The sequence below is a fragment of the Haemaphysalis longicornis genome, unplaced genomic scaffold (assembly GCF_048455015.1).
Source record: "Haemaphysalis longicornis isolate Haplotype H1 unplaced genomic scaffold, Haemaphysalis longicornis Haplotype H1 scaffold_8, whole genome shotgun sequence".
Classification (NCBI taxonomy): Eukaryota; Metazoa; Arthropoda; class Arachnida; order Ixodida; family Ixodidae; genus Haemaphysalis; species Haemaphysalis longicornis.
In genome coordinates, this window is record NW_027526445.1 from 147,843,524 (window position 1) to 147,915,612 (window position 72,089).

Consider the following 72,089-nt stretch of genomic DNA (forward strand, 5'->3'; position numbering starts at 1 on the left):
CCGCACCGCCACCGCCATTGCCCGCCGTTGTCGCTTGAGCTGTGTTTCACGAAGTCGCTCGCTGCACTTGCCCTCAGCCGTAAAAGATGCTCTTTTAAAGACGATAGTTTTTCTTGGGCTACTTAAACCCAGAAATTTTGGTCTGTCTGTATGTCTGTATGTCTGTCCGTCTGTCTGTCTGTGACTCGATTCAGCCACTCGGCCAAAGCAAAACAATGCCTGCGCAATAGTCTTATATAGTCACAGCTAAATCTACCCGTCTATGTCCGGTGTAATGTTCATACTTGTCAACATTGTTGAAGAAGAACAAGACATTGCGCAAATATGAGAAACCAAACCAATGCAGAAGTGATATTTGCAGTGTTGCTTTATAAAAAATCAAAGATTCTTGACTTTTGCGGAATTAAATACTTCATCAACTGCAGAAAAAGAATTCACTCCGCCATCGCCTGCTGTCGCCCGCGCCACTATAGCTTCTGGCGCCATTTTAAGAAATCAACCGGCAACAGTTACGCAAGGTTCCACTAGATAGGTTCCACGTTCTGCTTGCAACGCACGTGGAGTAGGGAAACGCGGTTCTATAAACGTTGAAGTAGGGCGCCTCGATTAACGCGCGTCTTCGCCGTACGGCAGCGTTCGCATCGAGACACCCGGTTTGGAGCAGAGGAACGCGGGAAGTTTAAATGATTTAAGCGAACCTTTGGCGTCTTTACCTTGGGAGGAGCCCGACGCAAGTGGAACAACATGAGAGGTGAGCGGGAAAGCGAAGGGAGGCATTTCCTTCGCAAAAGCCGATGAAGACTGTCGCCTTTTGACGGAATTTTCAGCGAAAGGAGCAGATGCGCGGCCAATTTTTTTTGCTCGATCCAGTGCGCCACTGTCACTTACTCGTGTCGGTAATGCAAAAAATGTGGTTGATCTCTCTTTCATAGTAATCGATACAACACGAAAGTGAAATGTGCCTTCGCAGGAGCAGTTGAATGTTTATTGTGCATCGATGCGAACTTGCACATTGCTATTTATATTTTATCGTATGGCACCGTCAGACGCATCAGCATTAGACACTGGATTACACGCGCCGGAGCATTGCGTAAATGTGACTGAAACCACAAGTGCTCGCAAAACGTGAGAACGAATCCGAATTGGATGCCAGGGAATCGCTTGGCGAAGTCACGGTCCGCTGCAGCGAAAAAAGCATGATTTACAGTCGGCAGCTGTCTTGCGGATGTACTTGGAGACCGAAGTCCTGCTGGCGGGTCGCTCCGGCAAAGGTGCGGGCGCTGCAGTCGTGCTCCGTGGTGTGTGCGGCAGACGGTTGAGTTGCGAAGAGCTCAGCTTGTGGAACGCGAGAGGCAGAGTTCGCGGCCCGCAGCAGTAGCGCCAACTATCGGCGCTCATCGAGCAGATTTAAGGGAAATCCTCAAGTTGGAGTAAATCCAGGACCAGGACGATTTTTTCTTCAACTGCGAAGTTTCTGAGGAAGCTGTATAGCTTCCCTTTGTAGCCGTATGGCTGCATGCAGGTGGATGTGAAACTTTCCTTCGCACATCAGCGCTCATTAGCGTCACAGCGCACTACTTCGCTTCACCTCTCCTAGACGGCAGCACCACCTGAATCGATGTTTTATAGGGTAGGATATGAGGCGCATTCGTAGAGCTAAACAGGCGTGAGTCATAGTCCGTTGGCCGAGCGTCTCCCATCTCCCGTTGCGGCAAGAGTGATCGTGGGCTCGAAACGTAGCGCCGCCACGTCAGTGGGAATTTTTTCTGGCGATGTCGTTTCCGTGACGGATATGACGTCGGTGAGGTCGTGTTGTACGCCGGAATGAAACACTTTCATGTTAAAATAGAGCTACGTCACCTACAGAGCCCGCCAACTACTCTGCCCTTAGTTGTAACTCCTCTCCAACCTTAATTTTTTTGCGTATTCTCATGGGGTTGCAGCAAGGGATTTTTTTACGTAGACGGGACCACCGGTTCTTCTCTTCACCTAGCCTTATAAAGTTTCCCTTTAAAGCAAAATCGACGTTAATTCAAGTGGCAATCCGGGCTTTGTTCAGGAAGATGTGGAGCAAGGCAATGCCAACAGCTGTGCAGACTGGTAGGTGTGGTGCCGAGCAGGGCTAAATCTCAAAACTGAAAAAAAGGAAAAACAATTCAAAAACAAAAAATCTGAACTCGCAGTTATTAGGAATACGGCGAAGGAACTAAGAATGCCACCTAAGAACAAATTAAGGTTTTTCAAGGGAACAAAATCAAGATATATTGGACATACTCATCAACCGAGGGTCCCAGTGTATCATAAACTATGGGACTCTCGTATGGATGCATCTGCTCTATTAACCATGCTCTTTTATAAGAGTCAGTGAACTTTCTTTATTGTTTTTTTCTTCTTCAAACGTTACAACGGCAGTAACAGCCAGGAGTGGCTGGCGGAGTAGGAGAGTCTAAATAAAACTGAGAAACCATCTCCGAAATGAAGGAAAGTATTTCAGAACGCAGGAACTGGAAATTGCTAATAATGGTGGATCAAACGGAATTGGCGGAGATATCGAAATTAATTATCGGGAGCATGCATATTGACTCAATCAACACAACAAAACATCGGAATTTATTTAAAGAAAAGCACTAGCGAACTCTACTGAGTGAAATCTTTAATGTTTTGAAAAGCATCTCACACAACCCGTGGTACCCTGAAGAAGCTTACACACTATTGTGCCCGAGCGCCCAGCACAAATTCGTTTCACGGGGCGACGCGCCGACGCGCCGACAGCGAGGCCGATTCACGCCTCGACCAAACCAAGGCAAACCGCCCGCGGCCGGCAGGCCCAAACTTGCATCGCCGCACAGTCGCCTCTCCTTTTCCCTTAATGGTGGCTCGGCCGAATCATGCATCGGGTGAACGGCCGCGGCCAACATGCCGCTGCAGGCTTAGAGGCGGCTTCGCTGAGACAGCGACTGCGTCGCCTTCCCTTTCCCCGTCTGGGTGGCTCGGCTGACGCAACCGCTTCGCCTCCATTCGTCGGATTTCAAACTTCGGCTTGCGAGAGTCCTGATTGGAGCGATTCAAACTTCTCGAGGCTGCAACGGACTTCCGGGGGTATAAAAACCCGCCCGGAAGCAGCAGCGAGGGCGGCACTTTACGGCGGCACTTTTCGGAGGCACCGAGGAGGTGCTGTCGCCTTTGTGCGAGCCATGTAACGCCTTTGTTACCATTGTACATACTGCATATAAATGTTGCTTCAACTTGTCCTCGGCTCGAGAACTTCATCGCTCTGCTCTGCGCCGCGTCGATAGTGAACGGAGCAAGGCAGTGTCGCTATACAGGTGACTGCGCTCGGGTGGCCAGTCACAACAGTGGTAGCAGCTTCGGGGTGGCTGATTCCCAACAGTCGTGACAAGCTGAGATTCGAGTCCCAACAACACACAGGATTACGTAGGAATAAATAAAAACCTCTTGTGTTCCTACGGCCATGTACGCAATTGGATTGTATATAGGAAGACCATCTTATTTATGCCAACGTCAAAGGAGAGCAAATGTTGAACCTTATCCTCGGTTAGCGATTTCGACGGTCCCCATAAATTCCGATATTGCTTGGCTGAGTTGGCTAAACAGGGATACGGCGCGTTCGTTACATGGCCTTTCATCATGGGCGGCTTGGTAATAGGCCGGCTCATTCGTAATAGGCCAGTTCGTCGCAGGGGAACATTTATCATACACCGGTTAGAAGAATGGGGAAGTTCGCAATATCTGCCGAAAAAATGTTCATGTTTTTTTTTTGCCTGCATATGGACCTCAGCGATGTAGATAGGACGGCTAAGACACAAAAGAGGGAAGCGAGGCAGGAGGTAGCACATTAAAGAAAACGTGTATGGAGAAGAGGCCGCCAATAATAACCTGCACACCAATCTTTATTGTTGTGGCCGCATTGTGTGTCCTTCAACCCGACACGTTTAACAGCACGAGACTTCTTAACTCTACACGCTACCCAGAAAGGTTTGTGAGAATCACGTGGTTTCAGCCTAACATGGTTTCTTTTGTTTTCCTCCTTTCGGATGTACATCCGGGGCACTCCAGCAATTAATGCCAGTCAGACCGGCCAAGTAGGGTAACGTGGTTTGAACCTGAATATAGATACATGGTTCCCTCCTACTCATAATTACATATTGGACGTGGGGCTTTGAGACCCACATCAGGACCACGGCCACGTGCCAGGACAGAAAGATATGGTCCAAAACATTGCAGCACTCGTTGATGCTCAGAAAGGCTCGAGAGGGTCCAGTGATTGCAGACAAAATGTTCTCTTCTCCTTTGGGCTATACGTCCGTTCTCTTCGGCAGTGAATGCTAATCAGAGAAATATTGTTCGGCCCTTAAATACTTTTTCTCTTTTTCATATTGTTTGTTTCTTCAGGTACAGCTACCAGGAATGTTGCCTTTTAAATCGTAAAAGGATGGACTAATGTTTTTTTTTTTGTGTGTTGTCAGGGGTGATTTTTTTTGTAATATATTAATGTTCTATTACACGTGTTGGAAGTAATTATGTTATTAAAGAGGTGTAAATTACTTTTAATTAGAAACTTTCTTACGGAGCAGATACAAGGTACATCATCACTACTTCAACTGTTTTTCTAATGTCTATAATATGAAATTATTTAAAGTTTGCGTTGAAACTGAGCCACTGTTACTGGGAAACAGGAACATTTTCAGTTTTTGTTGTCTGTATTTGTTTATTGTGTACTTAAACTACTCAACCTTTTTTTTTATCACTGATCTGATAGCTCAAGTCGTCGAACCGGTTCAAGCTTCCGAACCGGTTCGGTACGTGATTTAGTGGAACCGGAACTGAACAGGAACGAAATGAATTCCCCCGTACCGGAACCGGAAGCGAACAGGTACTTTTTTGTGTTCAGCACACTGATTTTGACTTAGTTTTGTTTTGAGTAATTTTGGCACAAGTGTACGCAGTACGCGACGGTTGACACGCGCTTCTACGCACTGTATTGGCATAAAAGACAGCGGCGTTAAGAGTCATTCCTAACGGTGGCATCTGTGCAAAATGGAGAAAGAATCTTGGATGACAAAGCGACCTCAAAATAAGACGTCCACCCAGAAGTTGTTTGTTGCCTGCTTTTCACGTTATAGTATCCGCTGCACGCAGACCTTTGATAGTATTAAATAAGGGTTGTTTTCCATGTGTAGTTTTTGCTTCCATGCATGTTCAGCAAATATCTGCATATTTGTTCCAGGTTTCTATATTTCTTCTACAGTGAGGTCATCTTACGCAGACGGAACAGAAAATTGCCAAGTGATAGCAGTTCTGCAACAATTCCCGGAGCATACGCGAATAATTTTTTTTATGAATAAATGTTTGACTTTTCTTTTTCTTTACAGTATGCAGAGTTGAAGAATTTGTCCGCAACCTGTGACGTACGTTGGCCTCAGTTAATAGTTATGTATTTATTATACGTATATTAATCCTTCAAAAAGTATATGGAAGAAGTGAAGGTGCAATTTTACCCCCCCCCCCCCCCCCCCCCGGGCAATATTTTTGGCTGCACTACTGCATGGCACATATACACTTCAGAATTGGCGAAGAATCGGGAGCTCTGAGGGACGTACGTACCCGCTTCAAAAACTATGAATTGGAAGCGTAAATGTTGAATTCTGCGTGCAGCTTGACACCTAAACGTAATGGCTCCTGAGTAAGGCAGGTGCACACTAGCCTCGCATAGTGTCACTAGTTAAGGTTTCAGAGTATCGGCACTCTTTTCTCCTATTGTTGCATGCCGCCTCCATGATCATTGGTCAATTCCCATCACGTGACATTTGCTTACACTCCGGTTGTTCATGGGCGCCGGAATTGTGTCGTTTATGCGTTTTAGTGGCTCAACTCTGCTAGACTTAGCTTGCCCTCCCTGCTCTGCAGCTGCGCGCGACTGACATCGTTTCGAACGCGAATCAAGCATACCGGGCTTCGCAGCATTTCAGCTGCGTAAATGTTTCCGAAGATGCCGTGTTGCTGCGTCTTCGGTAGTGGTCTTTACAAATGACCTCGTCAAAGTTAGCGGTGACGCCGCAGAAGCGGCAATCTGGCAACACTGATAAACACCAAAATGGCCGCCTTTGCTCACTTTCGTGTCTCAGTGACGGTATACTCTGTATCTTATCTAGCGGAACTAGCCTCGCAGCACCCTGGTTATGGGGAAGGTGTGGCGCGCTCCAGTCTGTTTGCTGGCCTAACTTACGCCGTAAGACGGCGAAACGAAAGCGATGTAAGAACGCAGGTTCAATGTTACAGTTAACAAAGAAATCATTGGTAACGCTAGAATTTCGCATTTAAACCATGCAAGGAGACTTTGGGGCCCGGCGGAATTTTTATCTTTTGTTACTGATCGTGCACAGTCGACGCCGTGAGAAACACTACCGACAGGCTACGCGAAGCCTAACGTCCTTAACATTACGGCTGCCAAACGTTAACCGTAAACATTACACAGGTGATTTGGCAAAGTTTTTCGTCATAATAAAGTCCATCAGCAAAAGACAAAGGAAAAACGACAACGACGACGCGTTGTCGTCTACATTTTAAGCCACAAAAGCGTAGACGTCTCCTGCAACTGGAATCAAGCTCACCAGAAACGTAACATACTCGCAGATATGTGTTGGACAACGCTTTATACAGCGTCAAATCAATCTCTGGTAGATTGAATTAATCATTTCAGTCACTAAAGAAATTCAATAAACTGATGAATGGATTTTTTTCTAATTTACGATGAAACCCCATGAAAGGTTGAGCACTTAATCTCTGCGCGTACACTGAATCCCGTTTAAGATTTCTAAGGAGTGACGGTGTTACATTCCCTTAGGGTATACCTACACTCGCGATGCACCATTGATCCTCACTGTCTAAGCAGCAGTCGATGCTGCTTTAGCACCTGATACCTCGAATTACGCAGCCAAAATGTCTGTCATTTTCAAGACTTCTTTCAAGAATTATGATTTCGTTGCTTTCCCCTCTCTTCCTTAACCCTGCGCGTGCACCAAGGCGCCCGCCTGCCGATTTGCGTTGTACAGAGTGGCGGCCACATTTATGGTAGGTCCCGAAACTTTATGTTCCCGTCAATAAAAAAAACACCAGCCCGCATCTTCCCACGGGGGGAACTCGAGTAAATGCGTCGCAGAGTGGTGGGGGTATCGCGTGAATGTTGCGTAATTGGGTATGGTTTGGGAATGCTTAATCGTTATTTCGTCTTTATTATTCTTATTTATTGATTGAAGAAGAAGCGAAGGCAAGGAGTGTAAAGTTAGAGTCTGTCTTTATTGCTTGGTGCCGTCAAGCAAAGCGTCAAGTCAAGCGAAAGCCAAGCAATGACGCCCTTGACTGAATTCCGAACGCGCGCTCCGCCGCTTGTATACACACCGCCCGCGTTCGAGGGAGAGGAGTACGGGGGAGAGACGCGCATGCACACACTTCCGTACACAAGCGCGCGAACTTTCCGCGCACCCACCACGCCGTTATCACGTGTACACGCCCTGCCGCCGTTACTGTTGAGCGCGACGTAGCGCACGGGTAGCTATGACGCATGCGCGCACAGACGCGCTCCCCCAGCACCGCCGCAGCTGTTGTTGAGAGCGACGGAGCGCACGGGGTACACGCGCTCCTCCCGCACCGCCGCACCTGTTGTTGAGAGCGAGGAGGGTACGGGGGAGAGACGCGCACCTGCGCCTCGACGCGACGCGCATGCGCAGTGAGCATGTGGACGGCGCGGACAACATCGACGAGTGACATCGCGAGCCTAAGAAATGCTCCGCCTTTAAAAAATCATTCGTTCAAAATACTTTCCTTCCTTGCTACCACCTGACCGATAAAAAAAAATCCCAGTTTCCCAAGTCTCCACCGAACGGAACGAACCCTTGTTACCGGGTCGGGCTGTTAGAAATCTTGCGGCGAGGCGATAACACCGCTTGCAGATGTCTTGAGTAGTGAACGCCTTAGCATCGGCTCCACAAGCTGCCATCTCCTGGAGAATAAAGGTAGTTTTTATCGTAAGGTTTACTCCGTATCTACGTTCTTCTTTCGTCGTCGTGGCCGTAAGCATCATCATCAGTATCGTCTTCTTCGGCGCGAGGTTCCGCGTGCGCTGACCCCGGACAGAACAGCGCGAGCTCCGGGCGCAGCTGCTGGTCACTAGCGCCGTTCCTTCGCCACCACCCAGCGTAGTACCGTGGCAGAGCGGCGTAGGCGGGACGCAGCCGCCGGACGAGAGGAGATCCTCGTAGCGTCGCCTGCGTACCGAGCCGCCGTTGGCCCAAAGGCCCGCAGCTGCAGTGTCCTCGAGGAACCTCATCTTCGTCCTCTGAGGTAGGTGTTCCGTCGTTAGCGAGGTTCCGACGCAGAGTTGCGGTAGAGACAGATAGGATGGATAAGCACTCCCCTTAGGCGACAACACCTCCTCCCTCTCAGCCATAAAAACACTATTTGAGAACAAAGTGACCCTTCTTAGCTGGCAAAACAGGCTCGTACCAAATCGGGCTCAGGGAGCTAACCTTGAATGCAGCGTATCAGTTACGATCGATTATCACTATCATCACAGCGAATCTCCCCACCGACCGTCCTTCCCGAAGGTTTGATTGCGCGTCGGGTCTTGAGTGTGCAAACGCTTTTTCAAAATACTACGAAGCAGCGCCATCACTAGAATTTTGTTTTTCGGGTGAGGTAGGGGGGGAGGGGGCTGTAGCGTTATCGGAAAGTTTTGTCAGAATGAAGACTCGCTTATGCACTGCCTTGGTTGTTCGTAACGTGTGGTGGGTCCGAAATCTCTGAGATTAGAAGAATTTTACTATCGTTTTAGCCTCCAATGTCTTACGCGATATCTCCAGGTCCTGATTTGTTTATCATGTGTCCCTTTACGGTTCATATCGATACGCATTTGCTTGATTTTTGTTTGTCGTAGCAGCACGCTTCGAAAATTTAGTGTTCAAGACAGTGGATTACAGATCCGAAAAAATTATGCTCTGTGTGCCGAGAGTTACAGGATGTTGGCTAACACGGTGAAATGGCTAATCCAATGACTTGAGCTTCTGTAAACAACTATCAATCAAAAATTCAACAACGTAGCTGCCGCTGAAACTCGTACCACGTTGTTAAAGGCGTCCCTGTTTTTTGCAGCAAAGCACATATGTGCAATCTCCCCAGTTCTCGCGCCCGTGTGGCGCAAAATGTCGGCGTGTGGAACAGAAAACAGACGAACTTTTGTTCAGGGTGTGAAAAAACAAAAACAAACATAAAAAGGTCTTACGGCCTCCTTATTTCAACGAGTCTTTCGTTTTCACTGAAAAGAACAAATGTCTTCCCGGAAATGCATTTCTGCTCAGTGGTGAAGCCTACTACATGAAGATCGGTGCTTACACTGTACTTCTTGGTCTTTTATAAGCTGGATTTCCCGCGTTATCTGTTGCGGAATCATTGTCATCTTCAGTCGGAGCAACCACTACCCCAACACCGCCCTCGATTATTTCCCTGGACGTGTATAATGCTCGCCAAGAGCGGCGTCTATCTCTCCCTTGCCATTTTTATATCTGCTTTTGGGAGGAGGGAAGGAGAGGCGCGCACGCGCTTAAGCATCATGCGTATTGTGTCTCAGCTAGGAAGGGCAGTGTCACGGAGTGGAGCGCCCAACTAGGCTTATTCCTTAACAATCTTAGAATTTTCTAGGCATGAGTTGCTAATCTACGCACCAGCTACATCCGGCTTTGATGTGTTGATATGTCCGCTCTCAACGCGGCAACCACGCATTTTGCAACGTCTCCGGGGAAAAATACAACGAAACAATCGGGAGATCACGTACAGTGTGGCTGGGCATTCTGAGTTTTTTTTTACGTTTTGTATTTATTTTCTTGTGTGGTTTTCGGGTGCTTCCTTGTTTTCATGTTTCTTATTTTCGTTATGTCAGGGTACCTATTAACCCTTAGCGTTAAGGCCGGTATCGCTGAAAAACTGGCGGCGTTGACCATGAGCAAAACTCGCGCAGCGCCACCTAACGGCGCTGCGTGAAATAAAAATATAATAAATAATAATATTAAATAGAAATAAAAAATTACACCATCTTCCCGTAGGGCAACCCTGAGTAGTATGCAAAGCAGCCATGGGGTCGATTCAAGTGCCCATTAATTTTCAGTTCGTCGTTTCCGTTAGGTTGAGGTACGTAGGTACCGTTATATTTACAGTTTGGTTTCCATGGTAGCTACCACACTTTTCACTTAACGGAACTACGAAATGGAAACTTGCGTTCAGCCCATGTTTCGCATACTACTCAGGGTTCCCCTACGGGAAGATGGTGTAATTTTATTAGATGCGACGGGGCTATGTCCCTCCCTTGTCATTGTTGCGCTGTCCACACCCCCACTGAACATGCTCGGCTTGCTGATATTATAGCTTTACAAGAGACTGGACCCAATGTAAAACTACTTAATTACACACCCTACCTTAACCCTAACTTTCCTCAAGTGGCCACGCTAATTCAACGCAACTATAGCGTAGAGCAGCACACTCTCTGTTCAGACATCCCCCACATTTTCACCGTTATACTGCCGAAGAAACTCGGACAGACCAGGCTCCACGTTCTCAATATATACAGTTCTCCGAAGCAAACAAAACATGCCTTCCGCGACCTCTTCCACTCTGCTCTCACAATCGCCAACCGTCACCCAGGTTGTCACCGCACCATCAAGAAGGGTCGCCTCCTCTGGGACACTATTCAAGCCCTCCACATTACAGCACACAATGAGCCCGATCTAGCCACCCGAATTGGTACCAGCGTCCAACGCGACACGGCACCCGACCTTACACTCTCCCACTGCCTCGGTCCGGCCGCTTGGCAACCTACTCCACATACACTGGGAAGTGATCATTATATTACCGAGCTAAGCACCTCGCTACAGCTATCCCCCCATGAACATCCCACCCACACTACGATCACAGATTGGGACGCCTTCCGATTAGAAAGCCAACACATACCACCCCCACAAGGGAGTACAGAGGAGGACTTAGAGGAGTGGGTCTCTAACATTCTGCGTACAAAACAAGAGCACGATCGCTCAATCGACCCGGACGTTCCTGCGGAGTATGTAGACTCCAAAATGCTTCATCTTTGGGAAGCATATTCCAGTCTCGAGCGACGGTGGAAGCGTCACAAACACCGCCATCGCCTCCGCCGAAAGTTAAATTCACTTCGGCAGGAAATCACGAAACATGCAACCTATCTGGCCAGAACCAGCTGGATCCAACTATGCGACGATATGAGGGGCAAGCTTTCCATGCGTCGCACATGGGCATTACTCCGTCATCTCCTCGATCCCACAAAATCCCGAACGCATCAACACACGCGTATAACCCAGCTTCTCTATGGTTTAAACCACTGATCTCCACTTAGTGGCTGGATGGCGCTTCGCCGCTGTCGCGGCCGGGCGCGCGCACGGCCACCGGAAGTTCGACGGCTCGACCCGGAAGTCAGGCGTCTGCTACGCTTCTCAACCGCTGATAAGCGTCCCCATTGGCGCATTTTGGCATTTTGTTCTCACTTTATTGCATTTTGGCTATACACATTGCGTTCAGATCGCAACTTATGCTATACCGAAATATGCGACGTTAATATGAAGCAGAATTTAATTGCAAAGGAGAACGAAAATGTCACTTGGGTCTTGGTGTGAGAGACGACGCAGCTCTAACGGGATTTAGAAATTTATGCTAGAAAGAAAACAACGTGGGCACGGCGTCAGGCTGTAGCCGAGTTCGTGCGCCCGTTCTGTCAAAACAGTTGTCAGTAAAGTGGTCACTGCAGAGCCTGCTGCCTGGGGATGGAGCCCAGTTGTCCCTTCCTAATACCCTGGTTATACGGGCACAGTTAACCACGCTTAAGCGCACCGCGGTTAGACAAAACCGAAGTTTGCTGCGTTACACTACAGACGAAACTTCGGTTACGTCGCTACCCATGGTTAGCGCGAACTGAGCTTGGCCACCTAAGTTCGGTCACGCTAACCGCAGTTTCCGGAATCCGCAGCCGCAGTGCTCAAAATCGCACAATTCAGTTCGGACGCAAGGGGCGGCGCATCAGCGGAGGCGAAAAAAAAAAAATCACCTGGCGTTCGGAAGAGACAAAGGTTCTCAAATAGCGGGCGCCCAAAAGCTGTCCCCAAGACGCGCTTGCGTTCTTTGCATCGCTCTTGCAATCAGCGCGAATGCCCGTCAGCAGCGGCTCGTTTCCCGATCCGCCCGATCAACTACGACAAAAGCCGGGCTAAATTTGTAAATTCCGCGCGTCGTCCGCCAAAAATGGATATAGTAGGCAATCTTCAAGCGTTTTCAGCACTCGGAAACAATCGGCGCGCGCGTCGGCCGTGCCTGTAAACACGCCGGCGCGCCTGCACGCACGGCACTGCTTGCGGCCCGAACCGGCCCAGACCACGGCAGCAACAGCTTATCGCATCGCCGCTCTTCGAAATCAATCTGATCGCGGAAAAGAACTTCCGCATTCGAGAAAATGGATGTTAGTGCCGTGAAAAATTGTGCTATGGATTGTAATTCGCAGTTGTAGAGATAGCGGTGGTCAAATATCTACCGCGATGCTAAGCTGAAAGTTCCCAACACCGAACAGACCTAAGCAAAATCCTCCCTGTTCTGTGAGCAAACCAAGCCGGTTGCGAGCTATTGGGGACGCCCCTCTTCTCGCCGCGCACGAGTGCGTTGCGTTTGTGTCAGAAGCGAATGCTTATTATGCTTTAACGATATTTCTTTTTGTCTACACTGCTTCTCTTTTGTTTTTTATCGTGAAGTTAAAAGTGTGGAAATTTATTTTTGTTGCGCTCATAATCAAGTGACTGCGGTTACCAAACTTGCAATTTCGCGTGTAACATCCAAAACCGCAGTTGGCGATAACCGCGGTTAATGTTCAGTAACCACGGTTAAACTTAACTGCGGTTACTTTCGCCGTGAAACTAGGCTATAAATTTGCCACCCAACGCCGGTATAAATCCGGCTTAGAGCGAGGGAATCTGCGTAACGAGAGCCACAGCTTAAAAGCGACACTGATTTGCGTTTCGCTGCTTATCACGCACGTCGTGCAGAATATTGTAATACTTCCAAGTAGAACGTCTTCCCAGACGACTTCTCTGGTGTGCTTGTGCAGTTGACGGCGCAACAAGCAGGCATTTTTGGCGGAATGCGTGCGAAACCAGCCCATGCGTAGCATGCGCTATGCTGGAACGGCCCGACTTCCGGGACGAGCGCTCGAACTTCCGGCGGCCGTGCCCCGGAGAGCTCGAAGCGCCATCCAGCAACTCTAGTGGAGATCAGTGGTTTAAACCTGTCCCAAGAGGCCATCCTTCGACAGATCCACACTACATACATCCCGAAGCCATTTCCTTCTGACTCCACCCCCCTTTTCTACACCGGCACCCCTAATTCGGAGCTAGATGCTGAAATTACGCGAGAGAAGGTAGAGGCCGCATTACGCGCCCTTCGACGGCAAATGGCTCCCGGCCCGGACAAACTCTCGAATAAAATTCTTCGCCATCTGGATGACATATCTATAGACCACCTCACCCAATTCTTCAGTACACACTGGAACGCTGGTACACTACCTCGTAGTTGGAAACACTCCGATATCACTTTGATTCCCAAGCCAGCCAAACCTCTCGCACTGCCCAATCTACGACCAATCTCGCTCACCTCCTGTCTCGGAAAACTTTTCGAACACGTCATTCATAATCGGCTATCCGCACACCTTGAAGAACATTCCCTCTTTCCCCCCAACCTCATAGGCTTCCGCCCCGGACTGTCCATACAGGACGCCCTTCTGCAAATCCACCATGATATTCTACAACACCCCCCCACCAGAGACTATGCGGCAATCCTCGCCTTAGATCTCCATAAGGCATTTGATCAGGTAGGGCACTCCGCCATTCTTAGCTCCATCAACACACTGCACCTAGGCGAGCGAACATGCACCTACATACGCAATTTCCTCACTGATCGCACCGCCACTCTCCGACTGGGCACCGTCAAATCAAACATTTTCGACATGCCCAACATGCCCATGTTATTCTTGCTCCGTGGCGGAAGAGCAGAACTGGCTTCGGTACCAATCACGATGTTACCACCGGAAGTAGGCGCAGTCAGCCAACTTCCGGCAGGCTAGAGGTTCTCTTTTTTTTTTTTTTACAAGCGCTACCACATATGGAAAAGAACACTCCAGCGCTAATGCTAAAGCTGAAAAGATACCCTTTTGGGGGGAGGTCACCGGGGCCGCCGCAATCTCTAAAGCCATTATGAATAATTGCAGACATGGCTACGAGAGTACCTCTCTTTCGCGAGACGACTTGCAGATCCCGCCAACGCTGCCTCGATTCGATGACGAAGAGCTGGTGGAAGTCTACAATGCTGAGGATGACTTTGCATTCACCACTCTCCGTGAAGGAGACGATGAGCTCTTCGATGCATATGACGACGATTACTAGCTCTGCAACCTAGAAATAAACAATGATGCTGAAACTTAACTATGTGTACTGCAATGCTTAACTGCAACAGCTTTGCCATTCAAGTCTTGCGCGTGAGTGCAAGCTTCCCTGAATTTTTTTTTTAAATAAAGTAAAAAATGCTCCAACCAGTAGAGCCGTAACTCCGACTATCGGTGCACATTCCACGACTATATTTTGGGGCCATTAGTCGTAAAAGTGGGCCATTTTAGCAGTAGCAAGTTGCTACAAAGACGCTTATGCGCGCCAGTTCATGACAGTGTTCGAACCAATCCACCAGATGGCGCTAGGTTATACAGGAAGTGGCTGGCTTTTTCCACATGGAAGCGGAATGCCGCATATTTAAGATTTCAAGCGCACTATCGCTAGATAAGTGCTCCTTTTGTTCCATGTTTAGATTCAAGTGTTTATACCATTAAGCGGAGCTTTGACGTAGCTTTTTTGCCTCTGACGTGTCCTCTATGACGCAGCAGCCTCTCAAGACTATGGCGTTGCTGTTGGCGGGATCCATCAAATCTTGCAACCAATCAGCTCTGGGGGGAACCGAAGGTTGTTTCGGGAGCTCAGGTGGGAGCGTCGGGAGCTCCGGCACGCCGTATCTTTGTAGGGACGAAAGTTATAGCGCGCCCTTTACAAGATATAATTAATGCTGACAAGCACGGAGCGCCTTCTTCAGGCAGAAAAGCTACGTACGCGACCGCGGTAGCCATCTGTCTTCACAGTGGCCATCGACCGCGCAAGAATCGGCACACGCCGTAGCAGCTAAAACTCTTCGCCACCTGCGAGATCCGGACTATTGCTGAAAATCATTTTACAAATGCGTGACGGGGGATGATAGTGCGGTGAAAGATTCTGGTGAGTACAGTCGTCGGAGCGGCTTCATAATGCGGTGATCGAAAAACTGCGGCGAAGCTAAATCTTTTTTCGTGACCCCGCCTCGGAGAGTCCTGAAGACGCTATAGGGGGCATGCAAGAAACGCAAGCGGGCCGCTAGACGTAGGTGGAAATCTTCAATTATTGTCGCGAGCGAGAATGTTTGTTCTTGGAGCGCTGCTATATGGCCTCGAAACGTGAGTTCCCCGTATGCTAAAACTGACGTGCCATCGCAAGCTCGGCCGACGCGAAAAGCAGTGCCATGCAGCCAGTAGTAGGGGGATCACGTGCTCTGGGTGCTAAAAATAAAACACCAGACGAACCGCTAATTAGGCGAAGGCAATTGCTGCGCCTACCTTGGAGTGCAAGTGCCCTGACGAATGTCTCTAGAGTGTTTTGCTGGGGCTTATCAGCTCGTAGCATCCACAGCGATTCGAGACACGAGGAAAGGGGTGGAAGCTGCAGGACCTACAGCCTTCAATTTTCTAATTAGGGCCCCTTAAGGTATTTCTTAAAGTTAGAAGACAAGGAATACGTGCACGCCCTCCTCTATACTTTCTTTCAGTCACCGGCGTCAGTCTTGTCCCTCGATGTCGTCCAACAAAGATCTTATCTCTTGCAAAAGGGCCGCCCTCTTCGGTCCTGTCATGCCGTTAAGCTGCTTCCGCACGAACGTGGCGAAGTCGGCGTCGGAGCTCGGCTGGTCACTGAGGGGATTCGGAAATGGAACCACCGGGTCCGCAGCGGGATTCTGGAACAGTTGCCGCTACCAGTTTCCCGATGTCTCAGCTGGTCACCAAGGTGTTGCCCGTCGGACAAAAGCCCGAGGCACGATGGTTGGTGGTGTCCCCGGAATCAATGGCAGTGCTCGCTTCACACGACCCGCCGCTTACAGCGGACATAGTCGCTGAAGTGGCCCAGGCTGATCAATACCGTTGCTTCTTCCGTTTAAAAGCAGAGTGATGACGGTATTATGCTGAGGGGGAAACCACAGACCTCCAGCTGGGACCATAGAGCTATGCTCTGCCACTTGACCTGGCACCCCTAAAGGGAACCGTCCCCAGCTTCGTCAGCATCGGAACGGACTGCGGCTGCATCAACCACGTAGTCATCTCCGGCAGTGCCTGTTGCGTCGAGTGCTGCGGCAGTATCTGAATTGGCTGCCCAACTGGCAGACACAGCTGCTGGAGGGGCGGTACCTGGCTCCGAGGCGGGTGCTGCAACTGAATGAAAAAATAATGAAACATCTGTTGCTACATCCTTAGGAATGCGTTAACATTTCAATCCTCAGCATCGCGAACTGAAGAGTCGGCCCAGCGAGCATGTGATGCTCCGGTTTGGGGAACCCGCAACCTATTATTGCCTCAACGACTTTGGTGAGCAGCATGCGGACACAGCACCAAGCGTACTTTGCATTATTACTCTGACTTAGTTCTTTCGTTGTTAAGCATTATAGGTATTTCAGCACTGTGGTGTTTACCCCATCCTCTTTTTCTCTCGTCAGCCTGCACCCGTTTCACACTGCATTTACACTACGTATCAACGGCATACGACATGCTGAGCGGTTCATTCGCATATGCCCAAGTAGCTGAGCTATCAGTGGCGCCGCTACTACTGTGATTGAAGTAAGCTATCTGCAGGGCGGTTGATTAGTTGTCACCATACTACCTCCGTAACCATTGCATACATTTGTCTTTGCTTCCTCCTTCCTATTCGGTGCTCTTCACCATCTCTGCTGGAAAGAACGACGGTGTTTTCTTTATTGAAGACACGACCGTTCTATTACAACGCAAAAAAAAAAAATCATGCCATATCCACGGAATGAATGATGATAAGAGGGCCGAAGATCGAGAGGGGGAGATCATCTGTAACCGTAACTCTCCCGTGAAAGTTCGCCCATTACATCATTAAGAAAGACGTAAGACTGTGTGCGTACATTGTACAAATCAGCTTTTATTTTGTTCTTTTATTTTGTTCTTGTTCGTTTGTTGTTTCGTTTCTTCGTTTGTTCTTTTCATTTCGTCGTTGTCATGACTGGATTGCGAGGTCCCTTCATTACGACGGCTTTATGATCTGTGAAATGAAGCGAGAGAGGTTCTTGTACTGGCTGCAATGGGAAGTTTGCAAACACTAAGTCTATACACGTTCCTCGGATCGTGGTAGGGTTCATACGGATACATCTGAGTGCGTATTTGAAGAAAGAACTTTTATTTAGGGCGAACTTGTGCCCGAACAAGACGAGAGGAAACGAGCAAAGGTCCTTGCGTCTCGTTCGATCTCCGAGAACGACTGCCTGCGTTCGTGGCGTGATCTCTTGCGTGATCTCCCCCTCGCAGTGCACGTGCGCTCGCGCCTGTGTTGGCGAACACAGACAAGCTCGCGCTCCCGGTGCCGAGTTTGCGCTGCCGGTTGCAGCCGGTTCTTGCGCATGCAACGCGGCCCACTTTGCGACATCTCCGAAAGCATGCGGCGGCCACGTACCATGAGACACAAGGGATGGACAGACCCATGGCTTTAGGAGCTTCGCCCCTAAAAGGGATTCCTACGAGTAAGCGAATGTTCGATACAGGCTTCTTGTTTATGACGGGGCCGTTACGGCAGCGAAGATGTCCGCAAGTCACTGGGCGTTATTACGGATAGCTATTAAGCGCATTTAGAGCTACTTGGTTGAGTGACCCATATTTCTGTGACCCTACTTCAACTTATTACGCATAACTTTTCGAATACCAGGGATATTGCGTGATGGTATGTAATCAAATCCGGTGAATTTCTAACATCGACGCAAAGGTCCAAGCAAAACATACCTTTCTGATCGTATTTCCCCGAGGTACAGCACTCACGTGTCAAATGGAAATAGCTTAATGGTTGTCCGGGTTGCGTAACTAGTGAAAATAGAGAGCTTTTGCTAACTTAGCGTTTCGTGCGCACCGCGTGTACCACAACCCGACTGCAGGCAGGAGCGCATTCGTACCGTTAGGGTAGCCTAGTTCCGCTGACTGATGGCAAGCTCTTGCCGAGGCGGCGCATTTGTTCTGCTGAGGGGTAGCCCGCGGCAGAGTGCCTGTGCGCATGCGCAGTCGCGTCTCCGTACACACGGCAAGTACAGAACACACGGTACACACGGTAAGCTAAAAATCTCCAAAATGTCTAGCTCGAGACGGACGAAATGCCATAAATAAAGCTATTCGCGCTGACAATATACAGTGAGCTCCCGTTAAAACGATACCAAAGGGAACGTAAACATTCCTTTGTATTATCCGAAATCCGTCTTAGGCGGACATTTTTTGCATTATGCGCGGTCCCACAGAGCAGACATTTTCTTTAAGTTACCATTACATTTTTTAAAAATGAGATCGTTTTAAGGAGAGTGTACTGTGGCAACATTTCTGCAAGGATTCCAGCGATATAACCGCTACGAGGCTTTCAGTCCGCCATGAATAATCCGCCTTTTCATTGCGCTGGGGTGGCCTCTGGTGGTACCAGCGGGAAGCGATGTGGCAGGGGTGCAAGTGTGACGCCACTTGCGCCCATGTCACATCGGAAAGGGAAGGGAAGGGAAGTGGAAAGGGAATCAGCGCTTCGTAACGCGTGTTTTGTGTGCGTGTGTAATTCCGAATCATACACCTTGCTGCAGCTTAAAATAGACGTATGCTTCTAGAGGTACGTTTTAACGTCGGACTCATCTCAACGAGTGTGCGTCACCCGTTTTGTTACGCAGCGTATCCCCAAATGTCAGTACCGGAGGTCGGCTGTCTGAAACTGTTGTAACGATGTTCTTACGTCAATTGTTTTTTTTTTTCCTGGCTCGTAATAGGAAGGAGGTGGTAATAAAGCACCCCTGGCAGACTGTAGCGTAACGCAGTCACTTAAGGAGCCTTCATGAAAACTGTAGTTTTAGGCTGGTATGTTCGTTTCAGCGATGAAAAAGCTTGTCGCTGGCTGCTTGTTTGCGCAATACCGTCGTTCTTTTTTTTTTTCTGTCTCTCTTTTTTCTCATCGTAAAAAGCATAAATGCACGCGCAGGTTACTTTTAGGAGCGTTCCGGCCATAACAATCAATGTCCTAAGCAACCAAAGCCATAACGTATATCACAAAATTTCTTTTTATGGCACATTTTTATTCGTAACCACACTTTTCACCCTCGTCGCACGATTTGCCTTTCTTCTCTAGAAGAACTGCCAGTTCGGAAAGTTGGTATCGGTTCATTCTGTTTAAACAGCAGGCTGGCCCATGCTAATAGCTGATAAGCCCGCATTGAACTATTCCTGCCTTATATTTTTTGTTTTTTTGACTATCTCGTTTACACTGTCCTCTGTTCTTTCCCTCCCCCTATACTTCCCCCTTCCGCATGGTGTTGTATGCAATTAGGCTCCCTGCACAGCTCAATGATATTGCCAATGCACTTCTTTTTCTTTCTCCTAGGCATAAGCAACAACAGAGACGATTGTCGTCTGCTTCCCCTGGCAGGTAAGTGCCCCTTCTGTGCCACCCGCCCATTCAATCGAGGTTGAGGATTGCGGCTTTGTGCTGCGCCGTCCGTTGGGACTGTGCCCTCGAGACAAGAGCGCGACAGTTGGGCACTAGCTTTGTTTGGATGTCATGGTTAAAACATTGTTTCAGTGTGTTTCTTTACAGCAAAGCTGCCTAAGGCGCTCATCCAGCAGATTATTCCCGGCAGCAGAGCGGTGTAGACACGATTCGAACGCTACCGTAGCGGCACCTTGCGGCACCCACTGAATCCCCCGGGATTTGAAAACTGTGCGCTACACCTTCAGCACGTGGAAAAAATATTGAAAATAAAAAAAAATCGTCTGGGGCCGACACAAGATGCCTTATGTTACCCCATAAACATTCTTCCAAGCACTGCCTATAGGCTTAGAAGTGAAGCCGACTTTGAAGGTAACGGGGTCAGCTTTGTATTTGAAAGCTGGCTTTTGCACATTTCCTGTTGCCCGGTGAATTACGGCCAGCTACGGAGGGAGTATGATTACAGAAAACCGCTATGGCTGTTATGTTATCGAAAGTATCCCGAAGAAAATTAGATGAAAATTAGCCGCTAGAGCGATTTTACCCTTACGCCGAGTTTCATTCGCTTGACAGATTAATTGACGGGGACGTTGTAAACCTTCCGGAAAACTGTCTGCTATCAATACATGTCCATTTGAGGAGGGAGTATGGTTACAGAACATGGCGGTACCTTGTTGTATTGTGGGAACTTTGCCGAAAAAATGTCTATGAAAATCAGCCGCTAGGACGACTTGTCTAGTGTCTCACTGTGCTCGGAATGAATCAGGAAAAGGCTCTTTTGCTCATAAAAAGAGTTTATATCACTAAAAGAATTCCAACCAAGTAAAGGAAGTACATACACTCAGAAGAAAATGTAAAAAAAAACATAAGAATAGCAAATATAAAGTCTACAAAAAAAGCAGAACACAAAAATCACGATGTCCACCCACTCCTTAAAATAGATACTGAAGTGTTAGCCCAAATCGTAGTATTTTTGTGCTCCAGTGATTTCATTAAATAACCCTTCTATCTCTTAGACATACAACGAGTGGCCACATTTATTCTTACAGTGGTAACGGGTCTTTGTGTTCTTTCGACGATTATTGCAGCGCCGCTTGTCGATGAGGCGACGTCATTGTTGGAGCCCACTGCGCGTACTCGAACCACCGGTGTTCCGCTGCTGCCGTGGTGCACACCATGCTTTAGGTTCAGTTTTCTTGAGCTTCCTCGCGACCACGCTCGCCGTGGTCGCTCAAACACCGCCCGCTCCTGTACCTGGGTTCCGACGGCCAGCTCTCGCCAGGACGCGTACCAGGATCGCGCGGTGGCGCCGCACCGACTGACGCCGCACCAGGTGCCGACAGTCCGACGCAGCCTGGACGCCCTAACCCAAGTTCCGGTTCGTTTCCGGGTGAAACTCGCCCTGGCTCTGGCGACGCCTCCTGCCACCTCGACCCAACCACTCAGTCCGGTGCCTTCTCTGCGTCTGCCTGGCTCCTCCTTGGCTCCGCCACCCGTCACCTCGCTATACGTCATGCTCACCGTGGAGGCCGCAGATTTGCCGTTTTTTACTTGCCCTGATGCTGGCGACCTCTTAATTTCCGGCACGCACTCATCCGTGTCTTCTTCTTTTCCACTTCCAGACTATTATCAGAGTTCTTCAATGCCTTTCTGGTCAGGAAACTTCGCCATCACGCTATGGGAGAGCTTCGTACGCTGCCGCGCCGCGGCGCTGGTGTTGATCGGAGGGCTGCCTGGCGCGTGGTCAGAGCGCGTTCGGCAGGGAACGGACCACAGAGGAAGATAAAACATACGCTCGCCGCCTTATCAGCAGTGCGTTTCCGCTTTACGTGTCGTGGGCCGCTCAAATGGACCTATCATTTTGTGAGTGGCGAAAAAACTTGGTGCGAACGGGAATGCTGCTACTGCGTTCCTGCCTGACGGTCTGGCTACAGAGCAGCGGCGGCCGCCCGATGCCCTCCGATCTGCGGTGGCGCCCCTCTCGGTAGCCTTTGTCCCCGTACGAAACTTGGCCGAGGGTTTCATGACCCCACTGCACCCCCTCCCCTCAGTTAGTTGTTTCTTCTTTTCATTCTATCTCATAACACGACTGTTACATTACGCACCTCAGCTTCGCTGGTCATCCTTCAGCACAGAGTGCAAGGACAGTGAAGTCGAGCACACATCTACTTTTAATTCCAGGAACACCGCAGACACCAGTTTTGTGTTGACGTGCGCCATCGAATAGGCCTAAAATTACCATTTTTTTAACAATGTTGACAAAAATAGAGAATTTTTCAGATATCCTTGATTGAAAACGTTTTGCCCACATAAACGTCCCCCTCACAAATAAATTCAAGTTTTGATTTTGTTCGGGCGGATGAATCGATGGACAGATTGGCATACGCGGCAAACAGATAGACCGAAAATTATCTTTTGGGTAGGCCTAGAAAGGCAATCGCACTGATAAAAGTTGCGGAAACAATTATGCGACATTAACGGAGAAATCATTAGCCACCCCTGCTATAAACATTGAGGCCAAACAAAGTCGGCTTGGCAAGAGTACGCTATTTCAGTGCTCTAACAAGGGAAACATTTAGAGCAATCAAATGTGCAAAACGTATTGTACTGCTAGAGAAATACGAAGTATTGGTTTCGCTTTGTTGTGATTCTGGTTGCCAGATTTGGCAATGAGCATAAAATGATGATTATTCGTTTTATTGATTTGTAGTTTTCATTTTCTTCTTTTCGCAAATGATGTGCATTTACGATATTATAGCGATTACTAGTGTTTATCACGCCAATTAGGTATTTTTTAAACCCAGTACACGCTAGGAGCTTCGTCACTATGTATATATGTATTTGTGCCGGTCGTTTATTCCCAAATTGTTTTATATTTTATTTTTAGTTTAAGAATACGCAGTAGAAGACCGATATTTTGACTCCTTTAGTTCATTTTTCTTATTTACGCTTACAGCTTTTTTGTGTATTATGGTTAACTTAGTATTTCCTTCGGATAGTGACGCTATTGTAATACCCCGTGGGTTAACTTCACGAATAATTCTGCAGTGTTTTGCAATTGAGGAGCAATCATGGTTGCTCCTTTATCACAACATTTATTGGCTTTTTTGGGGGCAGTTTTTATTTTTCGTAAGTTTTGTAAGGGGAGTTTAAAAGATACGTATTTCTGATTTCGTTATTTCTCACTTGTATTTTTCGCTTTGCAGGGATTTCGAAATTGGGTCCCAGGTTATTTACGTCATTACGACAATTAGACGTTTTATCTTCGCAAATTATGTTTTTTTTTTGTGCAAAGGCATGGTGTTATGCTATGTATCATGTTTTCACAGTTTTTTATTTATGTGTTGGCTTTTTTTTCGTCTGTTCTTTTATTTTTATCTTCGTTTTGCGAGAGCGGTGTGTAAAAGTTATGATACATTTATGAATTTCTGCCATTCATAATTATACCTTCCTAATTTTTTGTATGCTTTGGCTTTTAAAATAGTATTCTACCAATAGTCTCAATTTAAACTATAATAACAAGTATTGCGTCAATTTCGCGAATTATGCATTCTGCCCTTATGCCAGGCGTTACACGTTTGGTTCGTTGCAACCATTCTTCCTTCGCGTTTCCCTTTGACTTTTCGGAACCACTTTACTTTTATCTTCGTTTTGTGAGGGCGGTTTATTAGTTATTTTTTTTTTCATTTGTAGATCACTTTTATAGTTTCTTTTAAATTTATGTCATTAGTCCTGTTCAAACCAATCAACTCCAAGATAGGCACGCTGCCACGCCGCGTCTAAGCGCCATTCAGGGCTTCTAGGTACGGCAGCTACATTCGTACTATATTTTTGTTTTTTAGCTTTCCGCACCATTTTTCTCAGTGTTTCCCGCGGATCTAGTTCACCAACTCGTCCTCTTAACTGTCAGTGTGATTACCCTTAATATCATAAGTGACGATACTATGGCGCACTAAATTGCCATAAACACAGAGCCGGCTATTGCTTCCTACGAATATCCGATCGCAGAATAACGCAAGCTCTTGATGTTGTAGCTGATAAAATTGAAACTACTTTACGGAAAGTATGAAAAAGTTTAAAACTGTGAAATGTTCGGCATCCGATAAGATGGACACCCTTTTCGGGCGAAACGTATGCATATTTGCGAGTCTGACTTGCCTGCTCAAATTTCAATGATAAATCACAGGCACAGAAACCAACAACTTCCTGATAATAGCCATAATAGCCCAGGTTGAGCGTGCAGAGCCTGAATTTGGTACAGTGACCCCTAAGATACCTCATCTGTTTTACGACGCTCTAAGGCTGCGGAAAGAACTGATTCGCGTTTAACCTGCTATTGGAACCGACGTGATACTTCTTCGTGCTGTACAAAATATTTAGAAAATGTTACGTTCAACGCACGCTTATGCAAAACGCTCGATAGAGGGAATGTTTTTTGCTCCCCAAGGGCATTTTCGCTCTTTGTATAAATAGCGAAAACGTCGAATGGCCTCTCGTTACTCTCTATTTTCGTTGCTTTCAAAAGTGACAAGAAGGAACAACGTTTCTAGTAAAAGACAACGCCGGGAATAGCTGCAGACGGTTTCTTTTCCCATTTATTACTCTTAAAGAAAGCCATTGGGAGCCTGTTTCACAAAACCTCGCGTTATCGCTCCTTACAACTACCGACCTACCCGCACCGACCCTGTAAAGTGTGCAACACCACACACAGGTTGTTATGACGGCGAAGCAAGCTTTACGTTTCATAATAAACGCACATGTATCTCTTGCACGGTTCTGCGGTTCTGCCTTCAGCGGGTATTTTCTGTACCGATTGAAGGAACTCTTTAGATGCAAATGAACGCATAGCCAGTAATTCTCCTTATCACAGCAATGGCTCCTGTTCAGAAACAATATGTGATATAGCCTAAAAGAAAGTTCAATTACGTGAACGAATCTTCTGAAATTGGAAGCAAAACAACGCGAAGACGGCTCAAAAGAAGACATTCTCACTGCACTAACAAGCTTGAAGTGGAAAAACTTTCTCTACTGTTGTCATCGGGACATTTTTCATCGAAGTTAGATTATGCCCAGGCTGAAGACAAAGTGACAGCTGTAGTAAAGATAACGACCGGAGATAAGGTTCGTGCACCCCGTGGCCGTGAGATTTACCACCGCTAACGATTAAATGCAGCCGCCAAACTGCATTAGGCAGAAACAGGGTGCTGTGGGAGTAATCCAGCGCTTTTTAACGCGCAAGCTATACTTGCAAACGCGTTGGGTTTTTCCATCGTGGGGGATATTGGATAACCACTTGTGCGGATGGCCAATTTTCTTTTCGATTCTCAGCTGTATTATTTACTTCCCCTAGTGTGCAACCTCTTTTGCAAAGAGCTTACACTTCCGGCGACTGGTGACACCTGCAGAAGGGGCTGCTTGCATCAGTTTGTAAAGGATCGCAGCGCTATGCCGGCCGCTCGGTGAACGGCGCGTGGGAAGTGACGCCACGAGTTCCTGCGAATCTCAGCTACGTCATCCACTTTTCCCCGCGCAGCTCCCCGACCTCTTCAGTCGCGGTATTAAATGAGGCCGAATAAAAATATGAAAGTATGCTTCTAGAGTCGCAGAACATTTTTGCACCAGTCAGGGTATTGTGTTTGTTGAGGAATATAACTGCACCATAATATTACCCTGAAAATTTGGTGCCACGGGCCTTTTAATAGTCAGTATTGCTGTCTTCCTTTTTGACTTGTTGTTAGCCTATAGTTTTCTCCTGGTGTGTTCAGCCTGGCATGCACACGCTCCTCTGCCTCAGTGCTTATTTGTGGCCGCAGCTGCAACCTAATGACGATGCAAAGCTCCAAGGTGTGCAAGATAGGTTTTTCATCCGCCCAGAAGCATACCGTACTTGCCCAATCTTTCAAGATCGTGTAGTTCTCATGGAGACCGGCCAACGTCTGGCCCAGCGACCTGCTTCTACCGCGGAAGAATACATTGGCCACGACAAACTACGAAATTGTTGCCTCAGGCTACGAAAGCTAGGAGGGGACAGGCTACTTCAGGGACCAGGCGGAACACAAATTAGGAAGAATTTAATGCTGATTAGAGGCAATAACACCGGGTGATGATGGCTTACAACCACCACCATCTTGCTGTGCACTCAGCGCCGCGAGAAAAAAAGCAGTGGCAAAAACGGGGATGCAAGACAAAGACGTCAACAAAATTTAGGTGTCAATGCATGTAGAGCTTAAGAACTCTAGACGCACATTTGCCCGTTTCGTGTATAGATGATAACGAGAGCGACAACCAATATATGTAAAGCTCTTATGTCGGGCAAAGTTCCACGACTCAGCTCCAGGGCTCCGGTACGAGGGCTATGAGTTGTAGCAGGCCGACATTTGCCCGTCTCCATAAGCAGCTCCTTAAGGAGGCAGTTGGGCTGAGTGTAGGCAGTGGAGTTAACATCGGGGCGCAGGCGCTTTGCCGCTGGTTCCAGGCACCTCGGTTCATCCTGGAGGCAGAGCTCCTGCATAGCGTTCTCTAGATGCCAGAAAGGCACTGGCAAACACTGTGCTGCCTCGACACCCAGCGCTAGGGATGCTGGCCTCTTGGTTAGGGACAGGTGGCACTTCCCTTCGGACTCAACCTGCAGTTCCTGCACAGTGTCTTGCAGATGCAACGACCCCACTGGCTGAGGGCCGTAGCCACTTGAACGCTGAGCTGCCACGTCGCCCGTAGCAGAGGTCGCCGTCATCGACGCCGCGGAAAATAAACCCGGTTCCGACGCGAACACAGGTGGCGGTGCCGGTTGGGCTCGTTTCAGCCCCGGATTTACAACAGGCGAAACAACGATGGAGGCAGTAGCGGCCTCTGGTGGGAACACTGCGGCACGCCCTGAATCCGCCGCTCCACCCAGTTCCTGCTCGACCGTGGGGAAGGCCGAAGATGCCGCCACCGGAGCCGGTGATTGCAGAGTCCGAACGAACGCTGCGCTCTCGTGCTCCTGCTTCACCATGACTTGGAAAGTGGGAGGACCAGGATGGCGCCTGTGGGGTGGTTCATTTAAGATGACGAGTGTAGGATGCGCCGACAAGACTTCTGCGCTAGAAATCAACATATGGTTTTTGTAGCGCTTGCTTTATGAACTCGAGTGAAGCGCAATGGCATCGACTGTTTTACAGATGCTTTAATTACGCGGTGTGACTGGGCCAACCACAAAATATCTAGCAATAGCCTTACACTCCACTCTTGCTAAAACGAAGTCCACAGAGAATGCACAACACTTCGAAATAGCTGAACTTCTAAATAAACAAAAACCATTAGGAGAACGTTACTACTGGTCTCCAACTTGTCTCCTTTCTGCATTTCGTTGAGAAGCTCAATTTCATCACCGAGTCGACCGTACGACACCGGTTGCTATGATAGTTGAGACTTATCGCAAAAATTGAAGCCTGAACCGGTCATTACACAAACGGCCGCTACGGCAGTGTGGGCAGCAAAGAATGCCGAGGAAATCACAAGAGATAAATCTGTACGCTGGCGCGAGTCAACTCTTTTGCCGATTGAACAACTGTGCCCTCCCTCAGTTGCGACCGCGTCGAAGATAGTACAAAACACGGCACAGTTTTCGCACCTGAAAATTGTAGATTTTATGAAGAAATGACGTTCACCTTGATGGTTTTATTTCAAGTAGTTTCCAATAACCGATGTAAAATTTTAGCTTCGAAGTATCGAGGAATTTCTTTCATTGGATTGTACGTAAAATTGCCGGAACCAGCTCCAACATGGTAATTGAAAAAAACTCCACTTAACCGACTTTGAACTAGTGAAAGTCGAATGTATACATTCCTGCTTATCTAATGCCCCAGGGTCGGTACGCGATACACTTTGAAGCCGGCCCTGGGTGCGTTTTACTTTTTTTTCACTAGTATAAGAGAAATTTAATACAAATAAAAAATATGGGCTTCTAGGCTGGCACTCCTTTTGAGTAAACATAGAAGACGCGCCTCAGCGCGGAACTCATTTCTTAATTCTTTGACTTTGTTAGCCGGTTGATTGCTAATTATTTATACAAATTATCAATCGATTAGGCGTTCGGACGAGTCTTGGCCAACCCCTTTAATGAACTGGGCATGCACATGTACTGTATCTAATAAGGACGCAATACGACATATATTCATTCACTGCAAAGACCGGAATGCTGCGGGGCAACGACTGATCGGGGCCACAGCGGGCCATGTTAAGGGCACGTACACACTGCGATGCCTTTTGCCTCTTCCAGGTCGCTCAGAGCGCGTTATTGTACCTATTCTTTCGAAAGGACGTGTGGTTGCATGCTGTGTGCATTCGCCATTCGAAAAGCTGTATATGGCGGCAAAATGATGTGCCTTCATTCATCTGTCTCAGTTTTGTCTCCGTATTATGCCATATTTTCCAGCAAGTTATTGCGCCAGCGCCTACATTTATCCATATAAGTCATGAACTTCAGATATAAATATAAATACACGAATCTCCCCAACAGTTCATGCCACCCCACTTCAGCCCCCATTGATCTCGAGCAATTAATGGCATGGAGAGAACCGACCCACTGGGCGATAATGATCAAGCCTTAGCGCGGGTTGGACTGACAATTGAGCCAGCTGAGAGAGATTAGGCCATACAAACCGTGAATCCGTTGCTCAAATGTATTGGAGTGCTCATTACGAATCATTCTGGCTAAAGTTAAATGCTGCTAAATCCGAGATAAGCCACCTTGGACAATGCATTCGAGCCATCACAGTACTTTTTTTTTTTTTGCATCCAACATGCGCACAAATAAAGAATGGTCGTGGAGCATTGGCGGGTATTTTCAATGCCCATTCAAGCACCTTAACAAGGTCTACTGCTGGTGAGCTTAGGTAAATGACATTTTGAAAACCGTGACCTTGTCAAACCACTGCTGGTATAGGCGAAAGCCGACATATTTCTAGCGGGAACAATAAAATGTAACTAGGATTTTTTTTTTCTTTGACCATGAGTTAGTAAAGCAGTGAAATTATAGGCACTTGAGTTTCACGTCTCAAAGCAGCTTATATCTTCCCGACAGCCGATAGAATTATACAAAAAATTCTCCCGCCATTCACTTCCGGCTCTCGGAACTTTCTCACAGCAGGCAACGGAGGCTGCCGGTAGAGCTCTGGTAATTTAATGACACCACTGTCAGTCATGTCAAATTGATCTGTTGGTATTGTGCTTGAGATTTCTCCGCGCCAGGTGACATGCCAACGATAACGGGGGCGGGAACATGCTTTCGCGCATTCGCTCACTTCATCTGATGATGGGCAGTGACTGCTCGAGCGTGCTGTTTTAAAAGTTGATATATCAGAGCAGCTTAATACTTGCGACAATGTTTTAATCTGGGTGCTTGATGATCAGGTAGAAACATCTATGACAGGCATGCATGTCCGTTCGTATTTGAAATCTCGCCACGTGAGAGAACGTCCCACAGAGGTTGTGGCAAAATTAGGCTGCTTGAGAGGTCTTATTCTCGGATGGTCGGTCTCCGAGACACTGATGCAAGACAATCGTTAAACGCGTTGCATTCTACCGGAAGTAACCTAGAGCTCACAGACGCCGCTGCAGTCGGCGTTAATATCACGAAAATGATCACTCGACAATACCAGCGCAATTATTATCGCAATCATGACATATTGCTGTTTAAAGAGAGAGAGCTCTTGAACAGAGTTGTACGGTAACCAGATAATGCAATATATGATTATCTCACTGTCTTTTTGCCGGGCTGCCTGCACACTTCAGTTCTCATTTCGGCCCAGGCACACGGAATTTATGTATAAATTCGGCATCCCACACGGTCGAACTCCAAAGGTTCCCGGCTCACAAGGGCATTGCAGGTATAGAGACGGCCCCGACGGCAGCCCGAGCACTTGTCACACGGGCATACGATGTGGACTCTACGCTCTATGGAGCCAGATCAACCAGGGATATTCTCCTGACCTTCAGAGAGGTCACGCAGAATTACCGCCTCTCCCGCCGCAAGCTTCCCCCCACCCACTCATCCCTCACTCTAGAGGAAGAACGCCTCTGGCATCAACTACAAGCGGAGTCCCTACCCTGCAGAGCCGTTATGCATCATATTCACCCCTCCCTCTACCCATCCCCACTCTGCCCCTGCTGCGGTGAAAGGGCCATGGTCCAACACCAAATGTGGGCTTGTGCAGAGGGCCCATTCCCTACCATTAATTCCCCTGACCAGTGTATTGAGGCGTTTGGCCGCTCGGACTCCCAGCTCCAGAAGGAGCTCGTGACTCGAGTAACTGAAGTCGTCGCAACCCTCAGCGTTGCGCACACCGCGCCCTAATCCATTATGTAAATAAAAGTTATTTCTCTCGCTCACTCTCACCCCTCGACAATCTTGCTGGGAAGCTCTCGCACGTGGCTTTTCACAGCCTCGATGGTTTTAGCGTCCTTCTCCGTTGATATCTGTGCTTCAAGCTTATCAAAAGTGGTGAAGAAATCGCGGCCCTTAAGTCGCACTTTGCCGACCTTAACGTCACGCATTGGAGAAGCACTCGACGTCCTTGACACCGCACGCCTCGTAACAGTTATTCAAGGCCTAATCAAAGTATACACAGTAAAGAAGCAGCACAACATTTGTTTCTCGCGCGGGTACTCCTCAAGGCTATTGATAACAGGCTGTTTCTCACGTGACTTCTGAGAACCAATGTGGGTGACAGCGGGGAAAAAGTATTTTCTGTGATTTGGCCAGCTTCACGGAGAAACGGCGCTGCCTGCTCGATCACATTATTACAAAGTATCATAAAAATGCCGATACCTACACTCCCCGCTGAAGATGACATGTAGCGGAAATTCGTGTTGGGGGAGAGCTTCCGAAGCTATTTGCCGAATGTGGACTCAGCGCTAAGTTGAGACTGACTGTACAGAGCCAGCAAATAACTTGTTCGTGCAGTCACAGCTGTAGCTCGTGCGGAGCGGATAAGAAGTAGGCGCTCTTGCGGCGCGTCAATTTTAGACCAGGCTTGGGCAGACGAATCGTATCCGCTATTGAACCATGGCGTAGAAGAAACCAGAGTTTCATTGTACGAAGTATGTGTGTCACGGTCTGTTATCCTGAACTACAAGCCTAGACGCGCCTGTTCGATTAGGTGTTAACTTATCATAACGAAATAGCGGGTCGCATCTAATAACGGAGTGTCGCTCCATCTGGGCACGTGCAGGGGCGGTATTCTCGAGTTTTGTCCCTTTTGCGTCCCTTTCAAAAGTGTCCCTTTTCGCAAGCCCTGATTGGCTAAAAACAAACAACCGGAAGTGACGTAACGCAAGCGCAACAAACCTACTGCCAACGCCAACTGCTTAACCGGAAGTACGTCACAATGAAAGGGACTCAAACGGGACGTTTTCAAAAGGGACAGTTACGAGAATACCGCCCCTGATGATGCGCCCCAACCATAACCATTCTGAGAAGCCAGGCAGTATCAGAACACCCACCTCGGTAGAAGATGCCTTTACCCGCAGTGTGTCAACTGCACCGGGACGCAGACTGCATGTGGCTTGTTTCCTCTGAGGCTGCTGCGGTAGTGGCGTCCGGGGGTCCGCCGGTCGGTTTCAGCCGCTCTCTAACCGCTATGTGGTGACGCGGGAGCGGCTGACATGGCCGCTTGCTGGGACCGGGTTTCCCAGTGCTGTGGCCATGTCCAGGGCACGTGGAAACACGCGCCACTCAGCACACACGGCGATGATTGTTGTTGTTGTTGCTTCTTCACTGACTACACATAGCTTCATGGGGGATTCGCCGAGAAACAAGGTAGCTTTTTGTGGCCAACACGCCCACGTCATGGCACTATAAAATGAGCGTGTACAATTTACTTGGGAAAAGGCCACGGAATTATACTAGATTTTGTCGACCAGATTAAGGGGAAATCCCTAAGGTGGAGTACGTTTCTGCGAAGCAAAATTTGACATCCACCTTGATTCAGCCTGACGGCTACAAAGGAAAGCTGTACAGCTTTCTCAGAAACTTCGCAGTCGTATTACAGCGCAAATGACGGCAGCAAGCAGACTGGCACACGTCTCAAGTTCCCTAGAATCAGGTTTCTTGGCGGCTGGTGGGCGCCTATTCTACTCACGTGCTATTCCGGCCAAGTGTCGCGCTGCAACGTTGAAGTTTCAAATTCGTAGTTTTGTGCATTGCGTGAAGCGGGCGCATTAGCCAACAAGGTTCGCGATTGCTCCCCAATCGGCGGAGTAGGTATGTCCGACAAAGAAACAAAGTTAAAGCCGTAACGCTCAACGTGAAAACTGGAAAGTGTTGAATGGTCATTCGCTAGGGGTGCTGTGGAGCTGTTCTCCGCTCTTTGCTACCACTTCTCACGCTCTTACTCTATCCGTATCCCTCCTCTCTTGATGAATTGAACAGAGGTTTGTTCAATGCAATTCAATTTTGCCGCCTTCGCGGTGCTCGCTCCCCATTTCTTCGGACAGCTGACATCTTTTTCTATATTATTCGCTTTCTGTTCTGCCTACATCAGCAAAACAGGGAGTTCTGCTCTTACTGTGCTTCCTTTCATCTTGCACGTACTGGAGCCTTTCTGCACCATTTTGAACAAGTCCTTTTTTTTCTTCCTCGGTCACTTTTTTTCACTTACTATCCTGAAAGCCAAACAAAAGAGTATTTCTATCTTAATGACTGCGGTAACTGTCGGTAAAGTACATATATTTTGCTTAAATTTACCCGGAGGTCTTTTTTTTTTTTTTTGTTAATGGGGACATGTATGACCAGTGCCAGCGGTTCTAGCAGTTTCGAACGGTTCTGCCTATTGAAAACCTTTCCTCACCGGTGCCTTCTAGCGGTGTTCCACTTGGGCATCCTCCAACGAAACTTGAAAAATACCTGCCACGAATGCCTTATCGCCTTCGCTTTTTGCCAATGGACGATGAGGGGGGCGCCCCATAAAAACTCGCATGACAGTTAAAAATGCAGACGAGGATGCTCGTAGAGTTCGAGAGTATTTCATTCAGTGTTTGGCTCATACAAGAAAAGTGTACAAGGTCATTCCAGAAAAACCTGAGTGGTTAGCCACTCTGGATTTACTAGAGCAGTTTAACATCTAAGCCACTAACTTCGTATGACCCTAGGCTGGAGCTCATTATTTGTGTACTATACAGCGCGTTTTTTGTCGCCAATCAAGCAATGGAAAAACTTCGGGCCTGAAGAATGAACTAAGGGTCTGTTTGAGTGCGCGACACCGCGTGACACCATGACGTCACGCGTGACGTCATCGTGACGTCTGAGACGAGCTGCGACGACAAGCCCAGCCCCATAGGTGATCAGCGCACAAAAAACATTTTGGCTACAACGCTGAATCGAGGGGATAGCTGTACCTCCTCCTTGAGAAAGAATAAAGGCCAAGAAGCAGACCAGAACCCGCCCGTGCCGACACCTGGTGAAACCACATGAAACTAAAAGTAACGCAAGCTCTGACTCCTGGCGTAACAAGTAAGGAAACTGGGAAAACACCCCAGGCTACATGTACCGTTGTTTTGTCGTTTCGGTCATTTCTAAAGTCATTGACGCAGCGGTAAACACAAGCAGCGCATTTAAAGGCCTTATCGGTTGATTTCTTCACATATTCGCCCACTTCAAGGAAAGCAACTGCTGAATATCTTTTTCAAAGTCAAACCGGTACGAAAGGTTTGAATAAACAGCGCGCGAGCACATGACCATGGAAAAAAATGAATTGATGTAAGCAAACTTATATATTGCGGTTATAGTTGGAGCACTAGGAGTCAGACGCGAGGGGAATACCGTGAGTGTCGGGCGGGGGCAAGAAAACAGGCATTTTCGTGTGAGGTTCGGCAGAAGACTCGACTTTCGACAATATTTGCAACGAAGTGAGACCACTTGTTAATTTTTTATGTGCAAGCATGATTTGCCGTGAACGTTCGAGACCTTACGACACGATGTAAAACTAATAGTCAACATGCATACATAACTTTTTACAATCTTTTTTTTTTTTTTCTTTTCGGGGGGGGGGGGGGGGGTAGAGTGCAAGTACTTTACCATAGGATCAAATAAGAAATGTACCGGTATGTAATTTTTCTTTACTGGTTAGCAAGGCACAAAAGTTCCTGAGTAAAACTTTTCTTGATTGTGCCACTACGCGCCAATTTAGAGCAGGCAACGCCTAAAATGTATCATTTTTGTGCTCTTACTACCGGTCAGGCTATGGCTTCCCGAACTCGATTTCATGCAGCACCGTCTGAATCCTGATAATGGCGGTGCTCTTCTGGCTTGCGCTGAGACGCTTGAAGCTGTCCCGCAGGCTGAGCAGGTACAGAGTGTCACCGTCGTCGGTGTTAACGTGCGGCCTCTGGCAGGACATCAATTGCATGGCGCTGGCCGCCCGCAGCATCGCAGTTACGGCGGCCACACCATCGTCGTCATAATCGCGGGCATCGTCGTGGTAACTCGGAGCAGCGTCATCGCTCTGGTAGTCGTCGTCGTCGTCCAAGTCGCATCGGCTCTGACGCTGGCTCGAAAGCTCCAGCCGTTCGCTCGCGCTTTCTCCTTCAGCCTTCTTTTTACGATGGCGCCTGGAAGTCTTGTGGCGGTGTCGACGGGAGTGGCTCCCTGCGTGGCCGGTGGGGCTGAGAGAAGACCCGTCGGGGGGAAGGGCCGCACTACTCGCGGTCACGGATTGGTCGCGCGCGCTGTACGTCTCGCCATCTTTGGTTCCATCTATCCCCGCCGCGGACCCTGGTGCTCCACCGACCGGAGCGGTGCTCGCTGATTCGGTCGAAGTGCGTTCCTTCGTATTTGTAGGGTGACCGATGGTGGCGGGCCCTCCCTGCAACAGCGGAACAGAAAAGAAATGTGTGCTCAGCCCTCGAGAGAATGCACCTGTCTGCCGAAAAACATTCATACCAAATATTACAATTACTCACGCCGTCCTGGGGTCGTGGAGGGCGTAGAACATTCTCAGCAGGGATACTTAAGACTGCTAAATTGTTAGAATGCGACCGCATTTTATAGTCTCGGGTCTGACATGTCTTCGACTAAAGTTTCTACATGTTGAGAACGAGAACGCTGGTTCTATTCGCGGCCGCGGCGGCCGCTTTTCTGGCAGAGGCGAAAAGCAAAAACGACCGTTTGTTCGAGATATCTGCGCATGTTAAAGATCCCCAGGTGGTCATAATTATTACGGAGCCCTCCACTACTGCGCGCATCATCGCCGGCAGCAAACCCAACCCAACCCAACCCAACCCAACCCAACCCAACCCGACCCGACCCGACCCGACCCGACCCGACCCGACCCGACCCGACCCGACGCAGCCAGCCAGCCAGCCAGCCAGTCAGCCGATCAATCGTTCAATCGATCAATCGATCGTTTCTACATGTGCAGCCTCCCAAATTTTGCATAATAACACGGAAGCGACGACCGATCGGCGTGTGAGCACATGATCACGCAGTCCAGCCAGGGGGATGAAACTCCGCCGTTTTTCTGTCCCGTGACTGCAGCGATCCTAACGTTTGGGGGCTGTACTACATACGAGCATAAATGAACGCTGTTGTTGCATTTTATATTTATTACCAGATTACTTATTAATTACGGAGTTTTTAATATACCAGTGAACTGAAAAGTTGAAGTTCGATACTGCGAAAATACGAGCGCCACACGTAGTGGAAAACCGGAACTGCGCCTTTCTGCTTCGCACCGCTGAAAAGGGGCGTTTCTTGTCGTGCACACAGATATGCTGCGATCCACGGTATTCCGAGGGTCGTTTTTACCACCGCAAAGTTCGTTCCATCGAAAGAGACGCATGAATGGATTCGCGCCGTTATCACAGATTGTGCTGTGCTGAGTGGTGTCAAAATTCTTCACGCCAGGCCGCACAAAATTCCTTTGGATCCCGGCGGACGAAAGGTACGATCTGCATGCTACTCGTTTTGCTTTTCTACGCTTGCACGAGATAGCAGGATGCGGTTGCAGCACTAGGTTTATAATTTAGGTGAGCATACACGTGCACTATTTATTTATTACATTCTGATTGTCTTCTTTGACTCTTGAATTGCACATGAAATGCGTGGCAGAACATCTGGTAATTAATCCAATGTCCATATTAGCTACACACGTTTGTTTATACGTGGGTTATTATTTATTGCGTTTCGATTGTGTGTTTTGCGTTTTAGCGCAAGTGAACGCACGGTATGTAGAAAAATGTATATGAGGCAACATATACAATAGCTAATGAAACAGTGTGAGCCTATCTGCACTCTTTTTATTAGCTTTTGATTGCCTGCGTTTAGTTTGTTTTCGGCGTATTGATTGTTGTTATTTTTTATATTATAATATTATTGCAAATATTATAATTATTATCAGTATTATTGTTATCGTTTTTATTATCAGCCTATTTGGGTCTACAGCTGGAGGAAGGCATCTCCATACACTTATGGCTGAAAGGGTGGGTCCGCAGGTTCATATCGTGTTGTTAGCACTAGGTTAAATAAGTAGTGACTACATAAATTATTTTGTTGCGCTTCAATTGTGTGTTGTGCATTTTCTCTTCACGTTAATCAACGGAACATAGCAGACTGAATTTGTAGCAATAAATATACAAACTAAGCAATTACTTTAATGTTTATAATACAATCATAACTAATTCCGCCACTTATAATTTATACTTTACGCTTCAGTTCCGTTCTTCGAGTTTCAGCTTTAAGTACAAGAACGATATATTAAAAAATGCAGTTACAGCTATCAGCCGATAAATACTTAGACAATGCAGGCTTAACCTTTGCTAGTAATTGATTAGAGGTTTTTAAATAAGGTTTTTATAAGCAATATACTGCAGGGCCCGAGAAATACCTGAGGAATACATAGTGCGCGAAAGTATATATGCATGAATAATTGCTTAGCGATTCTGGTGTGGGATGGCTGCTTTTGTCTGCAGAAATGTATTTTGGATGAGGAGGAAAGGTGGGTCATTGCCACCGAACATTATGGTCGCACAAATAGAAAAACGTATCCGCGTCTCTTAATAATAACGAGCGATTTTAATTCAGAATTTGCCTTTACGATTGGTGTTGTCAAAAGTCGTCTTTGTAGCCAAAATCAATTTAAGAAAGATAGATTCCCAATATATCAGATAACGCTTATTTCGGATACAGATGCCAGATTTCAATCAAAACTATGTGCGCCTGAAAGCAGCATTAAAGTTAGTATTCATCATCAGCTAGTATTCATTTAAAGCTATTAAAGCTAGTATTCATTCTAACCCAAATATACAAATGTGCTTGTTGATGTTCCAGATCTCGCGTTTGGCTCCAGTGTGCGACAAGGCAGGACCTGACTCATTTACCATCTCGACCGATCTACAGCAGCTGCCGGCTGTGTCCTGCCCACTTCACCGGCAGAGACTACGCGGACCTTGGACAGACAAGCCACAGGACACATATGCACTGGCTGGATACCTATTATTAGCACGCGGCCATGTGCCATGCACTTTTGTTTGCCACTAAAAGTGCAAAATAACCAAGTTGTGTTTTTACTGTATGAATGGTATATTAAGGCAATAAAAATTAAAATAACTCTACTCTTTATTCTTGTCTAGATTGTGTGTACCAATAAACCAAAACAACGTCGTACTCAGAAAAAGTAGTGCAAAAAGAAATGGACGCGCGAAACTTCATCAATCAGAGCAAAACAATTGCCCTTTTGATAATATGGCGGGGTGCGCAACAGAAACAAGGTCGTGCGCTGGCCATCTGAATATCTTCCAGTTGCTCAATTTACCTTGCATGTGCGTTCCAATTGAATTTGGCGCTAAATTGCCCCCCTCCCGCGTGGCTTTTCAGTCCTAATTAAGATGGCGTCTCCCAGTGGATGTCTGCAACGCGCCGCCATGTTTTTAGTACCGCCCCCCAAATACCAGGGGTTTATCTGGCGCTGCGAGCGAATTTCGCGTCCCATGCAAGGGGAAGTTTCACTCCCCTGGTCCAGCGGCGGAATAGGCGAAAGTACGCGCAGGCGCATAAAGCCCTATCCTGTGTGAGCATCGTCTGCTTTTCTCGTGAGCGATATACCCCCTGCCATGGTATCTCCACGACTTCGTTTGCGAGGAGCCGGAATTATTTGAAGCACCCGCGCAACTGCAATGCGGGTCTGATATTGCTCGCGTATCAATTGCCCGGCATGTTCATCACGAACGTTCACGCTGGTTACCTTCTTCTGGCGACAAGCAAACGGCTTTCGCCGATAGGAAAAGCAGGGGGTGCGTTGCACTACGAAGAAAAGCGTAGCAGACGATGCTCATACAGCCGATAGTTCTAGGCGCGTGTGCGTATACTATCGCCTTTTAAGTGCGAATGCGCTTCTTAAGCGAGCCTGAATCGTCCGCCGCCGTCGTCCGCATAGCAACAGCTGCGGGTGCGCGCGCTCCTCGTCTTCCTCCTCGTCTTCCCTAGCAACGGGGGGAGATGGGCGCGCGCTACTCTCCTCCTCCTCTCTCCGCTCAGTGACTGCGGGTGTTGGGCGCCTCCTCTCCACTTCGGGCGGGAGAGCTCTCGCTCGCGTAGCGGGCGCTCCGCATTCCGACTCGTGAGGGCGCTCGTGTAGCCCTCGCCGTAACGGCGGGCGCTACTCTCCTCCTCCTCTCTCCGCTCAGTGACTGCGGGTGTTGGGCGCCTCCTCTCCACTCCAAGATCACGATATCCACCGTAATCGCGCTATAAACAACCGTGCATTCACACTTACACACTCTCCCCCTCGGGGAAGTGCGAGGGAATTTTTTTTTGCCCCTGGACACCGTGATGAGGCGCTGACACGGCGAGCGGTAGGCGCTCTGATATTAAAAATTTGGGAGGGGGTACTAAATCTGCTTCTGCCGGTACTGTTGGCGCCTCTGCCTTACCAGAGCGGAAAAAAGGAGAGAGGGCCCAAGGTCAGCTACAAAATGCGGCAGTGCGCCGCGCACGGCTTCCGGATCTGCTGCGGCGCTGGGTGAGGCTGCCGCGCGAGGGCGGAGCTCGGCTGAAAAAGCTGCCTCCGGATCATCGGCAGTGTGATGAGGCACCTCAACACCGCCGCTACACCCCCCATGCGCCAACGCGACGAACGTCATGCCTCTTTCCTACTCTTCTGCACCATCGTTTGAACTCCCTGTTTGGGTGCTGGCACCGAACGCTTGATTACGTATTTCTATGAGTAGTATTCGGTCACACCAACGGCCACATCGGTGACTTTTCCTGTAACGGTATATACATAGCGCTTATCGCCCTCACCTTAACTCACACTTAGGAGTGTGATAGCTGCGCCTGACCGAATCCTGCTCCCCGTGCGACATCAAGCAGCGTGAAACGATCCATCGTATTTGCTGGAACTTTTTGTCGTGTTTGTGACATGAATGACGAGTATATAAATTGAGTCCAACCTTACTTTTTTTATCCACAGGTTCATCTGTGTCGTACGCTTCTGACGTTGTGAAATTCCCCTGTAAAGCGCTCAGCTTTAATCGTCGCACGCCATGAATACCCAAAGCTGCTGTCCCATTCAACAGACCCCAGGTCTCTGGGCAGTGGCGTAGCCAGAAGTGTTTCTCGGGGGGCCTTATACCCCGTCGGTTGAAAAGTACAAAAAGGATAGCCTAAGAATAAAAAAAAAACTATCGTATTTTCGTTGTTACCTTTCCCTCCTCATTATATTTGAATTTATAAGTGAAGTGTATACAAAGGGTGGGTGGGAAAATGGCCGAAAGACCGAAAGGGGAGGCGGAGGGAGGGGTTCGCCACTTAGAAAATTTCGGGAGGGTTCTGACAGTGAACACCGCCCCCCAACCCCCCCCCCCCCTCCCCCCCTCCACCTCCCGTTGCTACTCCCCTGTCTCTGGGATTCTCGCATCGCAATTCCCCATCTTTGCTCAGAAATATCGGTTTCAGGGCATTACCTCAATTCTGCATTGCCCTCGCAGTAATGGAATGGCAGAAGCCGTTTTGAAGAATATTCAGGCATCGACTTCGACGGGCGGAGACATTTACATAACTCTTGTGTCCTACTCGGCAATACCGCTCAGAAATACTCCAGCCCAGTTACGATGGGACACCGCTTGCGCAACGAGCTTCCCACGGCATCCAAACTGCTGGAAGCCCAGCTGCCCGACGTTCGAGCCATCCACAAGTTCGGACAAGCAGACACGTGAATCCAACGGGAAGCTTAAGATAGGTGCCACGGTACACGACACCTGCGGGATATTTTCCACGGAGAGGATGTATCAGTAGTGGGCGTTAAAAGCGGGAACAGTACTGCAAGCTGCAGCAAAGCGGAGATAGAGATAGTATATCGTCAAAACAAGAGCTGGTTTTGTGCGATGGAATCGAGCCAACTTGTTCTTCCGTCTCTTAAACGAGTACTGACAAGAAATTTTCGTGTTACGTTTATTTCGTTGTTATGGGTGGCTGTCAGCCCACTAATCATAGAACGGCACATTAGACGGTAGATCGCAGCGTAAACTATCATTGACGGCTTCGTTTACTCGTGTCAGTTTCGGTTTGGAGAAAACGAGCCCCGAGCAGCCGCCATGACAGGAGGGCGCCTATGACGTCACCATTCATGTCGTACCGCTGTCGGTCAGGACGCACACGTAAGCGAGCGCACTCGCGCGCCCAGACCATCACCATCTCCACGCGCCCTGCCAGCATGAAGTCAGGCCTGTAACCATGACGTGGTACATACGGCGTAGCAGCGGCCGCCAACTGCAGCCAGCGCGTCGGCTACATCACGGGAGCTTCGACTTCGGCAGTTTGGGGAAAGTGGACGATGATATCATGCTGGCCCGCTGTGGGCTTTCTCGATCGGGGAAAGATTAAAATGAAAACGAATTTGAAATATGTTGTGCAGAGCAGTCACCGTTGAACCAGAGTTCTTCAATGCCTGTCTGGTCATGAAACTTCGCCGTCACACTATGGGAGAGCTTCGTACGCTGCCCAGGGAGGCCGCGCCGCGGCGCTGGTGTTGATCGAGCTGGGGGCGCGGTCAGAGCGCATTTGGCAGGGAACAGACCACGGAGTAAGATAAAACAGTCGCCCGCCGCCTTATCAGCAGTGCGCTTTCGCCTTACGGGTCGTGGGCCGCTCAAATTGACTTATTTTGTGACTGGCGAAAAAAGTTCGTGCGAACGGGCATGCTGCTACAGCGTTCCTGCCTGCCGGTCTGGCTACAGAGCAGCGGCGGCCGCCCGATGCCCTCCGATCTGCAGTGGTGCCCCTCTGTCCCCGTACGAAACTTGGCCGGGAGTTTCATGACCAGAGAAGCATTGAAGGAGTCTGGTTGAACCTTTCTGGGAGATATAAAAGAAACATTTTACATAGTTATCTCATCTTTGAAAATTTGTGTCACTACTCCTTGAAACTATAATTGATCAACGCACAAAGCACAAAGAGCGTCACTGCAAAATGAAGCGGCTGGGGAGAGAAAAATGTAGCGAGTGCCCGGACACATCAGACAGCCATGTCCGCTGTTGACGCTGTTTGTTTCATACGGTCAAAGAAGTGAACCCCTCGAATCCCTCTCGCTATTTTCAAAGAAGTGGTTGCTGAGCGAGTTGGTTCATATTGGAATAAGAAGGAAACGTGGTGCTAAAGAGACGTGGACGCACACGTGGATGAACACAGGTGTCTCTGTGTGTCGTAGACAAGTGTGTCTGTCGTATCCGGTCTTCGTCCACGTCTGTTTAGCACCGCCTTTTCTTTTAATTCTTTCCGCTCGTGTATTTCAGAGGGAGACGTTGTATAACCAAATGCCAATGCAGTGTGTCATCCGCAGCAGTACGTTAGGAAATGCGCTTGAACTGCCCACGCCCTAGCCTTCGCCAGAGATTGGAACACCACTCGTTCTTGGAAAGGCGCGTGTCGCGGAGCCCCTTGGTTTGCCTCTTGCCTACGGCGCACACCTGGCAGCGTCCTTAAAACATTGCGCTAGAGTCTGTACAAGCGCGGGGCACACCTATAAAAATGCAGAATATTCGTAACTGTGCATCTCCCTTGTCTTTAAACTTGCACTTTTGCACTAAGGCGGTCGGAAAAAACTTTCAACATACAGCGCGAGCACGTCCCGAGTACATTGCCTGTGTAAGATGAATGAATGCGGGCGAGTACCCACCTTGCGTGTGCCCGATGCTTCGCCACTCGGTTTGCCTGCTCGCTCGTTGGACATGGTCGCTTCGAGGAGAGCCCGCTCACACTTCGAACGGACACAACGGACGCAGGTCGATGCGGTGGGCTCGGCGCTCCTCGATATCTGTGAGGGGCTCGCACAGTCCAAGAAACGGCTGCAGCAAATTTCCAGCCGAGGCAACGGCGTAAGTGGCGATTGCGTCGGCGTCACATGCGCGTGGCACCGTGCCAGAAACGGGATGATGACGATGGTGACGTCGACTACGATGACGATTATGATGGCGTGAGAGTTGCAGGGCCGCGAAATCACAAACGATATTCCGGAGGGGACCGCGCCACCTACGTAAAGGAGGTGAAAAGCATCCTAAATGAAATTATAACAGGAGACAACAACCTAGAACGGGCAAAACAACCCAACTGAGAAAAAAAAAACAATCATGCCTATACGCTTACCGCAGGTGGCGTTTTCTCAGCTAGCTACGGGACAATTTAAATCGACCTAAAGTTGAGAGAGAGAGAAAACACTTTATTTGAGCACTAGTTGGGCTAACGACGAGTGGTGACCAGCGCTTGGAGGGTGCCGGTGACCTGAGTAGCTCGTTCAGCAAGTCCTTGCTGGACTTGAGGGTCCCAGCTGCGTAACGCCGCCTCCCAGTGCTCTTCAGAAGAGATGAGAGGGAAAAAACCACCCAAGTTAAAACAATATTCAGTACCGAAACCAACCTTACCACGAACAGAATTACGGTAGAGTGCAAACATATTGAATTGAAGGAACCCAAGCTGGCCAAGTATTTGAAGCAAAACAGACAATTAAAAATAAGAAAATAAGAAAAAAACTGGCTGCTGCGGGGTTTGAACCTGCATGATTGCGAATAATAAGCAGAAACGGAGCCTTTATAACGCAAGGGGTTTATTTCTTAGTCTCTGCTTAGACCTCCTAGCAAGAATATATAGAAGAGGGAACGCCCATTGCGCGGCCGGCGCGATCGAGCGACCAGATAATGTCACAATGATAACTACGGCGACCTACGGAGCTCTGCAGCTGCAGCGGGAAACAATTTGAAAGCGGCACCTGGTTGAATGTATTAAGAGCAATACTGTTGTTTGCAGCATTCGCCACAAGGCGTGAATCGCTATGCGCTCGAGCTGCTGCGCGACGCGGGGACGGAACGCGCGTTTATCTCGGACGTAACGCGCGCGCGCGTGCGCGCGCCATCGTCCCGCAACGTCGATGATGCTGGCACTTTTCAGTGCACTGTCGCATAACCAATAAAATGGCCGATGCACTAAACTCGCTTCGAGCGCATCGCATGCGAGATAAGGCCGTGCGTTTAAAGGTTTTACATTTTTTTTGCGTTTGCAGGTTTTTATTTTGGGCTTGCTGCTCTCGCAAGATTGCTTACGCATTAAAAGAAAATGCCCCTTTTATTCGCTCGTGCCAGCCGGTTTACATTTGACAGAAAATTAATCGCAAAGGCAGGCCCGTCAGCCAACGGAAGAGAAGAAGAGCGCACACACTCTCGCTTCGGCCACGGAATGTTTCGGCGGCCCTGCGAAATACCGAAGCAATGCCGCGGCCGGCTTGGACTAGGCGATGCCGCGGCCGTCGCGATGACCACGCAGTTCCTTCGCTTGCCGCCAGGTGCCGGAAAATTGACGTTCGCCAAGTGCTTGTGACGTTATCAGGCTGCCCCAGGAAGCTCAGTTTCCCCTCCTATGTTATTCTTGCTCCATGGCGTAGCCAAAAGACAGGAACACAACAAAAATACTAAAATGACGCAATAGTGATAGTGGCTGCATTCAGGTGGATGTCAAACTTTCCTTTGCCGAAACTTACTCCACCTTGGGGATTTCCCAAAATCTGTTCTAAACACCTGTCCTCCACTTCGAGGTGTTGATCAATTCGCTCTCGCACTACAAACGGCTAGCCTCCTGGTTAGCTCAGTTGGTAGAGCGACTGCTCCGGTTAAGCGGTGGTCCCGGGTTTGAAGCCTGGACCAGGACGAATTTTTCTTCAACTGCGAAGTTTCTGAAAAAGCTGTTTAGCTTTCTTTAGTAGCCGAACGGCTGCATTCAGGTGGATGTCAAACTTTCCTTTGCAGTGATTCTACAAGCGTTTACATTAAAATTGATTTGGTCACACAACTCTTCAAGAACTGGCCACCACTGAAGTAGTTCCGCCACTGAAGTAGTTCCGCCTGCGTGCGATATAGATCTCATTGGTACACAACAATTTCGGTAAAATTCTCACGCGTAGATCGCGCAGTCCCATCAGCTTAATTCACAGACATTCTTGTTTCCCATATACTATGGCGGCCTAGAACCATCATCATGCCGTGTGGAGCGCCCCCACCATTCTGCACTGGCTGAAAGTCCATTCCGTGGGGCGTGACTGGTAATTCCTTTTTCAGTGTTCCTTGTAGGATATCCCAATTAAACATGGGGTCGCAGCAATAAATGAATAACACGAGTTTATTAAAACATACATAAGAAGCACGTGGACGTATGCTCCAAAGCGCCCAGGGACAGATGGGGTGCAGCTCGCGCGCTTTCATTAACCCTTTGAGGGTCGAATTTTTTTGCCAAATGCGACCCCCCCGGGTCGATTTTTTTTTGTTGCTGATTTAAATTCTTCGGGTGAATCTATTTTTAGAAAAAAATAATCGTAATATTTTAGGGTGACCATAAAGTGACATAAAAATCGTTTGTGTTGTTACATATATGTGGTTTATTCATGAGTAACACAAGAAAAATTCTAAATAAAAACGAGACAGCAACAAGCCGGCGCCTGATGACTGAATCAAAATGAGACAGACATCAGTTTCGCGGGCGCGAAAAAATTCCCCCGCACTTCCCCGAGGGGGAGAGTGTGTAAGTGCGAATGCACGGTTGTTAATTTGTGGATTAAAGAGTCGAGGAGTAGAAAGAGTATGTACAGTATACGAGGCGCGCCAACGCTAGCAGTCACTGCGAGGAGAGAGGAGGAGGAGAGCAGCGCCCGCAGTTTACGGCGAGGAGAGAGGGGAGAGGAGGAGCGCACCGCCGCGAGGCCTCCGCGAGGCCGCCGCGGCTGCGATGCGATGCGATGAGGCTTTGAGGGGGGGGGGGGGGAGGTAGGAGGAAAAGGCCCGAAACTGTCTGGCGAAGGGTGACGACACCTTATCAGGCCTCCGCCGCGGCTGCCCGCGCGCCGGCCCGCGCTCACCGCCGGAGCGCCGTAGGGTGCCTCGATGCGCGCCCGCTCGGGCGCGCATCGAGGCACCCTAGAGCGCCGTCGATGCGCGCGCCATCACGTGGCGCGCTCCGTTACTACACGCGCGCGCCGTTGCTATGCACACGCTCCTTTCCGCTCCGCGCCGTTGCTAGGGGCGAGGAGGCGCGCGATAACACCTGTGCTGCGGACGGACGGCGGTCGACGGAATTCAGGGTCGCTTATAAAGTGCATTCGCACTTAAAAGCGGGAAGCGCCCGGAAGGCGATACCGAAACCAGCCGCTCCGGGCGCGGCCGGATACGGGAGCGATAGACGGCGCACCGCTCATAAAAAACAAAAAAAGGGGAAAAGAGCCTCATCAGTTTCGCAGGCGACCTTGGTCTGTGGCAGGCGCAAGAAGTAAGAGGCACCCGGGCGCCCGGTGGGCGATACCCAACGCGCCCCCACGTTAGTGGATGCGCAAGCGATAGCCGGCGCGCCGCTGAAGTAAATCATAAAAAAATAAAAAGAGCCATCGGCACAAGAAAAAAAATTGACGTATTTCCTAAGTGTTGCAGCACATGCTAAGCAAGAGAAGTTGGCGAAAAAGGCGCGCTTTTTAAAAATACAAGCAATGCCGCGCATGTACGTCATTGACCATTTTTAAAGTGTTTGCCGATGCCGTACATGTACGGCCGTGACCCTCAAAGGGCTACTGTTCTGCGTCGATGCAGGCAATAACGAGAAAAAAAGCCATCCGGGTATATAGATTCCGTTTTTTTGCTATTACTCGCAACTAGCCAGGTTCGAATAACGGAGGCACCGGTTTTTTTGTTATTCATTCTACTTATAGGGCTTTTCACTCGTTGTATCCATTTTTGGCAGATTTAAGTTTCATACTAACATATATTAGAGGGTAATATGACGCTGTAGTCGTGGGCCGCCGTGGGCAGCGCCATTGCAGATAGCGATGTTTCTCGCCGACTTCGCTCAGCTAGCCGTATGCCCTCTTTTTTGTCTCGAATCCGGAATAAAAAAAGGTTAACGTTTTTTTTTTCTTGTCCAGCGTGCAGGAAGCTTTCAAATAATTACTGACAAATAAATATTTTTTGTACATTCAATTTTATAACAACAAAACAGATTTGAATATTCTTTAACCGTAATATTATTGCTTTTTGGAATTGGTGCCCACTTTTCAGTTTGTTCTTGGGACATGCCTAGGACAAGTTGAACTTGCCTGGGCGGAACATGACGGAACGCTCGCTGAACCGCGGCTCCCCTAGGCAGTGGCTCCATTGATTGATTGTAGGGTTTAACGCGCCGACGCAACGCAGGCGATGAGGCGCGCCGTCGTGGAGGGCTCCGGATTAATTTTGACCACCTGGGGATCTTTAACGTGCGCCGAAATCTCGTACACACGGGCGTTTTTCTTTCCGCCTCCATCAGAAAAGCGGCCACCACGGCCGGGAATCGAACCCTAGACCTCATGCTCAGCAGCGCAGCGCCTTAGCCACTGAGCCACCGCCGCGGGTGGGCTGTGGCTCCAGATTTCCGTTGACTATATCTTAGTTTGAAACTCTATGCGTCATGAAATCCGCTTGGAACGAAAGCAGCCGCTGAAAGTGATATAGACTGCACGATAGCTTCGTATCTGCACCCCCGAAACGGAGAGTTCGTGCAGGCAGGCTGGGATGGGAACCATGGGTCACCTGCTGACACTTGTGGACGGCGCCCCGACACCCGTCCCGGCAGCGCGCAGCGACAAATCTTTAGAGGCATCTCCATCGTTGTCGTCCGATTCATCGGTTGTCCGAGTTGCGTTAGCATCGTTGGTTGGGTAGAGTTGCGCAGGTTGCTGGATCGGCCACAGTTCTGGCTGATAGACTGGCTGCAGAGCTCGCAACTGCATCTGACTCGGTGCTAGCACTTGCATTCATTGTGCGGTCTAAAAACGAAAAAAAAAGATGATTTATTGGTACACACCAATATATTTGCTAGAATTGCAGCCCTTGACATTGCGAACTGGTCGGTCGCCTTGAGGCGTACGGTTTGGGCCTGTCTTAGATGCCCAGAACGCAGCGTTCCTGGTTCACCGTCCATGATCCGGATCTGAGCACCATGCCAATTTTGTTTTGTTTGCTTCCTCTCTCCAAACAATCACATTTTCTCGTAAAACATAGCGATCGGCTGCCTGTCACTGTTGTCGTTGGTTAGCAGCCTCGGCATCCCACCGTCGTGGTCCCAATTTCACCCTGTTCTCCCGCCTATCCGGCCTTGCACTCGCTTCACTCTCCGCGTAACGCGTACAAAAGGCGTCGTGACATCTGCTTAGAGTCTCCTGAGCCATCTCCACAGTAATCTCCTAATTTAATTTACTTCACGTTACGCCCGCATTACGAAACGCCGTCGTTCTTTATAATACGCTGTTCTTTTACTTGTTACAAATATCTTACAAAAAAAGGCGTGTAACTAGCACTCCCAAGTAAACGGCTAAATCACGACGCCGGGTGATAAGTGATGACCCAGTAGAACGTTAGCTAAAAATGCTATGCCGAATAAAACTTTTTTTCTATAAAAAAGCAATACGCGCCCGTTGTGCAAAGTAAACGAGGTAGTCGTTGGCCGGTACTACCGCTGCTGTTAAGACAAAAAAACTATAAGATAAGTCGGAATTGAGGCGAAAGTGCAGAGTAGAAATGTTGTGATAAATCAAATCAATTATTTTGAAAATAAAATGGGGTGCAATTGAGTGTGCGGGGAATCGAACCAGGGACTGCGTAGTACCAGCCTAGGTACCAGAGTAGTACGAGCCTAGCACGCCTCCCCTACGCCGCATCAATTAGTTTTTTGTTCTTTATTGCCTTACTTCGGATATACAAACTCCCACAACAAAACACTACATTGATAAAGCTGCTAGTCGACACTTGGGTAGCAGAAAATCGTCTAAAATTGTTTCATGCTTGCTGTACTCTTTCCATCACGCGCAACCATTATGGAGGCTCAGGCTGAGCCTTCTATACTTCAATAATCAACCGAATGGACTCAGAAAAGCGCTCCTTTTATTTATTTCATGCACCCTCATGACCCAAAAGGGGATTGGAGAGGGGAGTGGTATAGCGTAAATTTTTAGCAGAGAACAATGGTCAACAAGTTTCGGTACAGACATAAAGTAAACGCAAAAAAGATAGTGGTATTATCCAATACCATACAAGGACAAAAAAGGGGAACAACTTTTGATTACAAGCAATGCAACAATCAGGTACTTCAACCGTGCAAAAAACTAAATATATGTACACAATGACAACAGTGCAAAGCGCGCAACTAATCAGCAGCCGGTACCCGAAAAAGCACACGCAGCCGATTTTTGAACTCTTTTAAATTGTGAGTTTAAACGACCGCTACTGGAATCTGGTTCCACTCTGATGACGTCTTTGGAATGAAAGACGTCATCAGAGCGTTTGGCATCACGATGGCGTATGGCCATACGGGACTTTCAAATGCCGTGCAGGGCCACAGCGATGACGAGGTCGTACGGTACACTGTAATCACTCTCCATGGGTAAGGAACGGATCCCGTGTGCGTCTAGGGGCAAACCTTAAATGTGCGCTGAAGCGCGTAGAGGAAAAAGCCCCATCCCAACACTATAAAAACACATGTTCGATCGACTCTGGTTTCTTGCGCCGGTTACAGTAAACGCCTCATTGAAGGTACAAACCCTTTTTTTCTGCCGCGTCTTCACAGGTAGCACACCAGCGCGAAGTTGAAGGAAAATGTATTTCCCATGGTTGTACCGCCGTTCATTTGGCGCGCTTAAGCACATCCTGGCCTGGCCCTGCGCGACACATTGATCTGTACAACAGCACAGGTAATGCAATATCTGCAAGGTCGCGGTACAGTTTTTTGCGCGTCACACTGGACAAGTATTCCAGAGTGAAGCGGCTGCGTAAAAACAATACTGCCAGAACCACTTCGCGGAAATATCCTGTGGGTGCGCCAAATGAAAAACAAGCAGTCCAAACAACAAAAATTGGGCAGTGACCTAGGGAGCTTTATCTGACATGCAGTGAGCAAGAAAAGTCCCCGTGACAGGCTCACGTGACGGCCCGTAAACAGCAAAAGTGCTCCCCAGCCACGGAGAACACTAACTATGGAGTGTCACGGGACTGAAGTGTCGCCAATCGGCCCCTCGAAGTTATTCGCGTCGTCTTTCGTGACGGAGCGTCCTTATACGTCGGATGGGCCGCCACTTTCTGTAGCTACTAAAGGCTGTCGCCCACGGAAATGCACCAACAAGGCCGAAGCAGAGGAGCCAAAGATTGCAGCTAGGAGAGCCAAAGACGAAGACGGAGAACAGGTGGTGGTAACACGCATTTATTTTATGTACAAGGGATACAAAGACGCCATGTTACGCTTTAGCGAATTTTGGTGTCTAGGGGAGAGGGATTAGGTAATGGGAGTTGGGGAAAAAGTAGGATGCATCCTATGGTACATCCAATTGGGTGTGGAATTAAAGGAAATGGTGAAGACCAGAGTCCTCGACGAAGTTTCGTAGAGCGACGAGCAGGCGCCGTTCTTCGCTCTGATTGGAACTGCCTGCTGCAGCAGCAAAGAAGTATTTGATAAGCATCACCAGGGGTAGCCATGAGGTTTCCACAATTAAAGCGTGTACGTAGACATAAGTGCACCAAGGCTGTTTTTTTCTTCTTTACGTTCCAAGGTACAAGTTACCGCGAAAAGGAAAATGCCGCCTAAACCAAAACTGGGTAGCTGCCTTGTAAGGGTACTTCACCGCGTCAAGAGTGATATCGTGGTGAAGGCTGCTGAAAGCGTAGGCCATGGAGAAATTGATTTGTTCCGCCATAGAAGTGTCGACTCCCTAACCAAGATTGAAAACGAAAACGCAGGCATTAGTGTTTTGAGCGTAGCGACGAAAACGACTTTCTTCTCACAATGATCGAACAACTTCCCTCTGCTATTTGATAAGCATCACCAGGGGGAGCCATGAGGTTTCCACAATTAAAGCGTGTACGCAGACATAAGTGCATCAAGGTGTTTTTTTTTTTGTTTTTTTTTTTTACGTTTCAAGGTACAAGTTACCGCGAAAAGGGAAGGGCCGCCTAAACTAAAACTGGGTGTGGTGGGGGAGGTGGGGGACCGGAAAACATTGTCTACTTGCACGTAGCGCGCAGAGATGCTGTCGGCGTGCCTGACGTTGCAAAATTTTTGAGTGCCAGGTGGTACACACTTGGCCACATGGACGGACCCGGGGACAGTTCTCGGGTAAGCGCCTGAGCTCTAGCATCGCCGTCCAAGTTGGCATGGACGGGGACCCATACCAGCGTTATCTTGTGAGGAGGATGGGCGTGAAGGGCACAGAAAAAAAAGTTTTCTAGGCAAAAGGGGCGCAATAACAAAGGGAGAGAAAATCTAGGTTGGACTAAAACGTCAATCTCCCATCCCCCTTCACAGAAAAAAAGGTTGACGAAGAATACTTTTTATAATGAAAGAAGAAGAAAAATAAGAAAAATAAGAAAAATAAACCGGAATATGTGTTAAAACCGACAAGCCAATTTCGACCACCACCTGAAACAAACAAAACAGGCCAACACAGGATCTTCGAGGGGACAACGTTGGTCAAAATTGTCAGGTCAAATCTATACAAGGCCCCTTTCCCGCCCCCTCCACAAAATCCACCAGAAAGGAACCGTACAAGATACGACAAAGGGAGAAAATATGCCTTCTGGATCGAATTAAACAAACAAACAATTAAAGCCGCTCCACTCAATGCGAAACTGCGCCAGCGGAAGTTCTCTTCTTATTGTGCTTGCTTTAATTTCGTATGGTGGAGCTGTTTTGCGTCATTTCAAAGGCGTAATTTTTTCTTGCGCATTGACCGCCTTTCTGCGTCATTTAAAACGCGCCATTTTTTCTTGTGCGGCCGCTTTTTTCGCTTACTACCGCAAAAACACACCCAATGAGCGTTCCTAACAAATGAACTCGGGCGCTGCGGGTTAATTACGTATATTTTGCCACAAATGTACGTGTAGTTTTCTTTGCGCGAAACAACGGGGACATGTAGGACAAGCGCCAGCGGTTCACGAGTTTCGAACTCTTATGACTGTATAAACCGCTTAGCTTCCGAAGCCTCTGCGTTACGCCGCGACGAAAGCGCTAGAACGGAAAGCCCTGTTGTTCTACTTGGGTCCAGTGAGCGAGGTACGACAAGGCGAGCGCCTAAAGTGCTCTGCACTTAAAAGTGCAATACGAAAAGCAGCTAAACTGTAGATAGAACAAAAAGCAGGCCCCTAACCTGTAAAAAACTGTGAGAATTTTCTTTTTTGTTCTGCAACAGGAATGGAAATGATAAAAAGACAGGGGAACTTGTGTTAAAGCGGAACAACAATTTCAACCACCACTTTCAAACAAACACAAGGAGGTGACCCCGCGAACTCTGAAGAGGTAAACCTGAGAGTAATTATCAGGGTAGAAGCCACTACCGCCCTCTCCGCTTGTCCTCGACATCCGCCAAAAGTGGAACTGCCAGACGACATTTGCAAGAATGAGAAGGTCAGTGCTACCGCTTTTCCTGGTACGGGATCACCTGGAACAAAATGCCCTCTTTGACCAGTGTCGCTATGACCAGTTTTCCTGGAACCAGTTGGCTGCGACGAGTGGGCCTGTTACCACGACAAATTCCGACCACCAGCTGCGAGGGCCAACATGGTGTGAAACGCTCGTGGGTGCGAATGCCACATCCGCGTATGCACCTTTCTTCGTCATCGGCAAAACGCTTGTCCGAGAGGTTCACCGCTCTTAGCGCATGTCACAGTACAATAAAGCTGCGAGCAAAAGCTATCGTTTTAGTTTCTAGCGTTAAACGGCTTTCCCCGCAAACAAAACAAACAAACAAAAAATAATGGAAGCGGCAACGCCGGGGAACGCTTCCCAAATTCAGGTCAAACACAAAACGAAACAAGGAAGAAGCGAGCGAATCCTTTTGTTCGAGAGAATGATGTAAGACTGTGGGCTCTTTAAACGAACATCTATTTCTTACGCGGGCGGTTTACTGCAATGCGATTGTGATCTCTAGTGTTTTACTGAGAGGAGGATTGCAAGGCTTTCCCTTGCATTCCATCAGCGGCATCGTTAGACGGAGGGGTGAATTCTCGGTATAATTTTGCATGTCCCTGCATTCGTCTTCAAATATAAACTCCTCGAGCAGTGCCGACATTAGCTTCCTAACACAAGGAAACAAGGTTCGATTGCGGCCACGGAAATTATTTTAAGTTTTCTTCACTTCACCGACGATCATCCTCATCGGCCGGGGAAATTGGCTTTCTTGAAAGCGTTTCCGGTGTACTACTGACGACATCAGCAAGAGGCTGAAAGGTTCGCTTCATTAATGATTGAAAAGTATTCATACTGATTCGCGTGCAAAACGCTCCAAGAAAACCACCCAAAAATCTTCAAATCTTGGAACTGTTACACCTTAGGCTTTGAGGTGCGTTTTTTACCTTTATAATCTATGTTTTTAGGGTTTTCTTTTACCTGGGCTTTGTGGTTTGCCGAAGGTTCTCTGCCCACGAAATTTTTCTTCACACAAAGTTGCCGCCAAAAAAAAAAAGATAAATCCCACCTTTCGTGAAAATGACACACTAACGGGACAAAGGGACTACACAAGAGCGTTGTGACGCAACATAAAACGTCAATTATACGCTATGCTTTTTTTGACTGATGAACTAGCCATACGACACCCCAGATAGTATAGACACTCACCTAGCGGTGAGCGTGGGTATGTAATTTTGTGGGAATCGGGGGGAAATTCTTGCCGTAAAACAAGACGCGTAGAACTTTGCGGCATAAACCAGAACTCTGGGAATCAGCCATTCTCTGTTCCTCTCACAACACGCACTTCCAACACCCCAGTACTATTTGCCTTATCAGTATTGCACCGATAAACACACACGGCATATGCTGACGTGAAGGACGCGCCGAATGCGTGCTTGTGCCTTTATACGAGGCGGCTGTAGTATTACTGAGGACAGCTGGTTCGACAGTGGGTCCCCACAGAAGCTTTCATAAGAGAGAGAAAAAAAAAACTGAAATATCACGGCGAGCCGGCCTAGTTGGAAATGATTCACGATTACTTTTGCCTCTTTCTTCCAGTGTACTCTTTTGTTCAGAGCAAGTGTGATCAGGAACGAAAACATAAGTTTGTGAAGATTTTAGCGTACTTTCGAATTTAGCTTAGCAATTTAGCTTAGAATTGGTCGCGGGTTCGATTCCCGGCCGCGGCGGCCGCTTTTCTGATGGAGGCGAAGAGCAAAAACGCCCGTGTGTACGAATTTCGGCGCACGTTAAAGATCCCCAGGTGGTCAAAATTAATCCGGAGCCCTGCACTACGGCGCGCCTCATCGCCTGCGTTGCGTCGGCGCGTTAAACCCTACAATCAATCAAATCAATCAATTTAGCTTAGAATTTAGCTTAGCTTAGAATTTAGCTTAGCTTTGATTTGCAGCAGTGGTTGCGGTCACGGAAAGATCGCTAAGCGTCTTCTCGTATTTGCACAGGTTTCTCGGGCACCAGATCGCACCTGCGCAGTACTGCTTGGCCAGCCGCCGAATCAACCCGATGTGAAGAAGTGATCGTCAACGAATTCTTCGGAACGCCCTTCTTCGCCCCGTGTTGCCCCTTCGAGCCTGCCTCGACTGCCCACGAGTGCCTTAAAAGGCGTCATCGGAAGGCAGCCAGCTTCATTGCAGCAGTGGTTGCGGTCACGGAAAGATCGCTAAGCGTCTTCTCGTATTTTCACAGGTTGGTACTTTGTGTCGGTTTCTTCTCGGGTCTTAAAAAGGCCGAACCTGTGCCGCAACCACTCTTGCTGAAGTGCTCTTGAGATTTGTGAGCTGCCGAAGCGTTCCCTTGTTTTTGCTGTGTACGATTTACTATGCCGACCAATGCTGAACTAGCTAAAAAAATTGAGGTACTTGAGGCGCGATTTGAGGAAAGATTGGACGCGCTAGTGGCAAAACTACTCGAAAGCGTCAAAGTTAAACTCCTCGACGCTGGTGTCGACCCCAGTGCCTCCAACACTAAAATCACTGAAATGGAGGATAGCATGGGCCTTCTAAATGATTAGGTCGAGGGCGTACGCACTAAGCAGGTGGAGCTGCTTGAATCCAATAAGGCCCTGAAACTTGAAAACGCCGCCTTGAAAACCAGGGTGTCTGCCCTTGAGAGGTATTCAAGGATCAATAATGTCGAAGTGAAAGGGGTACCTGTCACTCAGGGGGAAGATTGCGTCGCGATTATTTCCTCGATCGGAGAACAAGCGAAATGTCCTGTCTCGGCTTCCGACCTAGAAATTGTGCACAGGGTGCCGACCAAGTCTGGTCAGCAGAACATAATTGCACGCTTCTACTCTCGTACGCACAAAAATGACTTTGTGAAGAAGGCGCGGAAGGCTCGGCTGAACACTGGCAGCTTGGGTTATTCGGGTGAAGATAAGCAACCCGTTTTTGTGAACGAGCACCTCACCCAGGAGACTAAACGGCTCTTCGCGCAAGCCCTGAAACTGAAAAAAGAAAAGGGGTGGCTGTTCCTTTAGACAGAAAACTGCCAAATAAAAGCCCGCCAAAGTGAAGACAGCCGATCCTTCCGTATCTCCTCTGAATCCGACCTGGCTATCTTCTTTTGAATGTTGCACTTGTGCTGATTGAGTGCCCTCGCCTTCATGGCGAACTACTTCAGCCCTTCTGAACTTGTAAATCGCCTATCTTCTGCGTCTACGTCCATCATTCACCTAAACACGCGTAGTTTAAGAAGACACTGATGAAATAACATGTCTGTTATCAGCCATTCGTCACCGTTTTTCTATTATCTGCTTGAGTGAAACGTGGTTGACTCCGAGTGATGGAAATCTATTCGCGTTTGAAGGGTACACCTCTGAATACTGTCATCGTGAACATAGTGGCCATGGTGGGGCAGCAATTTGCATCGCATCTTCATTATCTTATCGCCGTCGCTCTGACTTGTCACTGGACTTACATAAGTGCGAATCTGTTTGGATTGAATTTCCTGATGCATTCCTTCCGAAAGATGCTGAGCAATTAGTTATCGGTTGCATTTATCGTTCGCCCTCATCATGTCTTACTGATTTCTGTACAGCGTTAAATAGTGTCCTGCACACGTTATCATCAGAAAAGAAAAACGTCGTTATAATGGGTGACATAAACGTAAACCTACTTGACTCTACAACTCCTTCTTACGTCGAATACACTAACGTTCTAAACGGATACGGTTTCGAATGCCTTATTATACTACCAACTCGATGTTCTACCACTGGACCTAGCACGTTGATCGACCACGCCTTATCTAATGTTGTTCCTGTGCCCTCTTCAGGAGTGATTGAGGTAGAAATAACAGACCGTTACCCCATATTCGTTCAAATAAACATGTCATCTAGGAACGACGGTGTGCTGTTCACTAAGCAGAGTCTAAACGCGCCCTTATTTCTTGAAGAAATCGGAAAAACAAACTGGCCAGCATTTCTGCTCCAGGACGACGCGGAAAAAGCATTCGAGCTATTCGCCTCTACGTTGTCTAATGCTCTTCAAATATCATGTACCACTGTCAAGTGCAAAAAAAGGTTTGCGGCTCCACATAAGCCATGGTTAACAGGTAGTCTCTTGAAATGTCTTAGAAAGAAAGACAATCTTTACAAGAAAACTAAAAAACAACCATTTAACTCGCGTTTGCTAGCTCGCTACAAAACGTACTCTAAAGTATTGTGCAAGTTGCTCAAAGACGCTAAAAAAATTTACTATGAGAGCGAAATCACCAGTGCGGGGAATGACGTGCGAAAGCAATGGAAAGTTATAAACTGCTTCCTAAATAAAACATCGGTGAATCCTTCCGTAACAAAAATAAATTCAGACAACAGTACATTTGACAACCCATCTGATATCGCAAACGCTTTTCTAGATTATTCCACACCCAACCGACCAGTTCCGCCGGAATCGCTCAACACGAATTTTCCACGGTTGCCTCATAGTTTTTTTATTTTACCCACTTCGCCTGAAGAAGTGTATAGGGTTATTCAGAATTTGAACGACACGGGTCCGGGATTAGACAACATTAAGCCTTCATATATCAAGTTGATTGCGCATCTCGTCTCTGGAGCATTCGCCCACATTGTAAATCTTATCTTTAAGACTGGTGTATTCCCATCCGTTTTGAAAAACGCCAAGCTAACACCGGTGTTTAAGAAAGGGGACAGACTTCACATATCAAACTACCGCTCCATAGCCGTATTATCCTTCTTTAGCAAAATTATTGAAAAGCTACTTGGTTCTGAGGCTCACAAGTTATATATCAAAATTTAGCATACTATCGGCGAATCAATTCGGGTTCAGGGCTGGGTATTCCACTGAACTTGCTTTAATATTTCTAACTGATAAATTTAAAGAAGCCATTGATTCGGGATATCTGGTTGGTGCGCTGTTTATTGACCTGTCTAAAGCTTTCGACTCTCTGAACCATACCATATTGTTTAAAAAATTAAATGCGATTGGAATTACCGGCCCTGCTCTAACCCTAATAAAGAGTTATTTAATTGATAGGAAACAAACCATATGCATCTCTGGTACTTACTCTGAATTCAAATTAACAAACATAGACGTACCACAGGGATCTCTTCTTGGTCCTCTTTTATTTTTAATCTTTATGAATGATCTCCCGCAATGCCTTAAATTTTCAACTGGTGTACTTTATGCTGACGATACCACTATCTTTACAACTGATATGAATTTAGAATCGCTAATTGTGAAGCTTAATGCTGATAGTATTAATTTAGCTGCATGGTGTCGGGAAAACATGTTAACCATTAACTCGTCCAAATCTCGATTTATTATTTTTAGATCTCAACACAAAATAATCCCGGAAAACTCTTCCAGCTGCCTAAATGATACTCAACTTCTTTGCTCGGACTACGCCACTTTTTTAGGTGTTGAGCTTGATAAACATATCAAATTCCAAAAACACATCTCTTTGTTAACTAAAAAGGTAGCATATGGAATACGAATATTAATTAAGGTTCGTCCTTATTTTGGCTTGAAGACTCTAATTTCGTTGTACTATGCTTTCATTCATAGTCACATTAGTTATTGCATATCGTCGTGGGGCAATACATACCCGACGCACCTGTCCCCCTTGCAACATATCCAGAATCAAGCCATACGGATTATTACTCATAGTCATTTCCGTTGCAGTTCTTTACCGCTGCTTCGTGCACATAACATTTTATCAGTTTCTAATTTGATTAAGTATTTTCTTTGCGTCATAGTATTTAAATTCTTCAGCCATAGGCTTCCCATCGAAATTATCACTGCTAACCAACTTCCACTTCAGAGCTGCACTCGTTTTGCCCTTCATAACAATGTTTTACTTCCTAAAGCTTAAACTAATTATGGTAAACAAGCTGTTCATTTTTCTGCTGCTTACGAATGGAACTGTTTGCTTCACTTGACAAAAAGTGCTTCAAATATTTTTTCTTTCAAAAATAGCTTACGTGCTCATCTTCAGTCAATTTGAGTTCATTTTGTTCGCGTTTGTCACATGTTTGTTTGCTTTTTTACTTTGATTGTGCAATCTCAGTTTGTAATATGTTTTGTCGGTTTCAACATAATACTGTAACCACTGTTTGTTAAAACTTTTACTTTATGATGCTTGTTTTATAGGAGGTCCCCCTGCAGTCATTGACTTCGGGACCTCCTCCTGTATACAGTATATACCCTTTGTATGTTTTTTTTTTGTGATAAATAAACCACCATCGAGTCGAATCGAAAGAACTGTCTGAAGGGCATTTAAAGTCAAAGCGCTCAGGAATAACTGGCAAGCATCGACTGAAATAACAACGCTCTTGTGCTTCTCGTTCAGTTAAGATTTACGTCAAAGCAGAACTAGGGCGAGAAATGCTGTGCAAACGTCAGAACGAGAGGCACATTAGCAACAGAGCGTACATCCACTGTGCTACATATTTCACTGTACTTTACGGATACAAAGGGGTACTTATGGGAAAATAACGATTTCTTAAGAGGAGGGATTAAGCTTAAAGGCACTGCGAGCTTAATACTTGCCTGATGGCTCGGTGGCCGAATTGGAGATGTTGCGCCGAGAGGCTGAGGCTGTGGGCGGTAAAATATAACGCCAGATGGCAGGAGGCGCCTGAAACGGAGATGAAAGATCGTCTTTTTTTTAGTGAATGTGTGGATGTGCGGAATTATGTGTGGGTTAACGTTCGCAATCATGGTTCCGATCTTCCACACTCGAAGGAAATCCCGTGGTTCAGAAATTCAAAAATTTCTGTTTCCGCCTTTATATTCTTTAAATTTTTTTCTTTCCGCCTCTGCACACTCTGCTAATGTACCACAAGTCACTCTCGCGTAAATAAATCTGTTTAGGGTTGTATTTATGCGACACACCTCTTTCGGGTGTAAGTAAACCAGCTTAGAGCGCGAGAGAATGTAGCCCAAGCGGCCCAGTTCACGTATAAAAACGCAGTTGCAGTATATAAAGCAAGGCTATCTGATATACGTAAACTTTAAACGAGAGCAAATGTCGAACCTTATCCCCTGTTAGCGACCTCTTCGGTCCCAAAAAATTCGCATATTTCTGCGCAATGCTGCGCCATTGAACCATTTTGAAAGCTTCCGAATGCCCGTACTACCCACAACAGACTGTCATATGAACAAGCTTCTTTTTTTTTTCTTCAGGTCGACCCTGTTATCCGGAATCCGCCCGTGCACCTGCTGGCTTATCGCAGCTCCACATGCCCACAAATAATTGGAAACACGCGTGTTCTGAGCAATACGTGGTAGACCGATATGCCCGTAGTGAGGTTTCCTCCGGTGTTCCACAGGGTTGAGGAGGGGCCTGGTTCAAGGAAGCGTGAAAAAGCGATTAGTAACAATGGAGGCCTGTGCTCTCCGTGCAGTGCATATCTTTTGTTATCGTCCCCCTCCCACCTGATAAAGCGTGGCTGGTGGCACCTGTGGGGGTCACCAAAGTAAGCGTTCTCTTCTAGGAAAAAAATGGAGGTCACAAAATACTGAGAAGTGTAAAGACGGCCCCGACACCAACAACACGCACCAAAAATATAACCCGGCGCTGTACTTACAATCTCGTTTTAAAATATTTGAAAGAATCGTCATTTACGAAAACTAGCAAACCGCACTAACGAAAGCTCGGTAAAACTGATAAAGACACGCCGCTAATTTGCAATTTCCACCGCAGTCAGGACTTACAAAAAAGCCGAATTTTCATTCGAAGAATAGGTATCGATGGTCTCTGTTCCTTTTTAGGCTTGTCGCGAATTTATTGGCCATTTGTTTCAGACACTAACCTTCTGTTAACTCAAAGCAGCCCTGTCACAGCTTTGAGGTGATAAAAGTTTTTTAAAAGGTACCTAGTTCGTTAGTGTGCCAGCCAGTCACCACGTTCGAAATTATGCGAAATAAGTACAAGAAAATTTATCGAACACCGTTTCGCTAAATGCCGTTTCATCAAAGGATGTGCATCGAAGCCCCCTCATTGAACGCCATTCCGTCCAAGTGACGTCGCCCGCTTCATTGAATGCATTCCGGCTAGACTTGGGGAGTAAAAAATATCGAGGCCTCTTCGTCCGCAAGGAATGCCTGAAGTATAACCTTAAATGGCTTATGACATCAGGCAATATTAAAGCAGAAGCTCTCATCACCACTAGTGCGAGTGATGCCACAGCGAAACTAGCGTCCCCCGGGTGGTTCTGCTGTCAGCGTTCAATCAATGCCGCTTTTTGTACACGCTTTTGTTTCATTTTTGGGAGCCGCGATTTCATTATGCTCACGAAAGGCACAGATTCCCCCAACGCGCATATACCTGCCATGCGCTTTCGGGAATCTGTACACAAACACAAAACACTAACAGAAGTTCTTTTTTTTTTTTTGCTGAAAATCATCGTTCAAGCAAGCGGTCACCGGTAGAACAGATCGACAGCTGGGCTAGTTGGTATCCGACCATCCTAAACAGCGCTTGACAACACGACGACCCCCCTCTTCGGGTGTCCTCTCTTTCTCGTCGTCGTGTTGTCAAGGGCTATTTAGGATGGTCCCTGGTACAGCCTGGCGGTCCTGTCCAGCTGAGATGGCACGTGTGACCTTTCGACTTCCGGCCTTCCCACTAGAGAGAAAGGGCAAACAATGGCACTTTGTGGCCTTCTTAGTAGAAGAAAGAATCCGCCTGCAGCTACACCCGGCACGTATCCACGAAGGGTCATCGTTCCCGAGATTTGGCACCACCCGATTGGCCGACATACCAAGGCGAGCTGGCCATTCAAGACGCTGCAGGGCACTGACCACGGCATATAAAGTCGGAAAAAACTAGAGTGTTCAATCGACCACCTGCCAAACTCTGCTCCGCGGTCATGGGTCCACCAAAATTACGAAAGGTACGCGCCTTCCTGCAAGTCTTTTAACGCTTGGTCGTGCGGACACTCGTGGTTGATATCCATCTCTCGTACGCTATGTGCATTTGTTAATTATAATAATCTCAGACGATTTGTTCTTCCGTTTTGTAGTGTCGGCAGTGCGCAGATTCGGCGGGCTGCTACGTCATCCGTGGCGAACATTATTTCTTGGGGCTGCAACAGCAGGTGTCCCCAGCTACGACAGAGAGCGTAAGAATACATTTTTTCGCCCGTTTTCTTTACTTCTAGTATGCCACCTTCAATAATGACAGCGTTTTTCCCACATTCCGTGGATATTTTTGGGCACACGAGCCTGCGAGTCTATCTCCACTTTCTGGTATTTTAAAATTGATTCGAACGCTATGAACTAGTTTTTCGCGTTTTTGTACTCAGAGTTTGCATTGCTTCTAAACTTTTTTGTTAACGTTTTTGCAGAGTAATGAAAGTGGTGGCACCGTCAGGTGCATCGTCCTGCGGGGCGAGCACTATTACTTCTACGAACAACAGTCCAGCCCTTCCAGTGCGTCAGAAAACGTACGTAACAAGTTCTTCCTTTGGTCATTTTATGGCACTTGATATCTGCATGTTATGGGACTGCCTTTTTGCTGGCGTATGCACAGAATTAAAAAAAGAAATTTGATGTTACCGGCAATTCCTTTGTTTTCTGAGGCTTGGTGTTTCAGCTTAGCAGAACGTTGTCTTCACTGTTTCCGCGCTCTTTTTTTGTTTGTTTGTTTTTGCAGGCCGAGGAGACTAGTCGCGCCTCCAGTTCCAACGTTTCTCGGAGCTGCACCCACGCCACCGAACAAGCGCCGGTGCCAATACCGCCGCCAGAGCCAGTAAGTATCGTGGGCACGCGTCAATTATCTTTCGATCATGGCCATGTTTCTGACTGTGATGATGCTATATCACGTCGAAAGTTAATTTATCTTGCAAGCACATGCGTTTTACGTGAATTTTTTAAAGTTTTTTTTTTCCTGTCAGCTATCAAACTAACGTTTACCCTAAGATTTGCTTGTTGGATTAGGAGTCGCCTTTCCCATTAAATTTCTGCTGGGAACTTATTTCCTTTGTTTTTTTCACTACGCAGGAACGTGCTACCCAGGACGCTGATGTTGCGAGTATCAATCCAGGCAGCATCATTGCCCCGTTGCTTGGCGCCGCATTCCTGCAGAATGTCGAAGAAGCCTCCGTTCATGTCGAATCCCCGATCCAAGATACCCAGCTCGCTCCGTTGCTTGGCGGAAACGTATTCCTTGAAAATGTCCAGGCCTCTGTTGATGACGGACTCCCTATCGAAGACAGCGAAGTCGCCCCAATGCTTGGCGGCAAGGTGTTCCTCAAAAATGTTCAAAGCATTAATAACAAGGGACTCCCAACGGTGTACAGGCCCCTCGACCCGCGCTTCGATCCCGTCAACATGCAATGGGACCAGGAGGACTTTTCCTACCCTGACCGGTTCGTGTCTACCTGGGATACGGTGTTCACGGCCTTCGAATGCGACAGCAATGGGAGAGCCACATCGGAAGACTTCCCAGCAGCGTCTCCGCCGAGGTGATCCCGTCAACTCAGCCCGTTTACAGCCCTGCAACCTTCGACCCGGCTCTCCAAGACAACACCCTAGTTAATCGGCAAGCTACGCCAGCTCGAGAACGTGCGCATGCTGAACAAGAGGCGATTCTCGCTAGCTACGACGACGATTTCTTCGCGACCCAGCGGGCCGCTGCAGACGTGACGGCTAATGTGTATGACGACGACCCAATAAACGTCTTCGTTTCGGTCGGAACAATTTTCTTCTCTTTGATTTTTCGCTGATATTGTGGACGAGCAATCGCAGCGAAAGCATGCATTATAAGCATGCTGATAGCTATAGATTTTCAGCATGTTTCTCAATCACCGGAAATATATGCATGCGGAGTGAAAAATTGATTTGCAACCGTTCAAGAACTATTGGCCCCTTACGGGAAATATCTCGATCTCTAGAAACATAAAATCCATACACGGAGCACCTTTGGTTCAACTGTGAAAAATTTTAAACATTGGTGCAAGCATTTCTTTGTAGCCGCTTCCAGAATTTCAGGAGACCGTAACACCCTCTGTGAATGCATAGCTTGCATAAATCTGAAAACGCCTTTTTATTCTGGCTAAGGTAGTTTTTATTGCATGAAAGCCGGGCATCAACACGTCTGTTCGGGAAACCACCTAACAATTTTCATCTTCCTTCCAAGAGCAGCCCGGATGACATTCATTACTACTATTAAATGTTTACCGTGTATAACCCTCATAGGCCATTCCAACGAGGGCGCCGCCAACGCGAGTGCACAGTGCCCTCTGGTCGATTTGCTGTCTTGGGCGTTTGCTCCGCGGCGTATGGGCAGGACAATGTTACTTTTAAAGGGACCCTGCAACACTTTTCCCAACTTTTTTTGAAATCCTAAATGCTTGTAGAACGTAGTCACGCAACACACCCAGTACTTAAAGGGGCCCTGAAAGGCATTTTGAGCACACTAAATGAACTAGCGCAATCGCTAGATTGGGTCGCCAACGTCACCTGTGCCAAGTATTACTCTTTTACGCGCAGCGGAAAGCTCACACTTTTGTTGCAAAGTTTGTCGCTTTTTTCTCACCCTTTCCTTCGTGTTTTTGGACGCCGCCATCTTCACATGTCTACATCATCGATTCCCAGATGTTCGTCATGAGCTAGACATCCTGCTATTGGGCGGCTTTTTCACGCACTTCCGGCAAAGAGATGAGTCGTCTGCTCAGCGTCGGCTCGCCGGCTGATCTGCCAGCGGAGTGCCGGAGTGCTTTGACATTTTACGACAAACGAAACAAGTGTAAACAAACGCTTAACCGTTTGTATTGAATGCAACACGGCCATAACACGACGTGGATTTTATCTTACGTGAGTACGTACCATAAAGAAAGTCCCGTGGCACTTCTTTGGTGCAATCGCAGAGAACGCCCTGAGCCGAATGCCCGGGTTTGACGCGTACATTTTATTCAACTTCAAAACAATCCAGAGATGCGTTTCGAACGAACGCAACGTCACAACATGCGTTGCAAGTCTGAACCGCGATTGACAGACGATGGGTTGCCTCCTCCTGCCCGTCGTAAATACGGCACTCACCTCACACCCGGTTTGCGGGGACGAGCAGCAAGTCACAACTCTGGCGCGCAAGCGAGAAGGCTTTTAGCCAGGCACACTGCACATACCCCATGCGAGGTTGAGTGGTACGTCGTTCGAGAAAGATAATCCAGACCATGGGAAGCACTATCCACCCGCAGAAGTACAATGTCGCATTTCATCGCGAAACGAACGCGTCCACAACGTACAGGAGGCGATGCACACACACACACACAGCTTCGGTCGCTGCATTGGCTTAGCTGCAAGCTTCGTTCGGACAATCAGCGATGCTACGACGATACAGAGCTGCGTGAGGACGACGTGCTAACCACTTCACGTATTTAAAAACACAGGGGCAAAGAACTAGGTTCATCGGAAGCAAAAAATCTTTCCTCCAATATAGTGCCTGAAATATACTGGCTAGTGTGCCGAGGGCGGGCTCCAGGCGGGCGCCGGGAGCGATGTACGCGGCCGTCTGCCGCTTGGGGCGCTGCCGTGCGGGAGTGTGCGCGTTCATCCGGCCCGAGCAGATCGCGCGGTTACCTCCGAGCTGCGTAGCAGACGGCAGCGGCAGAACTTTCCATTCCCGCTTGCGACGAAAGCGAGCGAAAGCGACGGGAATTCTGTCGCGCAACCAAAATTTGTCCCGACCATTCGACAAAAACGATCGTCGCGCGACAAAGCGACGGAATTCCTGCCGCTCTCACTCGCTTTCGTCGCAAGTGCGAACGGGCCTTTATGCGCAATCTCCGCCCCACATAAAACAAGCTCTTGCTTGTCGCCTGAGCATACGGTTGATATCTGACTACGTTACACTGTGCTTGCCAGTGTATTTAAACGATGTCACTAGGTTTGAAACGTACGCGCTCGGCGTGCAGTTTTGTAAACGCAAGCGGTTTCCCATACGCACGCTATTTTGCTGCTAATAGAGTTTTAGTACAGCGTTTGTGGCCTTTGCATACGCTAAACGCTAAATTTTTGCGTCCCGCTACGTGACACCGCGATGGGAGTTTTAGTAGAGCGTCTCATCAGTTTTGCGTAGCGACACACTAATGCATACGGCGCCATCTGTCAAATGTTTTCCGAAATGTCTCGCCGGCTGATCTGCTAGCGGAGTGCCGGAGTGTTTGGACATTTTACGACTATCCAAACAAGTGCAAACAAACGCTTTCCCGTCAGTGTTGAGTGCAACACATGGGTGCAGCTTGTCAGAACACTGGTTCTCGCTGATCGAGTGCAGCGTTGGTTTGCTCTTCGCCTTCACGTTCATCGCCGCTGATAAAGCGATCCGATCCGGCGCGTTTTGTGCACGGGTTCTGTGTCGGTTGAAAATGTCTTTTTTCACATGCCGCCGGTAGTAGGAATTACAACCACCGCAAAATAACACCCGGCACCAGCGGGGCCACATCTGAGACCGCGCTTTTTGGATAAACAGTGCGCGGTGCACCAAAGGGAACGAGCGCACGATTCTCCCCACGCGGCTGCGAGTTCGCCGCCGATACCAACTGCAGCCCTGCAGCTACGTACACCGCGAAAGGGCAAGGCCAGGCCGCACACATGCGGCCAGGTCATTCGTTCGCTTTTCCAGCCTGTCTCCATGGTGTCTACAGAGATGAAAAAGCCGAAAGAGCTGGCCCGTAGCAGACGGCAGTCTGTGGGAGCGCAATAGCGGAAGTACGTCACCGCTGAGGAGCGGAGCATCATGGGAGGGGAGGCCAACAGCGAAGAAACAGTTGAACGGAGGAGGAAATACGGCGCGACGATAATTCGCGGTTTTTGATTTACGATTTCTCAGCTAATACTCATCGCTTTAACAAAATTCTTGCAGGAGGAGATTGCTAATACATTGCTTTATTAGGTTACATGTACATCCATGCATCGGCGGAAGACATTTCAGGACCCCTTTAAGCCCCGACTCCACGCACGCGTTCGCGCGCTAGATTCCACGCGCTCGCGCGCCTATGCGCTACCACGTGACGGCCGGAGACGGCGCGCCTGGCGAAGCGCGTCGAGTTCGGCAAGATCTGGCTGTGCCAGATATTTTTCCGCGCGCCGGAAGTTGCGTCATCGGCAGCAGCCAATCAAACGCCGCTGTCTCGCAACTTCCGCCATCCGGTCCTTCTGTCCGTCATCCGCAATGGCCGCCTACGAGACCGCGCCCGCTTTGCCCACGGCAATAGGCCTCCTGCGCTGCCCAGGGGGCGCTGCGCAAGCGGCTTCCGGGCAGTACTTCCGGGTAGTACAAAGCTGCGTGGGTCCCATAGGATCCCGTGTTGACAGAAGCAAAATGAGCTCGACACTCCCAATTATTTTGCGACGTGGTCACCAGCTCATCCCCGACGCGTCCGATCTATTTCAGCGATCAACTTGGCATTAGGGGAAAAAGCTTTGCAGCGCTAAACACGTTTACAGCGCCGACGAAAGTGCCGGGACCGTGACGGCGTCTGCTACTCGCGGGTCCACCGATCGATGGTCGTACGAAGTGAAATTTTAAGTAAAATTTCTAGTTCAAACTAATACTCTAGGTGACAAAGACTTCTCAAAAACAGCCGATCAAAAAAGAAGAGTGACGCAATCGGCGATGATCGCGCTTTAAAAAGCCAGCGAGTCCGGCGGACCGCAGGCTCGCACCGCTCTTTTGCGTACCTGCACACTATGCGTGCACTTTTTAAAAGTGCTCGATTGCGTCGCCGTTACGAATACATGGTGCAGCGTTAGCTTGCCGTTTTGTTGCGTGTCTCAGTGACAAAAAAATGCCGCGACCGTCAGAAGCGTAAAATCTGTTTTGCGATTCCGAAATTAGCGGCCGTAAAACAAAGTGATCGGGCGAACTAAGAGGCCGCTCGCTTTCCTTGTTTGCTCTCACTTTACTTAATTATGCTCTTGCAGCATACATTCCCAGTTCGCACTTAATAGCCTAGAATGAGGGTCAGCAACGGTCGAGTTCCATGCAGATGACACAGCGGTTAGCTGGACGGCAAATCAAAAGGGGGAAGGGGGGGAGGAGGAAGGGGCTTTGAATGCAAAGAGAAAAAATTCAGCGAATTTCTAATAATATTTGACAATATTCTGGCGAAGTGTGAATGTAGGGGGGGGGGGGGCAATTCAACTGGAGGACGCCAATTCTCTGTTCTTGTCTCGCTGTCTAACTCCATTTGAAGTCAAAACTGTCGTGTCGGCGTTCAGATTCGACGACCCCTGCACTAGAAAACCAACACAGTCAGTGATGATCGTATGTAAATATTCGGGGCCCCGAGCCGTGTATGCGGCTGTGTTATGTTATGCTGTGCGTGTGATTTGGTGCGTGTTTTGCGTCCTTTAATAGCGCTTAATTTGTTTATTTAATTGGCGCTATTGCCCCACCTACTCGCTAGTGTATACATATACCCTGCCGGTCGTAAATCGTGCGGCGTAAAACGTTACGCAAGAATCATTTAGTTTGCGAAAATGCGAAACAAAATTTCCATTCGTTTCAAAGGCGGTGCCAGGCCAGCAGTGTCAGCTGAGTCGGCTGCGCAATTCTTGCGTTCGCTTGAAGCTCCCAATGAAGCAACCTTTTGCAGTTACCTCAAGATGTAAGATGAGCAGCGTTCCGTGTTTATGCTACTCGTGAACTTCCCTTTGTCGACCGCACGCAAGGAGAAAAAACTAACTGTCATCAAACAGTTAAACCACCCGACCTAGCGATACTGTCCCACGCCGCGACCACCGCGACAGCTCGCTCAAAAGAAAGCCGACAAATCGGTTTCTTTTAGCGGATATTATTTTGTTTAGCCTCTGCAGCTACTTTAAGGGCTATTTCATACAGTATGCAGTCATTTAAACACGCCGCAAAGCGCCACAACCAACTTTCACTCTGGCTTGTAATTGAAAACACATGGAGGGCGGCGAGGGTCGTCTGCTTTTGTACTACCCAGAGGCGTCGGCCGCTAGGGGCGCTGCATGTCGCCAAAACTCCATCGCAGGAGGCCTATTGACAGCGAAAGACTGATTTCTTGCGTGGCCAGCCGAACGTCTTTGTGGCTGGCCACGCATAAAGACCACAAGAACCGGCAGATCAAAGCCGCCTTGTGGATGGAAATCTGCGCTGCAATGTTTGCGGGAAAAGTCAGCAAAGGTACGTACGGCGTGTCTCCGTCGGCTTGGCAGTTGAAAGCAGCAGCTGATCATTTCATTTTGTCTACGCAGAGTGCATCGCAGCATTGCAAAAGCGGTGGAAGTTTCTGCGGGACAAGTTTCGCCGCTGCTACGTCGCAGCCCAGAAAAAAAAAAAAGTGGCATGGGCACCGACTGCGCCGACAGAGACGCCGACGACTCCGCCGAAAGAGACGACGGCGACGAAGAGACGCCGGCTCCCTGGCGGTACTACAAGCTGCTCCTCTTCCTGCGCGACACCATGAAAACCCGCGAGTAAGTTTATTGACGCTTTGTGTCATTACAAACTTGCGAAAAAAAAGCTACCGTGGTTTTCGCGTCGTAGCTTGCGAATGTGAACCTTGCGGCAGTGTTGGTGGATGTTGATAATACGCTACAGAATTTTACACGATATGCGACCAGTCAAGGCAAGGACGCAGACGGAGTGCTTGTTGCTGAAACGTATTTGCCCTACACTCACTCACTTTGCTTACTGTTTTGTCCGTGCCCCGCGCTCCCGCACTAGAATAGAGTCGCGATTGAAAGCTGAAAATCGCTTGGAACAGTATCAAAACCTCAGCTGCAATGTGCGACTTGCAAGTGCTCCAAAAGTAGAAACCTATAGTAATTAAAACTTGCCTGATTATACGGGTAGAGTCAACAGAGGTGAGAATTTTGTTGCCTTCACTGATTGGTGGGGTCACTCATTGGAGAACCTTTATGAAGAAATGACACAAACTTGCAGTGATGAAGGTTTTAATCAAGCAAACAGCAGTTTTTTTCCACATGCAGCAGTGATCCCCTTGCAATTCTGAACCATGTAGGAAATATATACATGACATATCAGCCAGAAGTGAGTGGTGCCAAAGGTGATGACCTCGTAACTCAACAGCGCGAGAAATACCTCGTTTCTTTAAACGTTCGTCCTTTATTGTGCAAAGAAAATGTGAGATACTTTACCATTCATGAATACCTGAGAACCTACTCTGCACCCCAGGTCCAGACAGCATTACTAACAAAATTACTAACTAACAGCATTACTAACGATCGCATTACTAACTAACAGCATTACTAACGATCGCCTGCGTAAACACACTAACTTGCTCAAAGGGTCTGCCGGCAGCCGGAAGTTAAAAAAGGAACTCAGAATGGCATGCGAGATCCATGAGACTTTCTGTATAACACAGTGCAGCAACAAGTGTGCTAGTACACACACACACTATGGTAGTGTAAGAAGCATACATTTATTAACAGTGGGAATGTTTTTGTTGCGGTCTGTTAGAATATTTTGCTGTGTTTCAGGGCAAACATTGACACTTTTTTACACACCTATACACCAATACATACACCTTCATTTTTGCTGTGCAGGACTTCTGGAAATTTCGAGCCACAGAAGCAGAAAACGCAGGATGCCCGGCAAGTGGGACGCCAGGAGACAGCAGAGAGCCTCTTTAGAGAAATGTCTAATAGCCAATTCGACAGCATCGAATTTGATGAGACGGACGACCACGCTGATCTGTACCCAGCGCCGGTGGTGTCGGTTGAGTGTGCCCCGTTGCTACCGGAACCAGCATCGCCATCGCTTGTGTCAACACCGTCGTCAAGTGAGTCGGCACCATCAGCGCTGGGAACTGCGTCATTGCTCGGGTCGGCGGCGACATCACTGCAAAAGCCAGGGGTCCAGCATGTCTACGATGCAACCACCTAAAAAAAGAAAAAGGAGTAATGACGATGACAGTTTACTGCTAGAGCATTTGGGAAAACTGACAAACAGCCTAGAGGAGCAAGACGACCACCATCACTTTGCGTTGTCGCTCGTGAGGTCAATGAGGGAAGTCAAAGAGGAGCACCACCTGGACATGCGCGTGAAGATCATGGAAGTAATCAAACAATTTAAGAGTAACTAAAGTGTGGTGCCTCTTGTTTTTTTAGAGCTTACAAAACGTGGGCGTTTAATCTTTCCACTCGCACTTCTCCTCTGTGCGACAAACTTGTTTCCTGTCTTGATCACGTTAATGTACGGCTGCATCATGACTACACAGCATTTATTGTCAAAGCAAAAATGTCAGATCGTTTTTTTTTACTGGCTGTCATGTTTTTTCTCTATTCGTGGCTATGTGGCCAGACCTCTTACATTCCAATCGATACTATTGTCTAGTGCACATGTGCACCAGTTGCCCTTCTGTTTTTAGCTGTTTTCCCTCTGAATTATTTTTGCTCAGCAGCCGTGTACTGAAATTAAGAGCTGCTGTTTTAGAGCTGTGGCTGACTATATGCTTTTGAATGTTGTTTCTGGTACCTTTTAAAAACTGTCTCCTTTTCGTGTTCATTGTTTTTATTTGCTTCATTTTTATTTCCCTTCATTAATGTCACAACGTCAAGTGCATACTAAATGTTATTTCAAATGTGTTTTTACTTTGTGTGAAATTAAGTATGGCAAGCTCAGCATACCCAAAGAAATGGCAGCTTCGCGGCAATGCGCGTTGTGCAGTAAAGCTCCTGCGCAGTAACACTGACTAAGACTTCCATGGCAGCGGTTGTGCTCAGCAGCGCAACGCCTTAGCCACCTTTCCTGTATCAACTGTGGGTGCAATATGCGAGGATTTCTTTTTCTTTTCCGGCGGGCTGAAAGTGGGGGTGCGGATTACATGCAGGGGGCGGGTAATACGCGCGAAAATACGGTAAAATGGGTAGGTAAGCGTGATGCAGAGCATCTTTGCTATTCGAGGAAAAGTTTACCTTCAGCAAAGTGGGTGCAGCCCCAGCTGTTGCAGGCGCTTGAGGGCCCCTTCTTTGGACACGCCTGGCTGGTGCCACTGCCACGGTACCTCTCCAGCGCTGCTGCAAAAGTACGCCGAGAAAAGCGTCCTGGCATCCGCAGCGTCTGCACTGAAGTTCCGTGACTGGGTTCCTTCAAGCGGGAAATAGCAGGGGTCCACATGCTCCTGCCCCGACGTCTGCTGGATGCCCTGCCTCCACCGTCCTGGAACCACATTCCCGAACCTGTCCTCTTGGTCGAGGATCTGCTCCGATTCCTCATTCAGGATAGCTAAGAAATTATGCAGTACACATGCTGCCTTCACTACATAATCCGCATTCTTGGGGAGGAGTTGAATGGTACGGAGCAGTATGCGCCACCTGGCTGCTGCGATGCCGAAGGCGTTTTCTGCACACCTCCTGGTAAAATGAAATAATAGTACGAAACAGGTTTTAGAAGAAGCCACCTTTCAAAGCCAATTCTGTAGACTATTTTTGAAACTGCAGCTACAAGAATGCCAATGTAAAATGAGCACAGTGCTCATGAGTTCCCGTTTTTTAGATTAAAAGCCCTGTGCTCATTAAATGTACGTAAACAAATCTTTTGCGCTTATTTCTGTACGGCCTTCTAGAGAAGCAACGTGAACAGCTAATTGAAATCGGCATTTATGTTGGTAATGTAAGGTTAGTCACGAGTCGTGCAAGCTGCTACGCATGCCCTGTTTTTCTGAGCTGTGTAAAGGGGACTTGTTGCTGAGATAGGGTCACACAAACATTGCGCACGGTGCACACCTCAATTTGACCTGTGCTTGCGAGGTCGTTTTGTCATAATGATGGTTTGTACTAAGTGTGGTGAGCTTTTTTTGTGCCCCTTCTGTTTTTAGATTGTTTTTCCTCTGAACTGTTTTCGTTCAGCAGCTTTGTACGCAAGTTAGAGCCACTGTTCTTGAGCTACGTGGTAGACTATATGCACTATATTGTCAAATTAGAGCCACTGCTTTTGAGCTATGTATTTTGTGTTCATTGTTTTTATTTTTCTTCATCGATGTCATGATGCCAAGTGTGTATTAAACGTTATTTCAAGTGCTTTCTGTGTTCGTGTAAAACTGAGTATGGCAGGCTCAGCATACCCAAAGAAAGTGCCTGATATCATACCGTGCTCGGCTTAGTCTGTAATTGAAGACTCTTCGTTCGTCTTCAAGGATTTTAGCTGGGAAAGGGCGCATGAAGTCGCGCCGCAGCTGGAACGCTTCATCCCCGACGAAAGCGTACGGCGCAACCTTT

At 48.1% G+C, this 72,089-nt stretch overlaps 1 protein-coding gene and 1 pseudogene across 2 annotated transcripts; one reads left to right on the forward strand and one right to left on the reverse strand.

The window, feature by feature from the left end:
* Positions 1-33,967: 33,967 nt before the first annotated feature.
* Positions 33,968-42,412, reverse strand: LOC144148845 (uncharacterized). Its single transcript, XM_077680366.1, has 2 exons — positions 42,080-42,412; positions 33,968-34,774 (listed from the first exon to the last, which is right to left on the reverse strand). The coding sequence occupies exons 1-2, from the start codon at positions 42,131-42,133 to the stop codon at positions 34,151-34,153; spliced, it is 678 nt and encodes a 225-aa protein (XP_077536492.1). The 5' UTR covers positions 42,134-42,412; the 3' UTR covers positions 33,968-34,150.
* A 25,781-nt stretch (positions 42,413-68,193) lies between these two features.
* On the forward strand, positions 68,194-70,980 carry LOC144149162 (uncharacterized; annotated as a pseudogene). Its single transcript, XR_013318211.1, has 2 exons — positions 68,194-68,324; positions 69,417-70,980. The product of XR_013318211.1 is annotated as an uncharacterized LOC144149162 (transcript).
* The last annotated feature ends 1,109 nt before the right edge of the window (positions 70,981-72,089 follow it).

Bases quoted from the DNA above. Each gene is read 5' to 3' on its own strand.
- LOC144148845 (XM_077680366.1), bottom strand. From the start codon at position 42,133: ATGTCCAACGAGCGAGCAGGCAAACCGAGTGGCGAAGCATCGGGCACA. The intron at 34,775-42,079 runs GTGGGTACTCGC...CCGCTGTTGCAG, and splicing joins AAGCATCGGGCACACGCAAG to GGAGGGCCCGCCACCATCGG.